The sequence below is a fragment of the Mytilus edulis genome, chromosome 6, assembly GCF_963676685.1.
Source record: "Mytilus edulis chromosome 6, xbMytEdul2.2, whole genome shotgun sequence".
NCBI lineage: Eukaryota > Metazoa > Mollusca > Bivalvia > Mytilida > Mytilidae > Mytilus > Mytilus edulis.
The window spans coordinates 50,781,887-50,853,975 of record NC_092349.1 but is presented as its reverse complement, the minus strand read 5'-3'; the positions used below and the strand labels follow the sequence as shown (position 1 = coordinate 50,853,975).

Genomic DNA, 72,089 nt, shown 5'->3' with positions numbered 1-72,089 from the left:
CTTCTGAGCAATCAACGTTATAATGGTCAATTTCACGTCTCTGTACCAGTTATGACGAGAAAAAGGTCAGTATGTTCAAGGAGCATTCTTCGTATAGGTAAAACCAAAAAAAACTATTTTAAGGTAGCACAATACAAAAAATGTATACCTCCAACTCCCAAGTTTTCAAATGCTGTAACTTTCTTTACAATACTTGAACATTTATAAAAGTGGTATTGACGGATAGCTTAACGATTACTCTTTCAAAATAATGCAATGAGAGTATTATACAACAATTATGTAATCAATTATAATGTTAACTGTGTCTAAAAACAATTATAAGAGATTTCCACTTTCAATTGAAATTAGCTTCTTCGTTGATAACCCGAGAGAGTTTATTTTATTATATGTTGTCCTAGAACCATTATCTACAAAAGGATGTCTCCGATTTCCGATAGAATATATAGATCAAATTTAATTCCTAATCAAACATTATCTTCTTAAATGTGGTAAAGATGTTTACATTAATTGTTGATTTATGAGAGAATAGATAACGATAGCATTAATTTGAGACACCCTTTTGTAGCTCCTGTTGTGTTGTTAACGATTTCGTTAAAATTATGTGTAATAGTTATACAGATGAATGTGCTTAATTAATTCAAGTGAACTGACCAAGATTTTTTCAATTGATTGCATAATAAATGATCGCATAATGATTGCATAACAAAAATATTGCATCATTTAAAAGATTAATCTCTTTTCTACCTATATATATCTTTTTTATTAACTTTTAGGTACATGTAGTCCTAAAAAAAATTAACAACATTTTAAAGGTTAGAGATTCGAAGAACACATTGTATTGTCACTGATGAGTCTTATGTAGACGAAACGCGTGTCTGGCGTACTAAATTATAATCCTGGTACCTTTGATAACTAGCTACCTTAAATAGGAACACACTATGATAAAGATAGCGACTCAATATAAATATGTTGTTAACAGAAGACCTATCGGTTGTGTTTTACTTAAATCATCTTAAATCAAGAAATGAAAAACCATCGAAATATAAAATATAATAATTTAATTTTGGATGTAACGCGTCTTTTGATTGGCTGACGTTATTTTGTTATGAGCCCATAGACATAATTTAGTCCTGTAACCGTGACGTCATCAACGTTTTTTCATGGTTTTCTACGGTTTAAATGGAATTTAGAATTGAATTATAAGAAATGACTGTAATATTTTTTTCTGTCCATTCGAAATAACATAAAACAATGTGGTGCACACTGTTATATGTGTTAAATAACCCGCTACGCGCGTTATTCAGTGTGCACCACATTTTTTATTTTATTTCTTCATAGACAGAAAAAATATTACAGTCATTCCTTAAATAAATTTGTGTGCAGCGTTTTCCATATATAATCTTGATTTTTCAGCCAATTTAACTTGTAAAATATATTAAATGACATACATTTAAGTCAAACACTCACCATGATAACATAAAAGCATGTTTGGGTATTGTACATGAGCACAAATGGTGGGAGTGACTAAAACCTCGAAGAATCGTATTAAATTATAAACTTACGAAAAAAGATAAATATATAACGATTGTCATATATTTTTTTAAAGAGAAACATATGATCGATAAATATGGAATTTACACATCCAAATTATAAGTATAACAGTGACGGCCTTATTGAGAAGGTGTTTTACTTCCGATCATACGAAGACCATACTGACCATATTTCTAATCTACCGTCGCCAATGGGGTGATTTTCGAAAGTGATATTCTTGACTATTACGTACTGTTATAAATAACCTTGTGCAAGAAATAATGATAATAAACACGTTTGTCCTTTAAAATACAGGAATTGGCCAGACATAGTTGATATAAATAATGAGAGGGAAAACATTTTCGCGCTAATAAAAAATTAGCTAATATGAATATACAATCTGACAGCAACAACAAAAAAATACGCTCTCATCAAAAAACCAAATCATCCACAAAAGCGTATTATATTTAATCAAGAGCATCTTTTTTTAGTTTTGTCATATGAACATGATGAATACATGTAGGTAGTTTTTATCTATTTAGATTACAAGCTTTGAACTATTGGACCGGTCAAAAATTTCCAACAATTGGACCTGGGTGAAACTATTTGACAGCAAACGTCGTTATGGTTCGCGGAATTTTAAATGCAGCTACGCGATTGGAGGATTTTGAAAATAACGCAGGTGTAACGATGTCGTCTTTTTCCAATTATTATTCCTTATATACTTTAAACAATTCTATCCGGGATTACGTTATCACGTGACATAAAATAATTAAGTTGTTTTTCATTCAATTGCAAGGAAGGACTAATAACCCTAAAAATTTCCACCAGCGGTGAATAACCTTTTGAGTTTGTTGATTTGTACTTGAGTTATCTTCCATGAAAATGACGTCACAGACGTAAATAAACAAATTGGCAGTGTTCAAGTTACTAATACACTGGAAGCCCACCAAGAAATGAGGAAATTAGGCATTGTACATGAATCTAGTACCAGCAGCTGATGATGTCTCTTATAAACGGTCCTTTTCAGGGACATTAATATTTTACAAAAATATTCTACCTTTGTGGTACATTCTAGAAATTTTAGATCACAAACGTATTTTCAAACGTCAGCTTGTGTTTGTTATAGTAACGTCTTAAGAATATAGTAAGTGATCGAAAGGCCTTTCCACTGGTAGTTCGGTATAATAAAACAATGTGGTTCATTAGAATCATGAATATCAAAAATTTTCATCCCTTAAAAGTTATTTCACTTCGGGTTGCGCCTTCACTGTAATAACCTGCTCGTGTTCACAGTTTTGAATATTCACCTTTTCAACTAACTATAATTGTATACTGTATCTAGTATAGGGTTGACGTCAGTGCAAGACGTAGCTTTGGCATTTGAACTATGAAGTAAACGTTATGATTTGGTTTCTTCTTTTAATATTACGATACTTGATTTATCACCGCCATTTATTGTCTGTTGTCCTTTTCGATATAATAAAACCTTTACTGACTGGATATGTACTTTTCATCCTCACAAAGCAAATCGACTGCATGCTGTAACAACTTGATTTAAAATACATGTAAAAGTGTATTAATATCGACCGGAATGTATTATAGTAAAGTGAAAATGTATAGTATACACTTACACCACACAAAGTACAGCTCAATGTGAACACGGCTTTACACCATATTGGTTAACTTATTTTAGTGTCAATTTGGGTATGCAAGGCAAATACACATGTAATGTGTTAATAATAATAAATAGAACGCAGTGTAAACGATTACCATTTTCATTTAAAAAAGGAGGATTGGTATAGTAAGTATTGATGTTTATATTTTGTAAACACATAAAATATTCATATCGCTTAATGCCGAAACTATTGGAAAGCTGGATGGCGATTGGTAATGATTGCTCTGGAAAAGTAATGAAAAATATATTGATGCCCTTTTTTAGGTAAATGTTCTAATTGAACTGATTTAAATATGAAGCAATTACCACAATGTTATCAGAAAAATAACTAGAGGCTGTAAAGAGCCTGTGTCGCTCACCTTGGTCTATGTGAATATTAAACAAAGGAAGCAGATGGATTCGTGACAAAATTGTGTTTTGGTGATGGTGATGTGTCTTTATATCTTACTTTACTAAACAGTCTTGCTGCTTACAATTATCTCTAATCTATAATAAACTTGGCTTAGTAGTTTCAGTGGAAAATGTTAATAAAAATTTACAATTTTATGAAAATTGTTAAAAATTGACTATAAAGGACAATAACTCCTTAGGGGGTCAACTGACCATTTCAGTCACGTTGACTCATTTGTATATCTTACTTTGCTGAACATTATTACTGTTTACAGTTTATATCTATCTATAATAATATTCAAGATAATAACCAAAAACAGCAAAATTCCCTTAAAATTACCGTTTCAGGGGCAGCAACCCAACAACGGGGTTTCCAATTCATCTGAAAATTTCAGGGCAGATAGATCTTGACCTGATAAACAATTTTACCCCCATGTCAGATTTGCTGTAAATGCTTTGGTTTTTGGGTTATAAGCCAAAAACTGCATTTTACCCCTATGTTCTTTTTTTAGCCATGGCGGCCATCTTGGTTAGTTGGGCGGGTCACCGGACACATGTTTTAAACTAGATACCCCAATGATGACTGTGGCCAAGTTTGGTTTAATTTGTCCCAGTAGTTTCAGAGAAGAAGATTTTTGTAAAAGTCAACGACGGATGACGACGGACGCAAAGTGATGGGGAAAGCTCACTTGACCCTTTGAAATTCATATGAGGTTATTTATTGGAAAAATTGTATTGTCAAACTTTCTAAAATTATACAGGCAATTCCTAAAGATTTCGATAAAGGAGTAGGTTCAGTAAGACCCCTTTTTGGCCCCAAAATATAGCAGTTTTACAAAATTGTTAAAATGTAAACCTTTAGTTATTTATTGGACAGTAGAATGCTTCTGCTACATAAATATGGGCTGTTTTTGACAATACAATGCACATATATCCGGTTCTAGCACCATTAAGTCATGCTAAATTACTGAAATCCTCATAATTCTAGCATTTTAGTTAAATTTTAGACGGTTTTCGTGTAAAACGAAAGTGACCGCATTCGTGTTCATCCTTTATATTGAAATGTTAGTGTATTTTATGATAATACATAACATATATAAAGGTTGAGGATGAACACGGATGCGGCCACTTTCATTTTTACCAAAAACCATCTGAAAAGTGACATTTTTCGGCATATTAGGTAGATTTTTCATATTTGAGCTTGAATCGGATCGTTTTTAATGACTAAATCTGTTAAAATCTTTCACATAAACTAATTAATTCAAATAAAATAGACACTTAAGTGTTTAAAAAGTGGTCAAAGTCTAACCTGAAATGTGAGGCCAAAATCGGTCTTTACCGGACCTACTCCTTTGGAAACCGGAATTAGCATAATGAAATGAAATTTAAAAAATCAAATAACCCTTAAATTATGAACTTTTTTTCAGTACGCTATTAGATAAAGATGTATCCTCAAAATGTCAAATTAAGTTGGAGGAAAAAACGTTGAAGACGTGCTCGATTAAACTATAAAACATATCCAGAATGAAACGCGCATATACACTTCTATTATTTCAAAGGTCATAAAAAATATAGGACTGTGTGGAATATTTTCAAAATTAGTATGCCTCGAACTTATTTGAATTTTAAATATATAGTTAAATTTTCTACTACTGATCTATTCTCTTTTGGTCTCCTTCATATTTCAATTTGGCCTATATTCATACTGGTAACATGGTACGAGATAAAACTTGGAGATCATAAGTAGGAACCAGCTGGTAAAAAACTTATTTTCTATGAATATTATATATCTCATAAAAAAGCTTGTTTTGTGACAGCTGTATTTACAAAGTGCAAATATAGCGTATCGACAATAAATATTGTAGACGGAAACAAATGTTTAAAAAATGACCTCGCAAAATACTTCCTTATAATGATAATAATTTCCGTATGAAGAATAAATGACGTAAAAATTCAAAATGAAATTTCTCCTACCAAATTTCTTATTTAGCAAACATTCAATAAATACATGTTCATATCACTTACCTTCTAGTAGGAGGTACACAACTGTGATCAATTTCATCTTAACATGCTTAAGGGTATGAACATCTTCCATATCTGGTACAATAAAAAAAAATCTTAAAGTTTTAGCTGTGAATAGTCGTTTCAATGTATTATTTAATTAACTGCAAGGAATGATTATGCAAAAATGTAACAGTAAAGATGAATACACAGTAACAATTTACTCTTGATTTGCATATGTTGCAAGTGATTTTTCTGAAAATTTTAAACAGACTTGACAGGCTTTATAAATATTTTGATTTGAGCGTCACTGGTGAGTCTTATGTAGACGAAACGCGCGTCTGGCGTACTAGATTATAATCCTGGTACCTTTGATAACTATTGACGTCAAATAATTTGATAGTTTGATTATATATTTTCCTTAAAATGCGCTGCACTAAGTCAAGCATATGGCAATTCTTATCAAATAGTTCATTTCTATGTATATTGGCTGTGGTTATTTTGTTGCGTTTCAGTGGACCTGTTGTTCATATATTTTCTTCTGATAGCTGATGTGTTTCCCTCGATTTACGAGTATTATCATGTCGAAGATAAATTATAACCAATTACTAATTGTATGGGTCTGAAGCGCTCAACTGGAAATAATATCTTCATAAATGACAAAGAAGCTAACCGTTCAAAAGCACAATAAGTAAGGCTTAAACATCTGAAGATCTATGTGATATGAAAAAACAAAAACAAAACAATAGAAGCATTCATCAACTTTCTCTAAGGGAGTGTAAAATATGCTTGTTGATAAATCAGGTCATTAACGATGCAATGAATATTAAGTTGCCGTTACTCTCTTGGTCAAACAATTAAAAAAAATCTGTTGTATTATAATCTGTTAATATAGTTTAAATATCACAAAAAAATAATGTACACGAACCGATTACCAAACATGCCAAAGGTCATTTTAATACTGCTGAATAGAACGGATATTTTGGAAGTGAAAAATTAACAAGATTTTGATATCAATCGACGCTTTCAAGATTAAGGGGAAGTACGTGAAACATAATAGCATTCAATTAAAGCTTACAGTTCTTCGACAGAGACGTATTTGCATCAACATGCATCAACATTTTTCGAGTATAAAATGGAAAAACAGTAATCCTAAAAAATCCAAACAGTACAGAAACCTCATTTACCACCAAACAAGACAATAAGAATAAAAATTTGATATATTTAGATAGCTAGCTTAAACTGTTATCTAGGGATCATGCAATTTTGTAAATGTCGTCGGCATTCTTAAAACAGTGACTTTTTAAACAACTTTAATCTTCTAGGAAAACATATCTATAAATGAAAATGAATTTAGGAAAACCTTACCTTAACTAAGCACATAAGCGACAAGTGTATGTTATTGTTTTAATTTCATTGATATTGCGGAAATCCTCATATCTATATCAAATGTATTTGTGTTCGTAAATTAATTTCCTGTGTATTCTAAAATTTTCAAATATGGAAAGACCACGTGAAAGCTTGACAACTCTTACGTAACCTTTACACCAACCCAAAGTGTAATCAAATACTAGTACAACAAAAAAGAACTCGGTAGCCCCTGAAAAGTTGAACTCAATTAATTGGAATTTTTTGCAGGCAAAGAAACAATTTCTTAATTTTATTCGCAGTACAGGTTTGTTAGAAAATTAAATTTGAAATAAAAATATTCAACATATATTTGTGTAACGCGTCACCAGTAAAACTGCATTTCTTATCATTAAACCGTCAATTGACGGCAGTTACCCTTCAAATAAAGTACTAGTATTCATAATAAATCCTCAAATCCGAAGCAGGACCCTCTTTACCTGATATTATCAAGATGCTAGATTTCTTGATTGACACAATATTTGTTCTGAATGGAGAACGTTTTTTTTTTCAATAAACAATAGGGATTTCAATAGGAACCAACTTTTCCCCTGTTTTAAATTTGTTAAAAGGAATCAAAAGAATATCATAAAGTTTATCGACAGGTTGTAGGTATTCCTGGTACTTGTCTATCCCAAATTCATGTATTTGGTTTTGATGTTAAATTTGTTATTCTTGTGGGATTTTGTCTGATGCTTGGTCCGTTTCTCTGTGTGTTAGTTACATTGTAGTGTTGTGTCGTTGTTCTCCTCTTATATTTATGCGTTTCCCTCAGTTTTAGTTTGTTACCCCGGTTTTGTTTTTTTGTCCATGGATTTATGAGTTTGAACAGCGGTATACTACTGTTGCCTTTATTTGGTGTTGTTCTTGTTGGACTATCTTACGGTGTTTATATTTCACAGCTCGTTTGCTATGCCCGTGTCTGTTGTGACGTTTTTTTTATTTTAACGAACGTAATCTATGTATTACTGGTAAATTATTAAACCAGGGATTTTGTTACCATGAATTACTTAAAGATCTTTACTAATTTTTTTCATAGATGAAAAACAAAGATTTTGAAGTTTGGTTGTACCTGTAGGAAACTAATTTCAAACGGGATAGCACATCTTTATTTTTATGGAAATGTTGTTAACCGTGCCCGGAAATATAGAAATGATCCTGGTAAACTTATCGCTCCTTTAAATAATCTGAATCTAAAAGGTTACCAATTCAACACCATAATAAGATCATTGAATAATGTCTTATTGGTATTAATATTGATTTTGTTTTTAGTAATTTAAAAGCAATTTAAATATTAGTTTTATGTTAGATACATATACACATTCGTATACAAGTATCTACAATCTGCAGATCTTGTCGAATCTGTATCTTTGCATTGCACAAGGTCATGTTTTTCTCTGACTGTTTTTGACGTCTTTTCACTAAAACCATTGGATGTTTGATGTGTACGGATTGATAATTTAGTCTTAAATGCATGATTTTTTATTAGTTGTTAATGGCTTTGAACTAGCTGTCAGTTAACTGCGAGTACTCTTAGATATGTACTATCTTTTTGTTGTTGGGATGTACAAGTACCCGATCACGTCCACTTGTATTTCTGTCCATCTGATGAGTTAAGCCTTTTTCAAATGATTTGTATAGTTCGTTCTTATGTTGTACTGGTATACCACTGTCCCAGGTTAGGGGAGGGTTGGGATCCAGCTAACATGTTTAACCCCGCAACATTATGTACAACATGTATGTATGTGCTTATCCCAAGTCAGGAGCCTGTAATTCAGTGGTTGTCGTTTGTTCATGTGTTGCATATTTGTTTTTCGTTATTTTTTTATTACATGAATTAGGCCGTTAGTTTTCTAGTTTTAATTGATTTACATTATCATTTCGGGGCCTTTTATAGCTGGCTATGCGGTATGGGCTTTGATCATTGTTGAAGGCCGAACAGCGACCTATAGTTGTTAACTTCTGTGTCATTTTGGTCTCCTGTGAAGAATTGTTTCAATGGCAATCATACCACAACTTTTTTTATATTAAATTAAGACAATAAGAGTTGGTTGAGAACACAACTTAACAAGCAAGCAATCTATTAAACAACAAAATAAAATTGAAATTACCGTTTCAAACATTTTTACGAGCGAAATCGCGATTTGATTGACCGTTATTGATTATTTGTTTCACAAATGACGTTTCAGTTTTAGTATCCACAATATCATCCTCTTTTTCTCAAATGTGACGTACCGAACTATGCGGATCATCGGGTTTGTACGTGAATGACTGGTGACATGTTTACCAGAATCTTCTTACCCTGTCGATGCGCCTAAAACATCCTGGTTTGTGATTTTTTTTTCATGTTTTTGCATATTTTTAACTGTCTAAATTTCAAAACTTAGTATCTCATATTATCAAAATGTTTGAACATCTACATTCAACAGTATATCTTCAGTTTTCAAATCTATTTAATTGCATTAGAATTCAAATATCTCAATAAATGATAACAATGAGACAATTATCCATTCATAACTAAAACAGTACAGATTACTTGTTGACGCTTATTAATTAATCACTTATTTAAAGTCCAGTTTCAAATATGACATGCATTTTCAGGACAAGAATAGTTCAATACAGATGTTTTGCAAAGTGCACACAAATCAAACTTATACACACCATTAAGCACAAAACGTAGAAGATGGAAATTGAAGGATTCATGACATGCCTAACAAGACTTAATTAGGTTATACGAAGACCTATATAGAACGATAAGCTATGTACAACAACACCCTCCCATGTTACGATCATGATCACTAAAGACGAATTCGTTGTACAAATACACAACACATACGCTTTAATTGAACTCGAGGTCAATAAGTTCGATAAATAAAAAATCAACAGATGAACATCTAATAAAATATGATCGTCCTCCGTGTGAAGGATTATATATGTTTTTCTTTCAAAAAGGCATGACAAGGTTTTCGAGTGTAATAGATATGCTAATGAAAGAAATACCCAATGTTCTATTTTTATATTCAACTAATTTTTCCGTCTAAGAATGTGCTCCTGCTTAAAGTAAAATCTTTATATTAAAAATGGACACAACACGTTTTAAATGCAATGCGTCAAATATTCACATACGGAAAATATGCTATGTAATGCATGGTATAATCCCTATAAAACTAGTTTGCGAGAATAAAGATATATCTATCTATTTAAGACGTGTCTTCTACTGACTAGTTCATAAACCGGGAAGCGTTTATCATAGATTACTGTGTTGTCCTTTTATGAATGCATCATGCTTTTGTATACTTCGCGAACAGTAATTCACTGTGCAAGTCCTGTCTACCAAAAATAGCATTTAAGACAAATCGTTGACTTAACAATTGGAACCATTGAAAATAGTTAACCCTTCGATCATACGAGGTGCTAATAGGAGTTGCGTGGTACTTTATGAAAATAAAGAATAATACCTATAGTTTCAACATATATTTAGATATGATAAAAATACCGAACCTCTGAGGACAAATAGCAATATCAAAAGCATCAAACATGTTGATATCAACTGTCCAATTCTTTACTTGGTATGCGCCATTTGGATTATTTTTTTAAAGTACAAGGGAAATATTCGCTCCTTAATATTGTTTTGGATATACTGCGCTATGGAAGGATCAGTTGAATAACTTATACAAAGAACTACTGAGGCATTTTTTTTAACGTTTTTCGGACTCATTATATCAGAATCTGCAGCTTTTATTGGATTTATTATGCAAAAGTATTTTAAATTTTTGTTTCATTTAGTTATATTTCCTTGTAGCATTAAATGGTAAACCGTGTAAGATCGAGCGGGACTCAGTAATGTTAGACATGGGTGCGAAACAAAATAATCTAATTTGCTACCTCTGTCGATACTATATGGTATGTTATTAAAAGAGGTAGTATCCTTGTCTATGGAACGCCACAGCTGTCTTATGTGGAACTCTGATATTACTTCATGTTGTTTTATCATTACTTAATAATAGTTTGTCTTTATTTGATATGGTTTTGACATAACGTAATGATGTTTTAATATAACTCAATATGAATAGTCATTACTTAATGATATTTCGATATTACACGATATGATTTCGTATTGACTTGATATAGTTTTGTCATTACTCAATATGGTTTTGTCATTACTCGATGTGGTTTCACCATTATTTAATATCGTTGTGTCATAAGTCAATGTGGTTTTACCATTACTTGATGTGTATGTGACTTAACGCAATGTAGTTGTTTCATTACATGATGTGGTTTTGTTATTTGGTAATGATGATTTGTCTATTCTTTATATGGTTTTAACATTACGTAATGATGTATCAAAATTTGACCATTTTACACTACTTGATGTGTTTCTTTAATAATTTGATGTGGTCTTGTCATTCTTTGATGTGGTCCTGTCATTCTTTGATGTGGTTATCCCATTACTTGATGAGGTAAAACCACGTGACCAATTCGGAAAAACCTGTTCTATTTTTAGATAGATTTCCATATTGTATGTGCCTTGAATGCGTTTGGCCATCCATCTAATTAGTGTTCAAATTAAACTTCGGGTTACTGTTTGAGTTAAACATTTAGTTAGTTTTCGAATTCAAGTCAAAACATACTTATAATTAAAGTTCTAGTTAGCATTGTGTTTCGAGTTGGACTTCGAGTTCGAGTCACATTTAAAGGCAGAGTTCTAGTTGCAACTTTGAATTTGAGTTACTTCTTTAGGTAGAGTTTGAGTAGGATTCGAATTTAAGTCTAATTTTTATTAATTAAGATTTCGAGCTGAAATTCGAGCTATTTTATATGTCTTTTTGAGTTCGCAATTTTTTTTTTATCGCCGGGAACAAGGGCTTTCATTCCGTATAGTCAACTACAAAAGGCCACCATGCACAATGTGAAATTTTTTTTTTTTAACAGGATTTCAAAATGTCGTTTGTTTAATGTGCTTTGGATGGGTATCGCCAAAGTTAAAAATCAAATTAAAGTTCGAGTGGTTGGTATGAATAAAAGGGAACGGCAGACAATAATAAAAAAAATAAAATCCTTAAAATTTTACAGTATTACTGACATAATTGGGATATCCCCAAACCACTTGGTCCTGTTATTTGATCTATAAGTTTTCATATAGAAGCAGTATCATAATAAATTTGTAAAAAAAGTCCACGAAACGCTGTGTCTCGCCTGATATTGCTGCTTTCAGTGTAAAAGCGTAATGTTGATGAGCTGTACATTCATCGGTCAAAAAATATAAAAAAAATGTTTTTCTGTAGATGCCTTTTCTAGATATTGAAGAAAATCTCCTATACAAGTTTTAAAATACTTCATGGAGGTAATAAATGTATCAGGTCAAAACAGTTTAATTCGGTTTTATTTTACTAAAACAAAACTGTATGGTTTTTAACAATGAGCAAAACCCATACCCCATAGTAAGCTATAAAAGGTCCCGAAATGACGCCACTTTCGATGACTTTGTTGTGTCTCACTGCCTTTACGTTTATGTCGCAGGCTCGACACAAATCAAAAGACTAATACGTTTTCGTTAAAAAAAAATCAACTCACACTTAAGTCACAGTAAAATCGGAAAAGGGGGCTCGGACTAAGCGACAAAGCATCAATACTATAAAATAAGAAGTCTCTAAAAAAAAATAATGACCATTTGAACATATATACAATTATCAATCTTTTTACTTTTAATCAATTGAATTCTCTGATCTACCTCGCAATAATTGAAAAATAAACTTTTTGGAATATCTGTTTCACATGTGACGGCGAACATGTTCCTTCATCTTTCACTCGAATGTGAACTTCCAAATAAGACCACATCACTCGGTTTGTAATTTCGCAAATAACACGACGGATGCCACACGTTGATCATAATCTCTTTACCTTTCTAGGGAACCCGAGATCACCCCGATGGATTTAAATTACCCAGTCATACCGATCGATTGAGCCAGCCAATTTAAATGTTTTTAAGCCACCGCAACTTTACAGCAACTGCAAGTTGGGGGCATAGTGTTTAACATTTGTCCGTCCGTCTTTCCGTCCCATTATGGGTATATACATGTAGTTATTCCGCATAACTCCTCCAACAGTTTGAATTCTAGGAAGTTTTCTCCTTACTGTCTGTTTGTACATATATGTTGAAGGTGTGCTGTATGTGGTCAGGGTTTAATTTTCATTAATATGTGCTCTTCGGGAGAAAGTTGAACTTTCTTATATTTGGGAAATTTTCTTGCATAAGTAGGGTGTTTCCAGATAACTCCTCCTACAAATTGAATGCTAGGAATTTATCACTCTGCTAGCTGTTTGTACATGTATTGATGGTGTGCATGTGGTCAGGGTTTTTTCTTTTCATTAGTTTTCCTCTTATGGGAGAAAATTAATGAACTTTGTCCTTTTTGGGGTACAAGCGGTTCAATGAGTGGAGTGCGGGGCATCGATTTGTCTAGTTTACATTTTTTTCTCGTGTTGTGCTGTTACACTACTGTTACAGTTCGATGTTCTCTCACATACATGTTAAATTCCGCCACGTGCACTTTCTTTATGTACCTGATCCAAGTCAGGAGCATGAAGTTCAATTTTTGTCGTTGTATACATATGTGTCATATTTGTTTTTTTGTAAAATAGACCGTTAGTTTTTTCGTTTGAATGTTTTTCACATAGTGCATGGTGGCCTTTTTGTAGCTGACTATACGGATTTTGGAAGGCTGTACGGTTGCCGATATATGATTTCTTACATCCACTGCATTTAAACTCTGGTGGATAGTTGTCTCATGGCAATCACACCACATCTAACTTTATTTCAACTCCTATGTTGCGTTTTGTATACTGCAACATTGTTTATGTAGTATGCATATCCTGGAGCCCTCTTTTCGGAAGCCCAAGCAAAAGCCCTTGTTCCGTGATAGAAAATTTAATTACGAACTCAAAAAGAAATATAAAATAGCTCGAATTTCAATTCGAAATCTTAATAATTTCTAAATGAGACTTCAATTGGAATCCAACTAAAACTCTACCTCAAGAAGTAACTCAAATTCAAAGTTGTAACTAGAACTCTGCCTTTAAATGTGACTCAAACTCGAAGTCCAATTCGAAAATCAATTCTAACTAGAACTTTAATTATAAGTATGACTTTCATTCGAAAACTCACTCAAAGTTTAACTTAAACAATAACCCTAACTTTAGTTTGAATACTAATTAGATGGATGGCCTAATGCATTAAAGGCACAGTCATGCAACATAGAAATCTATCTAAAAATAGAACAGGTTTTTTTCGAATTGGTCACGTGGTTTTACCTCATCAAGTAATGCGATAACCACATCAAAGAATGACAGGACCACATCGAAGAATGACAATACCACATTAAATAATGAAACAAGCACATCAAGTAGTGTAAAATGGTCAAATTTTGAAACATCATTACGTTATGTTAAACCCATATAAAGAATAGACAAATCATCATTACGAAATAACAAAATATCATCATGTAATGAAACAATTACATTACGTCAAGTCAAATACACATCAAGTAATGTTAAAACCACATTGACTAATGACACAACCATATTAAATAATGGTGAAACCACATCGAGTAATGACAAAACCATATTGAGTAATGACAAAATTATATCAAGTCAATACGAAATCATATCGTGTAATATCGAAATATCATTAAGTAATGACTATTCATATTGAGTTATATTAAAACATCATTACGTAATGTCAAAACCATATCAAATAAAGACAAAGTATTATTAAGTAATGATAAAACAACATTAAGTAATATCAGAGAACCACATAAGACAGCTGTGGCGTTCCATACTTGTCGCTTTCATACCTGTATTTGATTTTCGATGCACCAAATGTTAGTTGATGTTTTTTTTATCAAGGAATAATTTAAGTTTTTCTAAATTTGGTAACTTCGTTTCGTATTTTTTTTTAATTCTATTCCGGTCAGTGAATTAAGCTAACAAAATCTTTATATTGGAATAAAGGAATATTCATTTTTAAAGGAAAATTGTTTTGACGTTTATCAAACTATAATTAATAAATGTTTGCTAATCCCTCTCTGTGTTTAATGTTTGATATCTCTGGTTAATTTTCTCAGCAATCTTTCATTATGGGGAGACAATATATAATTCGGTTTTCATTTATAGTCTCTTTCAAAAACTTGTGTAGGTTCAAATTATACCTTTTCACCAAAGAATATGACATAACTTAATGTTTCTGAAATAAAGTGATTGCTATGGTATTCTTTTTGTTTTGTGTTTTTGCATATGTGTGTTTTTGTTAGTGTGTGTTACACTTCTCAGCTTCATTCGAGTGCTGACATAGTTTGAAACACCATTTGAAAGCAGCACAATTTTTTTCAAGTAGCAGGATCAATGCTGTTGAAGATTATAGGATGCATACATCAATTTAAAACATTGTATTCTTGACAGTAAAAGGAACATGTGTTATTCAACTGCACATCATAATAAAAGGAGACAACCAAACCAGAAAACGGCTGAAAAAGAATTTTTGATTAATAATTGGAAAAAGATTCTAGATCTGTAATTCTAGAGTATTTTTTTTCATCCCATTAATAAACCCAATGATGTTCCAAATGTCCTTGCACACGTATGACGGTCTTACAAAGTTAGTATATCTAGATGTAACAAAATAATATTTATAAGATAATAAAATAATTCTGTATGTTGGTATCTACTAGTTTTAAACATTACTAAAGAAATAGATTAAATTAAAGATATGCATATATGTCTTTAATGAATTAATAAAAAAAATACTACGATCTAGTACATTTATAAATTTTGTAATGATTTAAAAATCAATAACATAACAAGACGGAAAGAGAAATTATGACCCTGTTCAAGGCGGACAATCAACAAACTTGACTTTGGAATGGAACATAGTACAAAGAAATGTAACTCTAGCATACAAATGACACATCAAAAGAATTAATTAACACCAATTTGTGCTCCACTTTAAATGACGATTCTAAATTACCATTATAACCAACGGTTGTAAATCTATAATGTAGTGACAGCAAATGAATGCTAACCCACAGTGAAATATATTTGCTTGCTTTATTTTAGAAAAACTACTCGGGGGAGAATGCACGACTCATTTGATTTTCATAGCTCATTATTAATGTGTTTACACATTGATACAGTATAAGACACGATTTGACCTCGTATGCTTGCATCTACTTATCCAAATATACATTTATTAAAAGCTAAAACATTCCGAGTTTGTTGACATTAAATCCATTTTTGTAATTTTAAATGTATCACCAATTCGGGTTTAGATTTGGCTAAATACCAATATCCAGATATTGTCAGGTAAATATGCTAAATTATATATATGTCAACAATAAAGATACCTACATTATTTGGATTCCGAAATGATAAAGAGTTAACATTTCGACGCGTCATCTTAATTATCTTGTCAAACAACTCAGTCACATAATTATATTTTATTATTTAGATTGGACTTTAAATTGTCATGATTGAGGACAGCCTTTGTGAACAGAAGAATAAGCACGATATGTTAATTATTATTAAACTGAAAAGGATTTAAACAACAATTAACACCAGGAAACGTGTATGAATACATTGGTAACTTATATCCAGTACGGTAACCAACCCTCAACAGACAAGGAAAAGGTTAGTTTATTTTATTTGCTTTAAATTTTTATGATATAGAAGAATATGAATACACATATAAATATATATCTGATTATCAGATGTAATATTTTCTACAACCGTTTTATATCTTTAATCCTATATTGCTATACCTATAGCAGAAACTTGAATACATCCGGGAATACGCAGGCATTTAGATCGTATGTAAACTGTTGTCGGATAAAAAGAAATAGTCCTCCCCCTTTTTTCCAAAGACCGATATTTTTTGTTTTTTGTTTTTCTGTATACTATGAACATACATATACTATAATTACTATAAAAGGTCACTGCTTTATCACATAGAGACTCAGTGGAAGGAAGAGAAGCGACACACAAAATGAGGTCATCTCATTTCATAGTATAGATACTATTTGATAGAAAATATAGTTTCATCTTTTTAACAATTAACTTACAAGGGTTATAGGATTATAATAACTTATAGAAAATGTGATAACTTTTCTAGTCCTTTATCACTTGGCCTTACTGAATTATTACAGAATACAAAGCAAAAGGAGAAAACAAAATATCCTATACAATTGACAACCAATTAACTACAACCTATATATGCATACAATTAAAAAAAATGAAACGTGTTATGAAAAAATGGCATTTATTGCAATTAAACAATGATTTCAATTGTGTTCAAGTATTCGATGTGAATCAAATAGTTTTGTATAACAAAAATAAAAGTGCAGGAGACATATTCACTTTATCCAATTTAAAGACTTTAACATAAAATTAAGAGTTTGACCCATGCTAACTTCAATAATGGTATTTCGGTCATGTTATTACCAATGTCATTTCAACTGATCGGGCGGAGCTTACTTTTTAATTTGCAGAAGGACAGTCTATTTGTAGATGTGTGCAATAAGGATGATTGCCGTTATAATTATTATTGATTTTTTATCACCTATCAGTGTCACCAAACGGATATAGAAAAAAACTGAGTGTATGTTATGGGACAAATAATTTGACACTGAATTGATGAATTTATCCCAACTCATCTATTTATAGATGAACTATTCTATGATAAGCGAACCTGTTAAACCCCGCCCAGCCATTGAAATAAATCAAGTAATATCTAGTGATGAAATATTCAAATATAAATATATCAATATATGCATTATTGTTGATATTCATCCCATACGTATCTAGTGTTAAACTAGGTATTTATATGCCAGAACGTTCTTGGTATTCCTAATTATTGGGAAATTTTATATACACAGAAGTAGTATACCTAAAACGACATTTTTTTTTCATTTACCTGTATACATTATGAAAACAGTTTTTTTTTCAAAAGTGATTATTTTCTAAGGGTCTTTTAAAATATTTGGAGGTAGTGTCTTGCCATGGCTTTGTTTGGACTTGTTTGTTTGCTTTTTGGCCTTGAATGTTTGTCCCTAATATTTTACTAACTATGTATTTGCATTCAGGTACCGCAGATCAAATTTAATCGTTCATTGTGTGTTAATTTACGTTTTTCGATTGTGTGTAGCCTTCTAATTGATATTGTATCGTGTGTTTATTCTATGTTGTATGTTATACTATTGTTTCAGAAAAAGGGTGAAAGTTTGGTACCATTAAAACGTTTTATCCCGCTGCAAATGTTTTCAACTGTCATAAGTCGGGAATCTGTTGTCGTTTGTTTATGTAATTTATACGTGTTTCTCGTTTCTCGTTTTTTTATGTAGATTAGACTGTTGGTTTTCCCGTTTGAATGGTTTAACACTAGTAATTTAAGGGCCCTTTATAGCTTGTTGTTCGGTGTTGAAGGCCGTATATTGACCTCTAATGGTTTACTTTTATAAATTGTCATTTGGATGGAGAGTTGTCTCATTGGCATTCACACCACATCTTCCTATACACTACAAACCATTAAAAGTCTGAAATGGCCTATATCTGTACTCGACTGTACTGATTTTTACTCGACCAGTCTGAATTCGTCTGAGATCTACTTGATAATACTCGACTGTAGTCTGAACCATACTTAACAGTCTGAATGTGTACTTGACCAGTACTTAACCATTTTATACTAGTCTGAACCGTACTCGACCTAGTCTGAACCGTAATGGACCTAGTCTGAACCATACTCGACCTAGTCGGAACCATACTCGACCAAGTCTTAACCATACTCGACCTAGTCTGAACCATACTCGACCAAGTCTTAACCAACCTAGACATATTCTTTGTATCTATCAACTGAATTTAGTCAATTTAGGATTTTTTTTAAATAAAAATGAAATTTGAACAACAAATTGAAATTAAAAATGTATTCAATACAGTATTGAAATTAAAATTTCACAATAATCAATCATAATATAACCTCAACACAATATTAATCAACACTTACGTAAAAATATATATCAACTTTTAAAATATAAATAAAACAAGCTGATCATATAATCTAAAAAAATGAATTGTGACTAACAAATGACTAATATTGTCAATATTCATTCAAAATTTTATGAATACTTCGGAAGTATTTTATGGTAACTGAACTATTTTCACCATTAACTTAAACCTAGTAAAGATTTAGTTGAGTTGAATTAATAATGCAGTGAATGTTTTTTTTTTTTATTAATATATATATAAAATAGTATATAAAACAACTTAATAAATTTAAAAAAATAAAGCTTAATTGTTTTGTTTTATTAAACCAAGAATTTAATGTAATCATGATAATAGAATTTTCATAGCAATCCTTGATAACCTTTTTAAAAAAAGAAATGTATTCCAAAGTAACAGTAGAAATTTATTTCAATTAATTTAAGTATTTTTTTTTGTCAAATTAACATGGCATACAGAAAGCACTTGTTCTAATTACCTCACTACATGTGTGTTTTACAGGTAAAAAGAAAGCCCTATTTTCTTCAATTCGTGTATTACTTATTTAGTACATACATGTATATTTGAAAGGCCTTGTTATTTAACTTAAACAGGATTTTTAGAATTTAATACCTCTGACCAGGTGTAATCTTATTAATGAGTTTGCCACAAGCAGAGGTTATTCATTATATTTCACCACTAATCAGAAAAACAATTTTATTTATTTATTTAATATTATCCCTTTTTGATATAAGTTTTATATAATATATTTTTTTTCATCCTAAATATAATCATACATATATTTCTAATATAAGGTTAAATTTTTTTATAAATTTTGTTGGCTGTTGTTATATATGTCATTAAATAGAAATTTATTTTAACAGTTAAAAAAGTAGAGTTTTTTGGTCTTGTATGGTTCAGACTGGTCGAGTACTGTTCAGACCTTTGGTTAAGTATGGTTCAGACTGGAAAAATAGGTCGAGTACAAGTCGAGAATGGGTTAAGACTGTTTCAGACTGGTCGAGTAATAGTTCAGACTATTTTCAACTGCAAAGATAAGGGTCAAGTACGATCCAGTACAGTCAAGTATGGTTCAGACTGGGGTCGAGTAATGTCAAGGAAAAGTCAGACCAATTCAGACTGGTCGAGTAAAAATCAGTTCAGTCGAGTACAGATATAGGCCATTTCAGACTTGAATGGTTTGTAGTGATATCCATGAATAATTTATGTATTTTAAAACACTTAAGTAAAAAGTATATTTTTAAGTAAGTATTTAAAACATTGTGTACCTTGAATTGACAGTACATTTATTATGTGCAAATGACCTGTAGTTTTAGTATTGCAACTTCAACAAACTGCAACCCTGTTCTTTGATATACAGTACAGAAGAATGTTACAAGTCACATGTGTATACATCAAACAAACAAAAACATCTGCAATAATTAATCATCTAACAATGTAAATGTAACGGCCTAGCCAACTTTTTGAGAGGGTTCATTACCAAGAACTCGAAGAATAATTCGAAGAACACGGTGTTACTTCGAAATACATCTCTAGCGTGACATGTTGAACAATTGCCAAGTACATATACAATAATTTATCAGTCGTTATATAGTAAGTGTGATAAGTCTTACAATAAGTCTTATATAATATGTATAAAGACTACAAACAAAACCACATGTGTGACAATTGAATATATAATTTACTTTTGTTAGTCAATCTTTTCGTTTCAAATTCGTGTTGTAACGATTCATGTACATGTTCCACAGCATTACCTTGTTTTGGTTTAATTTTTTAACCAACAGTTGATTGCTGTATATGAAAAATACAAACGATACACCTATTTGAGTTATTGATTGATTGATTGTTTGTTGCTGTGATTCCAGTGGCAAATATTGCACGCATTTTAGAACGAAATCGTGATTATAACAATGAATCAAAACAGAGATTTACGATATGGGATCGGTAATCTCTTTTGTTGCAACTACATTACAAAAAATGATGATAAAATACTTTAAGGGTTTACAGTTATTATCTTATCTGCTGCGTTACCATCATTTACCATGTTTAAATAATAGAAAATCAGTATAATGAATTTACGCTGTATGCTCCGATACAAAAGTCAAACAAATGTATCGCATTCAGTCGCATACAACGGAAAGATAACAGCATCAAAAGGGGGGGGGGGGGGGGGGGGTACAAAACCTTACTTATTTTACTTTTGGCTAGCTAGAAAAATAGCATACAAAAATATATTCTTCCGAATTTCATCAATAGCTTAATGTCCATATAGCCTATTTACAAAAGTTCTGACCACAGATGATCCATAAAAAAACTATCTGTATATGGACTTTTTTCTTATTATATGTATTCCCTTAACCTAAACAACATCATCGGGAATCTCTTGCACACGTTTACAGTTTTTTAAAGACTTTTTTAGTCATGATTTCAAAACATTTGATATTTCATTTGCACTTGGTTCGTTTTTTCGTGTTTTAAAACCATTAAATAACAATCGTTTCTGTATTTCCGGAAAGACAAATGGACAAACTCCTTGTTTTGTAACGATGTACCCCTTGTACTATCTCGTTGGAACTCTTTGGTTTCCTCTGCTTTATATTTATATGTATACAACGAATTCGACGTAAGCGGTCAGCTCAGAACCAGAATCTATAACAAACGATTTTAATTTTAAAATTATCAAGTTTTCCCACCTAAGTTGCAATGTACATGTACCAACTTTACCTGCATATGGGATAGACATATCAACACTCTGTCGATATTCCAGATATTGCAGCTTCTACTCAGACTATGTAAAATGTCACCAGTGTCAGAGCATCATGTTGATGAAAAAGGGTAATGTCAAAGAACCCTCATCTTTTTTTCTAAAATAAAATTCACAAGAAGGTTCCAAGACCTTGTTGATAAATTTCCGATACAACTTTATAAAAGGCATATGATAGTCTTGAAGTATAGGTAATAGGTACTGACGTTGTTCATCATCTTAATAGCTTTTTGAATAAATCCACAGCATTTCCAGGTACACAAAATTCTGAAAAATATGAATAAAACTATAGAGAATAGAAATTTGTAGTACAAGCTATTATTTATTTTGAATAAAATGCAACCATAAAAGCATGTTTGGCCATTACAACTTTTCTTTCATAAAATAAAATAGTCGGCCATATTTGATGAGGAACTACTTTTTTGTTTAAAGTATGGAGGGCCATATTGTGAAAACTAGTATATATTAATATAAATGTTTTAGAAATAAAATTAACACACTATACAAACATTGATGTAAATAGAAATAGGAAGATGTTTATTCTAAATTACATGTTTTAAAGACTTCAGTGCTTTTCAAATTTTAAACCACCTTTTTAAAAAAAGAGGGGGAGTGATGTTACATATAAAAACCTCATCTATACAGAATAAAAAAAAATACTTTGTTACTATGGGCACATTAAATTAATTACAGCTTCATGAATTTAAGCTAGGAAAAATAGGTTTTTGCTATTTTCCTTATCAATACTGTCCACTCTTGGTCCCTTCGTGTATTCCAACATTTTAAGTCAGATTGAAGAAATAATTCAGTATATACTAGGGTATATAGTTTTGTATGGCCTTCTTTTATTTGATTCAAGGTTTTGTACCTGATATTTTAAGCTAAAATCATAAACAAAAGTTACAAATGGCTAAAGATATATATTTCCCACGTTTGTGTTCTTTTTTTATAGATTGTATATTTACATAGTTCTGGGCAGAGTATCTATAGGTGATGTATTGCCTCCAATAAGTGCTACAAAAAAAGATTTTTTTTTATCTAAGAATTCCAGCTTCCTGAAAGTTTCAAAGACTTTATTTGCACAAACTGATCCACAACTAAGTTGATTGAATGTTGATTGTTGCTTCTTTTTTTTTTTAGACATTATATATATAAAACAGATATGGGTCAATGAATCATTACCAACTCCAAAAATGAAATACAAAAAGGAAATTGAGAGCTAACAACAAGAACTTCAACATAAGATATATTTTTGATCTGTTTAAGTGAGCTACAAGATCACCTATTCAACATATGGTGCTTGCTTTGGATATCTTTATACACAATAACCAAGCATAATCAACAGTCTTTATGTCAACATCATAATGAAAAGAATGAAACATACGACTTTGTCAGCTAAATTTTGCCAATACCACAATTTATTATGTGCCCACACAAATTAAGGGTACCTTTTTTTTTTAGGTCATGTGTTTCTCTGACTGTGTGACTGTTTATGATGTGTATTCTCATTTTTTATTGATTGATAATTGCGTCTTAGATGCATGATTTTGTTCATTCGTTGTCAGTGGTTTCGAAATAGCTGTCAGTAACTTCTTGTACTTTAGGATCAGTATGTAGTGTCCTCCTAGTTGTTGGGATGTACAATTAAACTCCCACATCCTCTCTGTGTTTTTTGTTGGATTTATTTCTATTTGTATCCATCTGATGAGTTAAGCTTTTTTCTACTGATTTTTATAGTTCATTCTTATGTTGTACTGTTACACCACTATCTCAGGTTAGGGGGAGTGTTGGGATCCAGCTAACATGTTTAACCCTGCTACATTCAGTATATATGTGTCTCCCAAGTCAGAAGCCTGTAATTCCGTGGTTGTCTTTGGTTTATGTGTTACATATTTGTTTTTCCCTCAATTTTGTACATAACTAATGCCATTAGTCTTCTCATTTTATTTGTTTTTACATTTGTTGGTTCATGGCCTCTTATAGCTGACTATGTAGTATGGGCTTTATTATAGATATTTGTTACTTTTATTTAAGATATACAGTAACAAAGATACCATGATAAAAATTTACATGTTTATTATAGATGGTAAATTTTGTCTCATCAAATTGCAATTTGAATGTTTCAAAAATGAACTTCAACATGTATTTTTAATAATGCAATGCAATAGTTTCATATATTTCAATATTTTATTTGAAGGTTGTACTGACATGACTGATTATGATTTCCTGTGAGATGGATTTGGAATTACCTATCTGTTTTGAATCCGAAATAAGTGTATAAAGAAGGCTATTATTTTTGATGGACACTTAGATGTTATTATAGACATTGTGATAAATTTGCAATTATTGTATCACAATCAGTTTCACCTTATTGTTGACTTAGGAATTTCATTTACAGTTTAAGACCTATAATCTGCATTGTATTTAAAAAATCAATCACTATACATATTTGAGGTATGTGGATATTAACCTTATTTTATTGTATTAAATAAAAATGCAAGCTGCAAATTACACAAACGCCATTTCAAATGTTGACAAATACCTATAATAGTTTATTTATATAAATGACTGATAATTTAGAACTAGAAAATATATTATGTAAGAATCAAATCTGGCTCTCAGAATTTTTTTATGACTATTCGTACTACATGAAATGAAAAAAGAATGTGTCTGGATTCGGATTCCCCTGCTGTGTTACTTCAAAACTATTATCGGGATATTTCTAAAAGTCAAACATTGTAAGTGTTTTATGGTTATCATAAGTCACAAAATTGTACAGAACCAGAATGATAATCTGCAACTAAATGGTCAATTTCATAAACATCATCATCTCCATCAAACAACACTTCATAGACTGCATTCAATTTTCCCTCTGTCCCTTTAAGTAATGACTCAACTGTTCCTTTATACCATTCCTTATGGTTTGCATCCTCGTCAATTATCCACTGTTGTTTCCTGCTACGTCCAACAAATTTGGTCTGTTTCTGCCTTCCTCTCCTAAATAAAAACTCACTAACAAAAATTAAAACAACAAGTTACTTAGTTGTTTTTTTAATATATATCTATCTTTTAAAAAGGTATACATGTACATTGTATGTCTTGTATTAGATATTTAGATGCAATACATACAATGTATCTCATCTAGTAAGAAAGATGTTCTATATAGTGTAAGCGTACTCATAACTTACATAATACAAATGTGTTTTTCGTTTTGTACAAACATGTACATGTCGTGTACAAGATAATCACATGATCATTTCCCAACATGAATTTTGGTTTTAACTATATATATATATAACTATGTTTATATTGAAATGGCATAAATTCATTAATGTTCATATGAATATGGCTAAATGTACATCTTTAATGTAAATTGTACCACTTTTTGATAATGACTATATTGGAAAAAAATTAATAAAACAACAATTTTCATATATCTTATTCTTGTCAAAGAAATGCACCAATCTTCGGTGATGAGTTGTGTTTGTTTACTTGGGTTTAAGAACAACATGTGACCTCTAGATAGCTTGTTATGTTCTCCACTATTGGATGATGTACCTTTTTTAAGGAAAAATGTAACTATTGGATGATGTATTTTTCTCAGTAAAATGTAACCGCTATCTCAAAATTAATCGATATGTATTGTGAACACAACTACTGAAACAGCTTTGACATTTGGTAAGATGTATTGGTATGATACATTGTTTGTAGATGTGCATACTTCAATAACATTTCGAATTAAAAATCATGAAATTTTGTAGGATTTATGGGTAACTAGATATTATATAATATTACATACGTTAGCCTAATTTGTGCAGTTTCTTTAGCTTCAAGAGTGTTGGAATCTGATGCAGTTTCTGGTCTTGGATTCTGTATTTTGGTCTTTCTTCTATTCGTTGAAGCTGATATTATCTTCCTCTTTCTTTTTATACTGGTTTTGGAATCAACAAAATGAAATTATAAAAGTTATATCATAAGAATATTCCATTAATATACTCAGTGTTTCAGACCAACACCTCACACAATGATAATGTCAATATTGTGAATAATAAAAATAAAAGCTGTATGATTGTCAAATTTGGTTTGTTCCATAGTGAAAATCGTTATGATATAATAGACACCCCTTTTGATATAAAAAAAAAATGTTTCCCTTTCATCCTGAGATCTGGAAAATACTTTAAAAATGTGTGTTTATACCACTATTTTAATGAATAGACAAACAATGTGATTTTGGTGAAAAATGTTTTCTATTAGGTCTTTTTTGGCGTTAATATTTTTAGAGTTGTTTTCTATTAGGTCTTTTTTGGCGTTAATATTTTTAGAGTTGTGAGGTAGTTATATTTCTGGGCTCTTGGTCATCAATATTTATGTATATCTGTGGAAAATAATTAAGGAGTATAGAAAAATTATACGACCTATTTCACCTCCTCTCATAATATGTATTGTTTCTAAATAAAAATATAATTATATATATATATATGTTTTCAATTATAATCATTATAATTGAGACTGTATTGGATTACCTACATTTTGTACTATAATGAATATTGGAAGATTTTCCTTCTCAATACATGCAAATGACAGAGGCTGACAATTACAAAGTGAATCAAATACCTGTCATGCCTGTATAAATATAATTAGAAAATGTTTCTTCTCAATACATGCATGACAGAAAATGACATAGCCTGACAATTATATACAATACCTGTATACATGTAAGATAATTGGAAGATGTTTCTTCTCAATACACGAATGACAGAAAATGACCTAGGCTGGTAATTTTATACAATAACTGTATACATGTACATGTAAGAAAATTGGAAGGTGTTTCTTCTCAATACATGCATGACAGAAAATGACCTAGGCTGGTAATTTTATACAATTACTGTATACATGTAAGAAAATTGGAAGATGTTTCTTCTCAATACACACATGACAGAAAATGACATAAGCTGACAATTATATACAATACCTGTGTAGATGTAAGATAATTGGAAGATGTTTCTTTTCAATACATGCATGACAGAAAATGATATAGGCTGGTAATTTTATACAATACCTGTATACATGCAAGATAATTGGAAGATGTTTCTTATAAAAAAAAAAGTACCCTGATAAGTTCATTAAATCAAATGTTGTTCTGAAAACAACTGAATTTTAAACAAGGCTGTTTTTGGATTGATTTCAAACTTAATATTGAATTCACCCATATTCCAGGTTTACGAATGCCTTGGCTCTTTTCTTTTCGTGGTGAGGCAAGTTCAGGTAAAAGTGCCTTAGTGAAGAAAGCTTTGAGTTTTGGTAATAGAGTTTTGTTCCTCCCAGACAAACATCTCGACAAATTCTCTGTATGAACATCTGATATGGATTCAGTGTACGCACAACAAAGTCTATCCATGGTTTGTGACACACATTCAGAAGGCCATGGCATTGGAAAAAATAAGGGTGATTTTCCTTCAACTTCAAATTTCCATTGACAGTTATCAGGCAGAAATTGTTTGAATTACCAGCTTCAAAAAGGTTGATTGGTTTTGAATGCAAAAGGTTTTTTATTTCAATAAGTCCAGTGCCGTCAGTTGATGGTGTAACAATCCCGTCTGGACAAGCAGCTAAACATTTGTTGGTTGGGTGAATAACAAGACCGGTTTTATTCACACAGATATTCTCATTATCTTCTGCTTTCTTAAGCTTATATTCCTCTATGGTGGTATCTTCTTGTAGAATGCCATTTCTTGTATGCCTATTTCCTTTAAATTGGGAGTACAGCAAATTACGGACAAATTTATTTATTGGTAAAGATGGGTTTCGTCTAATGATAGAGCCAACGTTTAAAGCAGTTATTCTTTTATGACGTTCAGAATGCCAAAGACCAGATTGACACTGTTGAAATGTTGATAGTGTAATTTGTTTACATTGATCTGCCGAAAAGTTGATGTGTGTATCCAAAAAAACATTCTGAAGTTTTGCAAGCTCTGTGGTAGATAAATCAGTACTAACCTCAATAACATCTGTACCATACGATTGTCTAGCTTTCCTTGTAGTGCAGCCTTTCAGAGATGAGATTTTCTGTTTCCACCTTTTTTGTTTGACATCTGGCTTTGACTTTTTAGCATCTGTTCGTTACGTTTGTACCTAGCTGTAAAATGTTTTCCTGGTTCTGTCGCTGTACAAATTTCCCAAGCCTGACATGACCACTGTGGACCTAAATTCATACGAAGAGCTTCTCCATAGCATCTTGCATGCCATGACCCACGGTTACAAAGGTTAAAAACCTTTCCTCCATCAAATTTGGTTCGGATGTGCATCCAACTCTCTGCCAGGTTAGTTGTTATGTTGCTGATAAGGCGGTCAGATTTCTCAGCTATTCTGTTAAGCAAGACATCCTTAATTATATGTTGTTCTACATTACTGTACTGTATGGTTATACCAAGTCTGGACTTGGACGATCCTTCTGACCAGAAATCTATCTGACTATCTAAACGATCTGGATCATCAGAGTTTTCTATTATGGTGGGTGAAGATGTTGTTTAATGATCAGAATTTGACGAGGTACATGTATGAATATCAGGTGATGTATCTTTTTGTTGGGTTTTAGCGCGGCAGAAGTCAGAACAGTGATCATGTTGACAAAAATTATGATTGACCGAATTTATGATGTCATGGCGAAGTCGTTTAATTGCAATTGATACATCTACTGTTTGTTCTTTTAGTTCGTTTTACCTAAAGCGGATGGCACATCGTTATGCACTAACCAGACGCACTCGCATTGTTTTAGACAAATGGTGTCTCCCTTTGTACAGTGGGTTTTCAGTAACCATCTTTTCCAAGTTGGAACGATAACATTTACATAATATGGTTGGCGCATTCCTCCTTAGTTACCTGTCTTCCCCATCCTGGCACACCATCCCTGATAGTTGCAACAACTGAAGAGTCCACATCATCTACCACTCTTATGTACCGCAAACCATGTTTTTCTTCTGCCTGTTTAAACCCTTACTAAATAATGTCACTTTCCATGGACTGGCTATCTTTGTCCCAATTCTTAAAGCATGTGTTGGGTTTATTGTCATTCTGACAGCAAATATAGCAGTATTTATTCAGAACACCTATGTGTAGCAGTTTCTTAGTTTCTTTCCCAATTATAATAGCAACCCCACCTGCAGCATTATATGTATGCTTATGAGTCCTCTTTGACCAACCTCCATCTACTATTACTGTAATAGCAGGAACCTCATGATAGTAATCATTCATTTCAATTGCCAAACGTCTTTCTTCTTGACCTGCTAGCTTCATATCTCGTCCCAATATAGAGTGCTCAACATCAATGTCAGTTTCAATTGATGTAAAAGTTGGTTGAGACAAACCAGGTGAATTCATTGTGGCCATTAGTTCATTCAAATGTGATGGGCCATTGCCAGTGACCATACTACCCCATACGGCACGCACATTGATGTCGTAAAGTTTTGAACAAGGGACCTTGGGACTCGTATGAAATTTAAATTTCTTGAAATTCCCTTGGAACTCTGCCATCATCACACTTGCTAAACCTTAAGTTCTCACCTCTGTCTGTAGCTTGATAGTTTTTCTTTCAGACGAAATCTTCATTGCCTCTACACATAAACATACATGCATTGTTATTTCCGAAACATGTGATTGCAAACAGTCTTAGTTCATCATTCTGTATCCTTTTGGAATAAGGTCTTTAACTTTGCGTATACTCATTCTGAAGTTATCACCATAGGAAAATGCGGTATAAATAGAGATGACTGACATCTGGTTTTTTTTTCAAAGTAGTGCCATAGAAATTATGTATTTCCTTTATCTTTATCTTCAAAATGTCTTTTTTGATGTTTCTAGACTTTTTTTAATTCTAAATACCTCCCTCTCCTTACTCTGCTATGCCTACCCAAACTTCTACCAAACACTGTTCTTTTTACTTTTACTGCCCATAATAAATTCTTCTTTGATATTGTCAAAACATGTAATGGCTTCCTTTTGTCAACCTTGCTTTCCATACACGTTTTTTTAACATTTTTAAATATAATTTTATTTTCACTTACCTAGGTTGCAATGTGTTTCTTACCCATATTTTAACCATTCTAATTTCCATAATTTTAATAATATTTAATTTAAAAGTAATACAAACTCACCAAAATGAAACATGTGTAAACATGTCTGTTTGGTCTACATTGTATTTATTTTCCCGTTAAGGACTTAACTGTGACATCTGATGATTGCTTTTTAGCGATATATATTTACTAAACAAATATTTGAATATATAGGATCAATTCCTTACCAAATAAAGTGATATTTTCCCAATGTTTACTCACTTGATCAAAAGATCAACCGTACTTCTTCAAACCGGACGTGAGTTCTCTCATATAGTTATTTCTTTCGCATTAGAATTTAATGATTAAATCGATTGTTTAATGTCCAAAAACTTAATTGACCTGAAATATATAATGAAAATTATCAAAACAATCATTCAATTTAAAAAAAATGCTATTTTTGTTATATTCGAAAGTGCGGTGTGATATCAGATCATGAACTTCTACTTTCGTTTTCAGAAGGATCACAGAACATCCAATTCAACAGTTTATTTTACTGTGTAAATGGTAAAATATGTTTTTAAATTACAGCTAAATATTCTCATACACAAATGAATTTGCAAGTCATAAAGTGTCAAGGGAGATCAAGCAAATTAAACAACTGTAAATAGTAAAAATTCAATCATGCAACAACATTGTAATAATGGCGGCTATCCAACAGCGTGAGACACTCTTTTATTCTTAACTTAATAGAAAGACAGATGTCTTTTAGCAAGTTGAAGGTATAGCTCGACCTGCATTGAAATATAAAGAATACTCGGTGCCAATTTTGGGTGATATAACACTGATGTAAGAATGTTCTGTTTTTTGAAAAAATGTGTGTTGTGAAGATGCATTTTCAACTTTAAACATTGGAATAGTGTAGTGAATTTTAAGGTTTGATACAAGCCCTGTATGTTAACACAAATAATGGTAAAAATTCCAAAATTTGAAAACATTTCACCCCTCAGTAATTTGTTGAAGGTACAAAACATGTACATTTGATAATTGCACCACCAGATTGAAATTTTTACCTTAGCGGAACCTTAAGGATTATATACCCTTGTGTTGATTCAATGCTAAACATATGGAAATTTTAAAGAAAATCCACAGTCTTTATCCTTGTTTTCTCGTATTTGGCGATTTGACGACTGATAGATGTAGTATTGCTGCATGCAGTGCTAGCATTGATCTCATTAAAACAAGTTTATTTATGTAAGTATTGGTTAAAACTAATAAAAAATATAGCCAAATCAAGTACACCTTTAGGGTGCGTTCGACTTTAGTTACTCAGCACGAGGTATTTTGGAATCTAAAGGATGTTTAGAAATTGTTGTAAAAAATAAACACTAGCACATCATAGAAAAGCAAGTGAGTAATATATGTTTCAAATTTTAGAACAAAAATCTCTGTAATAAAGGCTGTGGATTTTCTATAAAAATCTTGGTTTATTTGCCACTAAGTACTCTTTTTCTATTGATTTCAATGAAACAGTCAATTATAATGCTTTGCATCAAGTTTCCCCTCGGTAAATGTACAAAATGACTTGTCTCTATTATTCATTATATCTGTAGTTTTGATACAATTGAAGTTTGAAAATTTCTTATAAAAATGGCTACAGAAGGGGTCATAAACCTTAATAGTTTAGCAGGAATACATAGATTATAATTGAAATCCATAACGTCAGTCTAGAAAGTTGCATTATCATTCGAACTATACATCCTATAGTTACAAATAATCAAAATGATTCATTTTGAGGATTTCTTCGTTTTAACTGCAACTAGTTGTTTTTATTTCCTAAATTTAGTAACACAGCTATATTTTGTGTAATGTCAATTTCATCATGGAACACTTTCGCCACAACTAGGGACTTATTAAGGGATTAATTTATGTTACGATTTAAAAAGTTATCAATAAATTATTTTAAGTTGCATTATAAAAACAGTATTAGTTTAATGTCATAAAAATATAAACCTTTTTTGTATTCGGCACAACTGTCACCGGGGAAACTGGGTGACTTGTCGGGTGTGCAACAAGAGCCTGACTGAATGGCCTCTTGTTACTGAAACTGTGTGATGCACCTGATCACACAACGAACGATTGCTGTGAATAGCAATGAGAACTCTGAGACTGAAACTCTGGTGAAAACTAACTTCTGAGACTCTGGAACTAGCGATGAATAAACAAATAATTCAGCATGGAATACGAATACTTTTATTACAGATGGACTGTGTTCAGTGTAAAGTCCTGAGTCCAAATCTTGCTTATAGAAATTATAAACAAGTATTTATACACAATTGAATTAACAAGTATGGACATAACAAATAACAATTAATTTGAGTGATATTGTTCACTGACAAAGATTAAACTATTTTTAGAACTTGAAGAATAGATATTAAATGATAATCTGATTATGACAATTAAGAACATACATTATGAATAAGATAAAATGTCACTAATTAGGTAACAGATTGAAACATGTCACTCAATGTCCAAACTAAGAATTAAAAAGCATGTTGATTTTAAGTCCTGGATACGAAATGTAAATAGAAACGAAATTATAAAATAAAATGAATTATAAAACACAGAGAATTAAAGTCTAAAATATAACAATTGAGAATTTTGTATTAAAGTCCAAAATAATAAACGAAGCTGCTTTTTCCACTGTCACATATGCCTCTCCTCCCAATTAAGTCCGTCCTCGGACTTAGCACTATCTAAATCGGCCGCCTCTGCGGTTGTTATAGTGTCTGTTGTTATAGTTGGGTCGCTGTTGATTTTGACTTGAAGACAACAAGTAGTTTTCATGCCGAAGGCTTTGCAGTTCTTCTGTCAGCTGTTTGACAGAATTTTCTTGAGATTGAAGTTTGGAATGAAGGTCTGATTTTTCATTTTTCAATGTTTGTATTTCGTCTGTAAATTCGGTTGAACGCATAAAGTAAAGATCTTGTACCATTTTAACAGTCCCGTCTTTTTCAATTAATTGCTCCTGTAATTCTTGAATTTGATTCACATATTCCTGTACGTTTATACGCGAAGCACTTTCTTCTTTCTGTTGACGAAGGTTTTCGAGTTCTTGCTTGAACTGGTCTCTCTCTGATTCGATGGTTTGCTGGTTCTTTAATTGAATTTTGAGTGCCTCGATGCACTTTTGCTGTTCTAGATTTGTATTCCTTTCCTTTGAAATTTTCTGCTTCACACTTTTTAGTTCTGTTTTGAGCACATTTGCAATGTCCAAATATTGCACGAACGCTGAATTTCTCATACCTGAGAACGGTAAAGCTCGGATGATGTTTTTGCGTTCAATATAGCTGTCTATCCTAGCTGAATCGCGCTGCTTTTGCTTTCTTGATTTCACATGAACTGTTGTACGTTTTATGTCCTTAGCTGCTTTTGAAAAACACTTAGTGGAATAATGTCCGAATTTTCCACACGAATAACATCTTTGATTGATCGAGTTACAATATAATGTTTATGAAATTTACCGCATCTCCCACATGCTGGACTGTCACCTGACTGGATGTTCCATGGTCTCCATTGTGGTCGAAAGCTGTACTCCATCGCTGAATATTGCCTACGCTACTTGTCTGGGAACTCGCTTGGCTGCTTGAGGTCTCTGGATCGTGTGCTGAGCATAGAAGTCAGCACGCCGTCGTCGTCCACCAAAATGTCACCGGGGAAACTGGGTGACTTGTCGGGTGTGCAACAAGAGCCTGACTGAATGGCCTCTTGTTACTGAAACTGTGTGATGCACCTGATCACACAACGAACGATTGCTGTGAATAGCAATGAGAACTCTGAGACTGAAACTCTGGTGAAAACTAACTTCTGAGACTCTGGAACTAGCGATGAATAAACAAATAATTCAGCATGGAATACGAATACTTTTATTACAGATGGACTGTGTTCAGTGTAAAGTCCTGAGTCCAAATCTTGCTTATAGAAATTATAAACAAGTATTTATACACAATTGAATTAACAAGTATGGACATAACAAATAACAATTAATTTGAGTGATATTGTTCACTGACAAAGATTAAACTATTTTTAGAACTTGAAGAATAGATATTAAATGATAATCTGATTATGACAATTAAGAACATACATTATGAATAAGATAAAATGTCACTAATTAGGTAACAGATTGAAACATGTCACTCAATGTCCAAACTAAGAATTAAAAAGCATGTTGATTTTAAGTCCTGGATACGAAATGTAAATAGAAACGAAATTATAAAATAAAATGAATTATAAAACACAGAGAATTAAAGTCTAAAATATAACAATTGAGAATTTTGTATTAAAGTCCAAAATAATAAACGAAGCTGCTTTTTCCACTGTCACACAACACTGGGGAATGGCTCGGTACAACCTCGCCCTTCCCCAGTTTCTCAGGTGCATACAAAAAAGTTTATAATTTCTAACATTTACCTAATATTGTATATATATAAGTCGAAAATAAACTAACAACAATATTACAAAAAAAAACTAAAAGACGAAAAGACAAAGAACAGTAAATACAACATAGAAATCTAAAGACTTAGAAAACAAGAACCGCAAACTCAAAGGTGATATCAAGTGCTCCAGTAGTGCAGGCAGTTCTTGTTCTACATCATGCAGCTTTCTCCAACAATAAAAACTGGCCGCCACAAAATAGCCTCAATGCGGTACTTAAAAGTGTCGTTAAAACAAAACAAAATCTACATCATGCACCTGGTGTGTGAAATGAGCAACACGAAATGTGCAAGTAGTACCCTCCAACAATACATAGATATAAAGTCGGGTTTTTTGTTGGGTTCATATTGATTTTGTATAAAGTGATTAAGATTGTGTATTGTCTTTTCGTTGTTTTTCGTCACTACTTGGTGAGGTTCTTATTGAATAAAATATATTTTAAAACCTCACATTATATTTTACATACGTGCTTGGCTAATACGGAATCACGTGCCATAGTTTCGTTTCGATGTTTCTTCCAAAAATTGGCAGCAGCGATAAATAACACTGACAAAATGAACAACCCTATTGTTCCCGGGTAAATAACAAAGACAAATTGAGGCCTCTATCAAACAATTCTATTATTCACTGGGAAATAATCCTTGTCGTACTTAATGATCAAGAGTTGACTCCCTTTAAAGTATAATGTAACTAAACGACAGAAAAAATAATTATGGCAACGGTCATGTTAGAAGTCCATCAAGTGACGACAGAACAAGACCATACAAGACTTCACAATTCATCGACGAAACCTCTTGTAGACGGCCTTTTCAGGGCCAACTATATTTTTGAAAAAAAGGTCTACCTTTGTTATACATACGTAAAATGTTAACAAACACAAAATAGTTGTCTTATGTAAGTGTTTTGACAATCAGTAACAATATTTACTTTTAATAGTAATAATTTGTATGTTCGTTCGGTAAAATAAAACAACTATGGCTTATTGAGTCTGTGCATATCCAAAACCCTAAAGCCCTCGTGAAATAACTCTTACTCGGGTCGACCATTCGGATGTTTACCTACTCAGCAGGTCATAATTGTATATTAACTATCGTTTTGGTATATTAGTCTTTATAATCCTTTCAGCGGAGTCGCATCAATAACTCAAAAATATATATATCCGAAACTTGCAAATTACGTAAAGAACAAATTGGTAACCAAAAAAGATAAATAATGACTTCATTCAGCAATGCACGAACTTAAATCAGAGAATTTATCCTTAGAAGCCGAAGTATATTGTTTTTCTTCTGTTACTTTTTTAGCAAAAGTTATCCTGCTTTTGAGGAAAACAACGCTTTTTTTTTTAAATAAGTAGTGTACGTTGTCAACGGTTTACCGGACCGAATACCAAAACAGCTAACCGGTTAACCGGACTTTTTTTCAATTTTGATAGATTTAATATAAATTTGTATTGAAATCATTAAAAAGTTATGTTTTCTTTTAAATTGTCATCGTGTAAATTAATTTGGCAGATCAATTGTTCAGTATATTGATTGCTATTGTTAATCCAAAAATATAAAATTAAATTTTACTATTTACTTTATTGTTTCATTTTTGTTCTAATATTGTGTAAATCTAGATAGGAATTTGCAATCTCCGTCGTGTAAGGCTTTGTCATACTTTAAACGAAATGCTTACTAAAACATTGTGCAATGCAAACCAATGTGAATGTAATCAATGTATACTTGATAGTACGAGTAACAGGCTTAATCATTTCAAATTGAAACACTCCACGTTATTTTTGGAGACAACAAGAGAAAATGAAAGAAGCATTGTTTTCAGACATATTAAATTCTCCAAGATCAAGAAGTTAATACAAACGCCGTAATTGATATGGACGTGTATTTGATTATTTAAAGCCAAACTTCGTCAGGAATCTTCAGACAAGCCGTATTACACCAAATGACAAACTTCAATTCATCGTATTACAAAAACGTAAATGTATGACTTAGATGGAAGGTTTTCACACTCATACCACATCTTCTTATATCTATGTGTAGGGTACTTATATAAGGCATTCAAAGATCAACTAAAACTATCGGCTAACCGGTTAATCGGTCGATCGATTATCCGAGTAACTGGTAAGGCAAAATTAAACGATTTGACAACACTAAAATAGCACAAATTACTTGATAGGTATCTTTTATCAAAATAAAAAACACATTTTTTTAAACAATATGTTGTAGTTTCAATAGTCCATTTGTCAATTACCGATTTGATTCAGTTATTACATATTTTGTAAACAAATTACTTCCCTTTGTCAATCGTAGGCTGGTTCTATACTTGACACAATTGGCTTTTGTCAATGCAAATCATGAGGAATTGAAAGTGACTTGTTGCATGGCGATTTAGCTAATTTTAATGAATAATGATTTCTGATGTCAAAAGTATTTACCTCAACAACAAATTAATATACATTTGTAATTAAAAGATTTGAAAAACTTGAGATTACTCAAATGCTGCAAATGTTTTTTTTACTTCCTACTAGCTATTCATTTTAAATGAAAATTAATGTCCCTCACAAAGGACACAACTAAAAATGGATCTCTAAATACAGTGTCGTGATCCTTTACCATAATTACGGGAATTGGCAAATATATTACTGGTATTATTTGTCCGTGTTATATTATATTTCATATATTGTAGGATGATAAGAATATATATGTTTATATATACGACGATATATCTTTGCTCGTTCACAGTTTCAGAAGGTAAGTATTGTATTATGGTTCTCAGCAAGGGAATTTTGTTTAATTCTTGTTTAAATCAGATTGATCATTCTTGACCTTAGCCTTCATTTAACAAAAGTTGCAATGTACGAATTATCTATGAACGGGCGAAACAGAAAGTACAGATGATAAGCTTTTGGATGATTATATTATATAGTGATATGTTAAATTAGTGTCATGTAGGTGCATTACAGTCTGTCAGTAAGCGTCTTTTTTTATCACTCTCCTTACCGAAAGAAGCTGCGTTATGTAAAACCCGAAACGTTGTGGTCCTACTAAGAGTACGGGAAGGTCGATTGATGGCCATATTGTGATATGCTCAAATCAACCACGGGAGCTGCAGAAAATTGTTTTTACAACACGCATGCACATAATAAACAATGTTTATGAAATGTATCTCTCTTTGAAATAATCAAGAAATATGCTTTTTGTTGATTTTTTTTTACATATAAAAGATATATATGTACCATTTCAATACATGAGAAATGCAAAGAAAACAAAAGGGCACTTTACAGAGATTACTTAACTGAGATCCCCCCCCCCCCCAGTTTTTGGTGGGGCTCGACTTGCTTAGTCTTTAGATTTCAACGTTGTTGTCTAGTGTACTATTATGTGTCTGTTTGTCTTTTTCTTTTGTAGCCATGGCGTTGTCAGTTTATTTTCGATCTATGAGATTGACTGTTAATCATGTATCTTTCGTCCCTCCTTTATATGCACGCTATGGATTTTCATTGGCAAACAAATGAAGTGATATTACAGAGTAAAGGTACTGAATGGTATATAGTATATGTCTTAATTTTTATCTATCTTTGCATTTTTATACATCGTTGCATTTTCATTTTATAGTAGAATGGTATATAGAATCGAAATATATAATCAATGGCAAAGATGCATTATTGAAATGTAATGGAACTTCCTGTCTATCTAGAGGTGGTAAAAAGTGGATTGGAGGACGGGACTACAAAGTGTTATCTTTCAATAATGTCTCTACAAATCCGACAAAGTATGAAATAACCGGTGATACTATTCTGAATTATGGTCTGAAGATAACAAATCTATCATTTGATGACTTCAACTCTACATATACCTGTGTCTGCGGATTACAACAGTATTCACGTATGCTAAATAGATATGATGTAGTTTATATCTGTAAGTTTTCAACTTGAATGTTAAGCTTAATTAAATCAGTAACCATTAACGCTTTTCTTATATTTATTTTTTGTCGCTTCAAACAATGATGTTACTTTTGCCTTTAACTACTAGCATTACATTGTTTTTAAATCCAATGAACGTCAGTTATTTAATATCCTTTTCGAATTAACAATAGTGATATAAGATGTATCTATAAATATACTTTAGTAAATTAGAAAAATAGTAGCCAAATAGGTGTTCTCCTTTTATTTATAACATTAAACCGGATTATGTCAATTATTCCGGATTTCTTTGTAAAAGTGATTTAAGGGTTCTTTGATTAATCGACAGTATTTTAAGTGATAGTATTATATATAGAGAATAATACATGGCAAAATCCGTATCATATGTCGTATCATCCCGAGACATCAATATCAGCCCAAGGGCCTTTAGGCCCGAGGGATGATATTGGTCGAGGGTGATACGGCATGTGATACGGATTTTGCCATGTATTATACGCTTTATCATATATTTCAACAGAAGAGTATTATATTATATGAACTGTTTTCTGATCCCGATAGATTAGCACTGGGTTACCTTCAGTTCTGCTTTTGTCTTGGTTCAAAGCCTTAAAATAACTGCTTATACAAAGCACCTGGGTTACCTTACCATTTGCCTGCTGCTGTTTTAAAAATATTTTGTTTATTATTGTATTTATTTGAGTGTTTTGTATTTTTTATAGTTGCATTTAGTGTGCCAAAAAATATGCAAACTTGATGTTCGTGACGTCACATACAATATGAAAACTTGACGTTCGTGACGTCACATACAATATGAAAACTTGACGTTCGTGACGTTACATACCAAACAATGACGTCATTAAAAAATGACCTATTTTGAGGACATTTTTTCTTAAGCAAAAAAAAAAAAAAAAAACTTTATGTAAAAAAAAAAAAAAAAAAAAAAAGGTATGCGATACGGGTTTTACCATGCAATACGGGGTATGCGATACGGGTTTAGCTATGCGATACGGGGTATGCGATACAGGGTAGGTGATACAGACTGGAAAAACAACCTTTATTAGATATACAAAATAGCTGTATTTTGTACTAAATATATGATAAATAGAGAATAATACATGGCAAAATCCGTATCATATGTCGTATCATCCCGAGACATCAATATCAGCCCAAGGGCCTTTAGGCCCGAGGGATGATATTGGTCGAGGGTGATACGGCATGTGATACGGATTTTGCCATGTATTATACACTTTATCATATATTTCAACAGAAGAGTATTATATTATATGAACTGTTTTCTGATCCATAGCACTGGGTTACCTTCAGTTCTACTTTTGTCTTGTTTCAAAGGCCTTAAAAGAACTGCTCAATTACTTATCCGAAGCACCTGGGTTACCTTACAATTTGCGTGCTGTTGTTTTAAAAATATTTTGTTTATTATTAAATTTGTGTGTTTTGTATTTTTCATAGTTGCATTTAGTGTGCCAAAAAATATGAAAACTTGACGTTTGTGACGTTACATGTATACAATATGAAAACTCGACGTTCGTGACGTCACATACCAAACAATGACGTCATTCAAAAAAATTACCTAGTTTGAGGAAAAATTTTCTTAAGCAAAAAAAAAAACCAAAACTGACTTTATGTAAAAAAAAAAAAAAAAAAAAAAAAGTAGGGGTGTGATAAAGGGTATGCGATAAAGGGTGCGCATCAAAGTTGCGCGATATGGATTAAACAGCAGGCTATTTATCACATATGCAAAACTACTGTATTTACTACTAAACATATGATAAAACAGCGTATTGCACTTACTACCGATTAGCACATGTCTATATTATACAAAACTTTCTACAAAATTGATAAAATACTAACAACTTATTATTTAAATTAAATGTATTTAATCCGATGACTTTATCAACATTCCGTAACAGATAGATTACATCTTACAATAAAATGATGATTGAAGCTATTAGTTTTCTCCTTGATAATATTTATGTACGTTTCGGCAACAAAGTTTATCAAGTTGTAAGTATTCCTATAGACACTAACTGCGTCCCTTGTATAGAAGTCTTTTTTTTTTTCTGTTATAAATCACAGTTTATGACAAAACTCAGAAACGATCGGTCTAAATTGCATTTAATTGATAGAGTCAACTACACTTACCGTTATCATGATGATATTTTTTCATTTTCGTTAAATAATTAAGAATTTTTTCAATATGCTGCCGAACTTTTACCCAAAGGAACTTACTTTAAATAAATTAAACTTAAGCGATAATAACTGTCTTTACCTAGATTTAGATATATCGGTTTTAAACGAAAAACTCCACATTAAGATTTACGACAAAAGGGACGATTTTTCTTTCTTTTTTGTTAATTTTTCAATTTTGGATGGTAATGTTCCTTATGAACCATCTTACGGTGTTTATATTTCACATCTCATTCGCTATTACCGTGTTTTTGTGACGTATTTTGGTTTTAACGAACGTAATCTATGTATTCCTGGTAAAATTTAAGCCATGGCTTTCGTTACCACAAACTACTTAAAACCTTTACTAAATGCTTCCATAGATATTAAGATGTGGTTGTACCTGTAGAAAACTTATTACAAGCAGGATACGTTTAGAAACGATTCTGGTAAATTAATCGATCCTTTAAATACACTTGTTCTAAAAGGTTACCAATTCAACACTGTAATTAGATCATTAAATATTGTTTTTATTTGTATACACATTGATTTTGTTATCAGTAAATTAAAAGCAAACTTACTATTATTGTTCGCCACATACACATTCATAGTTTTACAATCTGTCGATACCTGTATCTTGGCATTGCACAAGGTCATGTTTTTATCTGACTGTTTATGACTTCTTTACACTAAATCCATTGGATGTATGATGTGTACTGATTGATCATTTAGTCTAAAATGCATGAGTATTATTTTGGTTGATAGTGGCTTTGAACTAGTTGTCAGATCTGTTTTTAGTGTATTAATGTTGTTGGGATATACAAGTACCTGACCACGTCCACTTATATACGTAGTATTTGAAGTTTTGTACATCTAATGGGTTAAGCCTTCTTCAACAGATTTGTATAGTTCGTTCTTTTATGTAATGCTACACCAGTGTCCCAGGTTAAGAGTCGGGTTGGGATCCCGATTACATATGTAACCCCGCATGTTACATTCTGCATGTAAATGTATGTGCCTCTCCCAAATCGGAAGTCTGTCATTCAGTGGTTGTCGTTTGTTTATAAGGTACATATTTGTTTTTCGAACAATTTTTGTAAATAAATTAGGCCGTTAGTTTTCTCGTTTGAATGGTTTTACGTTGTCATTTCGGTGCCGTTTATAGCTGACTATGCGATATGCTCATTGTTGAAGGCCGTACGGTGACCTATAAATGTTGTCTACTGTGTCATTTGGTCTCTTGTGGAGAGTTGTCTATTTTGCAATCATACCACATCTTCTTTTTAATATTTGTAGCAATAATAATTTAGTAATGTTTAGTAATGCTGTAAACAAACAAAGTTGGCCGAGATATCAAAGACACGTAATAACGCTACCAGGCGACAAGAAAGTGTCAAACCATTTCTATCGAATGTTAGAAAAAATTACCAACAAGTCGACAAAGTTATACAAAATATTGAGTAACACGAAACCAATCACATCAAACGAGAATAAATTGGGCAATCAAGATAAGCAGATTGTTCTACTTGACTGGAATCCCTGATATTGATTTTATCTAGGAAAATCTTCTGTAATATGTCGTTGTAGGTAATGTCAGAATTTTACAAAAAAGAAAGGGTTGTGATGACAACAAAGGGGAAATATTCATGGTTATCCGTTATAAGCGAATTCCATAACTTTCAATCACAGTAAGAAATTTTCTTTAAAGTTTTGAGTGGCCTTTAAGCTTACCCTTTGAAATTGCCTGACCTGTGAGTATAAAAATAATTGGGTTCAGGCAAAAAAGACTATCAGGTGCTGATACATAAACCTTGAACCAATTAAACAAATAGTAAAAAGTTGAAAATATAATTTAACAATGGGTTCAGTTCACTTGAATGCGAAAAGATGATGTACTTCTAAGGACTGTTTAATTTCCAGAAGGTCACGGTTATCGATAAAGCGTTCAAATACAAGACATTACAGTTCTTAGGTAAAGGGTACAATAGATTAGAGAAGGAACCGGTAAAGGTAATTAAACACAAGTTTACAATGCCTAATCCTGCTAGGTTCGTGACACATTAATTTATTGTGAATGCCTTTAAACAAACTATAATTTTAAATAAGTATTAATAATGTGTTTTCAATTGATCGGGCGGAGCTTACGTTTCAATTTGCATAAAGACAGTATATTTGAAGATATGTGTGATAAGGCTGATTCATGAAATGAAAAATAAATAAGCCAATCAAAGCGTTCTCAAGATCATGGTGTTGGGATCGCTAGAACCACAACTATTATACCTGATTATTTTTCGCGTTTATCTACATGTAAACTACGATTACACTACTTTGATATATAGAGACTCTCTGTATTATGTTTACAGTTTTCTTTAAAATGTTTACTATTTAAGAGGTCATACCAGTTGCATGTATATTAAAAGTAAGGACACGGATGCCACAACGGCACTTTATTTACTAAGTTTCGAGTTGATTGGACTTCGACTTCATCAAAAACTACCTCGACCAAAAACTTAAACCTGAAGCAGGACAGACGGACGGACGAACGAACGAACGAACGAACCAACGAACGAACAAACCTACGGATGCACAGACTAGATAACATAATGCCCATAAATGGGGCATAAACCTTTTCTTGTCTTCCTCCACATACGATCTAAGATTAAAGTATTTAAGATTTTATTGCCATGTATCGCATTGTACATGTTATATGGTTTTAGCAATTTGGTTTTTATTGAACAATCTTCAATCACCTCTTAATATACTGTAACATTCTTTCGTAGGGAATGATTGCACTCCCTTTTTCCTATGCTATCGATGTATACGGCTCTGATACTACGTTTTCAGCCGCCAGAATATTCTTCATGGGATTTAACTGTTTTTTATTCTGTGCTTATGAAAAGTTTCCGACACATCAAGGAAATGTAGCTTGGACGGTTCAAACGTTTCTTTTCAACCATTCATAATCCTAAAGATGACATTGCTCAATCAGTATAACTAAATTATGTGCATTTTGGGCATGCATTTTTAATATCGTAGCGATTAGGTCGAAAGAATATTCATTAAAAAAAATATATATATTATATATAGAAGAGCACAAACAGCGAGCTGATATTTGAACAAATACTTAGAACTATATGCTCGTGAAGCATGTTATCTTCCCCGTTTGATATCGAAAGGTTGATCATGTACATTGAACAGCTTATCGTGAACCATTTAAGCATAATTTCGAAAACAAAGAACTAAACTATATATACATATATGCTGTATTAATTGATAAAACATATTGTTTTTTATTAACCCAGAGTCTTGAAAGTGGCTTTCAGAAATATTATGATAATCTTTTGTGCCTTGATATATCATGTAATTATCATATATGTGAAGTATAGTACAGATGACTGAAATTTGCAACTTAAAATTTTCAATATAAATTTCTTAAAAGAGTCACCAGATGCCCAAAATTTTGGGATTGTGGGTAGTTTAAAGTTCTCAGGTTATCACTATTGAACTTAGCAATTTTGCTCTATTCAGTGTGACTATTGTGGACGCAATTCCAACATGCTTATCTGGTGATAATCTCTCACTTTCCTACATTGCAAGGAAAATTATTATTTAATGAGAGATTCCAGTATGTTGATATACCTTGCTTCAATCTGTTCTTTTCTATTGTGAAATGAGTTAATGCAATTCTTGGAAGCAGTTCTATCTACTTACGTTAGTGAATGTTCTTTAAATAAATTACATTTATAATAAGTAGATCCTAATTTTAGATTGTCAGTTTTTTTTATTCTTTGTGTATTTTAACAAACATTTAAGTACGTATTTTTGTCCCATTTTTTGAACTTCTCATACCAAACACGATGTTTTACATATCTCAGTTGATACGTTATTCTCGGGCTTGTTCACACTATACGGACTTCATATACATGAGTGTGTTCAGTACGCAGAAACTGCTCCAAAAAGGTTATGTGGAGGACATATTAAAAATGACACTCCGTACATTTTATGGACACCATCACAAATTGGTTGATCTATACGATGTTTCTTTGTCCAAAATAATTAAGGCCATTTTAACCACGTGTTTCTATTTGCTGATGAATCTTATGAATATGAATTGTAATCATTGTTGTCAGACGTATTGTGACCTACAGTTTTTAATTCCTATATCAGTTAGTCTCTTGTAGAGAGTTGTGTAATTGGCAATCAATTTTACTTTATAGTCATCAATTTTAACCTTTCAAAAATGAAAGTATATCGATCATGCTGCCGTATTGTTAAGATTTATAAAGTCTTTGGTATTTGTACATCTTTATTTCGGAAAGGATATTCAAAAATGCACGCATGCTATAACCTATCGTATAGCAAGCATGAACATGTAAAAACCCTTCCAAAGTCTTTAAAAGTTAAATGCATCATTGACCAATGTTATGTCGTTTGAAAATGTTATTGAAGATATATGTTTCCTTTTGTGCAGTTACAAAAAAGATTAGTTGATTTTTTCATTGATGGAGCAAATTTGTCGTGCACATAAGAAAATAAAACAGAAAGACTGGCACCAGGGGGGAATACCTTATGAACTACACAGCTACTTGCATAGGTACTATTTCTGTACTAAAAATGTATAGTACTGGAAATCTACTTTTAATATTCAGTATTATTTTGTTACTCTAAAATTATTGTCATATTTAGGTACCTGTATTTTACAGTACTTGAAATTTAGGTACTACAGATTTTTGGTTACTACCGTTACATTTTCAGCATTTTGAAAGTTTTTATATTTTAAATCTCTTAAAGTTATGATTTTCAAACATGGAATATTGTATTATTTCTGTACCAAAATATTAATTACAAATCAAGTACTGTAAAATACAAGTACCTAAATATTACAATAGTTTTAAAGTAAAGAAATAGTACTAAATAATAAAAGAAAATGTCCAGTACTGCATTTTTTTAGTACAGAAATAGAACCTATGCAAAAGTAGCTGTGTATAGGCATGATAAATGTTTTTCAATGCAAGCAAGGAAGCATCTTAGGTAACTTGAATGCAGTTAATACCGGGGGACGATGCCTCAAAGATATAAGAGAACATTTGAATAAAAAAATATATCTGAACAATTATTTCTTTATTTAAAGCGGCTAGTATGTTTGTGATATTCAGATGAATATATGTGTCTATATGTCCAATCAGATGTATACTGGAAATGAGGATACCTGAATGGTTCGAATTCTAATTTTATTTGTCATTTTTTTGTCCATAAAAAGTCTTTTTGTGTTTTTATAATGTTTTTGTATCAAAGCTCAGTCTTAGACTGTATTGTGTTGTTGTGGAAATATGACAAAGGACAGTGTGCTTGCATCTTTTGTGTTAATAAAATAGGTTCATAAAATACTGATAACTTATACAAAACATCTGTACAAATTATATTGTGTACAACATTACAATTTGTACACAACATATACATACATAGATTCCCGTTATCTAATCTTCACTAAGGAAGATGTTTGTATATAAAATTACATATCATTTTAAGTAAATCATCAATTTCTACACTGAATAACTATAGGATTTTGTTTTGACGGCTCATATGGTTAAAATAAGAATTACATTATACATTACTTGCTAACATACATATCCAATAAATAGCTAACATCTTGTAAAACTGTTATATTTTGGAACAAAAAAGGTGTCTTACAGGACCTTCTCCTTTCACATCCCTTTGACTGGTATGCAAATACCGCTTCATAACATGATATATATGTTCAAAAGAATGAACAAATTATAATTCCGTATGTTAACAAAGTTTGTCAAAGGAGTAGGTCCGGTAAGGGCCGATTTCGGCCTCAATTTTCAAGTTTATCTAACGAAAGATTTTAGACACTTTCTAAACACTTAAGTGTCTATTTCAATTGATTCAATTCCTTAATGTGGAAGATTTTAACTTAATAAGTGATTTAAATCGCCCCGATTCAAGCTTAAATATGAAAAATCTATCAAATATGCCAAAAATCGTCACTTTTCAGATGGTTTTTGTCAAAAATGAAAGTGGCCGCATCCGTTTTCATCCTCAACCTTTATATATATTATGTATTATCATCAAATACAACTTACATTTCAATATTATGAATGAACACGAATGCGGCCACTTTCATTTCAGACGGAAACCGTCTAAAATTTAACTAAAATGCTACAATAGTGAAGATTTCAGTAATTTAGCATGACTTTATGATGCTAGTACCCAATATATGTGCATTGTGTTGTCAAAAACAGCCCATATTTATGTAGCAGAGGCATTCTACTTTGCAATAAATATCTAAACGATTACATTTTCACAATTTTCTAAAACTGCTATATTTTGAGGCCAAAAAGGGGTCTTACTGAACCTACTCCTTTGAGATCACAATTTGGTTAGTTTAAAGGAACTTTACAACCTTCAGTTTATTTTAAATCAATCCCGACTGACTGTGTACTGAATATTAAACTCGAATTCCTAGAAATGTATAGTAGGTAAGACAATTGACTTTTAAATGAACACAGTATCTGCACCTCCCAGATTGGAACTTATTTTACCTACATTCGGATTTGTTTCTGATTTTTTGTATGTGAACACCAAATGGATTTGTACGGCATGGCCAGCAATTCTGCAATCGTAAAAAATACCACAGGACAACTAAATATTTGCAATTGCATACATGTTTACTTTCATACGCTTGGAATACGTAATTTTATAGTTCACTCTTTATTTCTTAAATTTAATTGTTATTTAAGCAATATTTATTTACAGAGAACATTGTTCACTAGCAATGACATCTGTGCCCGTCTTTAACTTTAATCTTAAGTCTTTTTTTAGATCCACCACATATAGCTACAAAGGCTATCAGCAAAGAGTTTTTAAAAGTAGAGATGAATGTTTATCCGCTACAAAAATGCTACCTTCTATTTACGGTATGTATCCAAAAATAACATCTTTCATAAATGTACGGTATACATGATATTTTCTTCTATTTATAAAGTTTAATCAAGATATGTGTATTACTATATATTAAAATTACATATAATTTGAAAAACGAGAGAAAAGTATATTTCATTTGCATACATGAAGAATGCATAATATCATAACCTAAACCTCACTTAAGAGACATGTATTGTCGAAATGCGCATCTGGTGCAGGAAAATTGGTACCGTTAATGTTATTATTAAACACAAATCTGAAAACATTTATATGTGATAAAGCAATCCGTTGATCAATAGATATTTTGAATTAGAATAAAATGGTATTGCTCATATAGTACCAATGTGTTTCTTACATCTATTGCATATCTTCGGTGAAATAAAATTCACACAATTAATAAGTCTGAACAACTTTTTATTTGTCTGAATAAATTTTTAACGTGTAAATCATTCTTCTTGAGATTCTCTCTTTTAAAAAAACTATCTTAGCATAAAATTTATATGTACGAGTCCGCACATTTAGGATTGCTTACCGATGATTGCATAATCTCAATTCCACGTGTTTTAAAAGAAGAAAATGGTTAAATAAACAATAAATGAATATGAAAATGCTGTAAGATTAACTTTCAAGATAATATTATGTAATAGTAGTTATGTTTTAACATATTTAACATGATTAATGATGGAAAATATGTTTTTATTTTATTCTATGCATTGATTATACATCCAAATTTTATCAATATATGTATGCTCTATAAGAAATGAACAGATGAGCATGTAATGAAAAATTATAAATGTTTTTGGATTGAGCTGAATTTGGAAAAAAATTTTACATTACAAAGTTGAAAGCCAAATATCTTATGCATGCATCAATCATTGATCAATTAGTGACGTTATGTAGATACTTAAGTGATTATACTGTTAACGAACGCTAATGAGAGAAAAAAAAATTGTATTTATACATAACCTGAACAACAGACTGTCTCGGAAAATTGCAAAAGACATAAATCTTTACTGTTCAGGGCTGGAGGTACAAATTAATTTTTAATGGAATTTGTTCTTACAGAAAAACCATTGAACAACCATCCTAATAAGACACCTAAATGTGTTTTGCAAACTTAGGAACTTTTCGATGACATGTCATAATGTTGAAATATTTTAACAACCTTGTTCACTTGCCCAATATGGTTTTATGGATACCTGATATAACTTACAATGGATAATACTAAAAAAAATCACCCAATTGAAAAACAAAATAATAGAAACTTAAAAAAACAAAACAGGTGAAATGTACTGTTTTCCCCGTTTGACCATGATAGATAAATGTAAACCCGAAAAGTGCTTAAAGTTTTCCCGTATTGCAAATCTGGACATATTCTAAATTGGTTTTACTCATTTCGTACGGTTGTAGGTTGAACTATAGTAATATTATCGTATTGTTGGTCTTTAACGTCGTCTTTTTAATTTTTTTTTCCTGTATCATTTAGTCTCTTGTAGAGAGTTGCTTAATTGGCAATCAATTTTACTTTATTGACATCAATTTTTTAACCTTTCAAAAATAAAAGTATATCGATCATCCGCCTTATTGTTAAGATTTTTAAAGTATTTGTACATCTTTATTTCGGGAAGGATATTCAAAAATGCACGCTTGCCATAATCTACCGTCGTATAGCAAGCATAAAAATGTATAAACCCTTTCAAAGTGTTTTCAAAATGATATGCATCATTGATCAATGTTGGCACATAAATCGAAAATAAACTGACAACGCCATGGTTATGAATGAAAAAGACAAACAGACAAACAATAGTACACATGACACAACATAGAAAACTAAAGAATAAACAACACGAATCCCACCAAAAACTAGGGGTGATCTCATGTGCTCCGTACGGGTAAGCAGATCCTGCTCCACATGTGGCACCCGTCGCGTTGCTTATGTGATTAACAAATCCGGTAAATAGTCTATTTCGGTAGGTCACATTCATGAAAGGGAAGGGTGTTGTAGTCACGACGTAAGGAACATATCCGATATCATTTGTGAAACGGTTATTCCATAGCGGTCAACCAGTTCGTGATGGCGTCCGTAAAAATTACGAAAAGATGATTTCAACTTCACCATTTGGAACTCTTGGTTTAATAGCTTCCTTGTGAGCAGCAATCCTCTATCAAGGAAATCATGATAGGAAATGCAAGCACGGGAATGTCGTATCAATTCGGAGATATATACCCCGTATGCAGGTGCTGCTGGAAAGTTGCTACTTAGAAATTGAAAGTTCACAATTAGAAAGCTGAGATCATTTCTTGTGTCGTAAAGTTTTGTTTTCGACCGACCCTCATTGTCAATTTCGAGATGTAAGATGAAGATATATGTTTTCTTTCGTGCAGTTACAAACAGATTAGTTGATTTGTTTATATATGGAGCAAATATGTCATGCACATGCAAAAATAAAACAGAAAGACTGGCACCAAAAACCAAATACTAGTAGACTAAGTGATATATTCTTTAATGTGATATTTTTTTTTTATTTTTCAAAATCGATAATGACAAATAACTTTAGTGACAAGTTTATGTGCATTTACGGAAATGTTCGGAATTATTGAATATGAAATGAAATAAAAGCATATTTGAAGATAGGGCTTAAAAGATTGAGTAATATGTACAAACATGTTTTAACATCTGGTCATACTCCTATGTTTCAATAATTTTCAAGTATATTTGAGTTAAGGATGTTCGCTGCTCTGTTTTAAAATAACAAGCTTTTTAAAGGGCTGTTATTAATTGATAGTATATAAATAAAGACACTAAAAAAGCAAAAATAAATGTGGATCCGTATGCTTATTTTTAAGATATATGCAAATGAAAATTTGGCAGGAAATAATTCTCTCTAGATTTTTCATATATTTAACATTGGCACTTTTTTTGTTTCAAAAACAATGTAAAAATAACAAGGATTTGATAAAATTTTGAAATTTGTTTTACGCAATATGTAATAAAATTATGAAAAGAAAAATAGGGGTTAGTGGGCAAAATTTGTTAATGGCAATACATGGATAAAATCAGAGGATTCCGAAAATCTGGCAAAAATTAGAAAAATAGAGAAGCAAACATCCTTAAACTAGGCTGTCAGTGTCTTTAATGAAATCTTAAAACGACGTGCATAATTTTGTCAAATTTATATTAAACAAATGATTCACTGAAATATAACAATGAATTTTTATTAAAAGCACAGCAGAGAAATAGATTATTTAACTCTGTTTTATTTATACAATTTTAGACACCATCAAGGAGTAATACCATTGTTTTAAATACGGTTAGAATCAATGAAATCAAACAAAGTAGACCAGAATTTTATAAGGTGAACATATCACATTCACTCCTGCAAGAACAGATCATTGACTGTAATGGCTTTGTTGATGTATTTTGTGAGGTTGGGCCTCTTAATTACACGATTATAAGTCGTCATCATTTACGTGGTTTAGACAATTGCAAAGGTAAGTTTTTGATAAAATGCGACTAGAAGGATACACTGATTAATTACTTTATGTAAGGGTGTAATTATTCAATACATGTTCATGACGAGATAAGATTAGTTAATCAGTTATGGACTTTTGCATTATTGATCAATCGGGATGATTGGCGCGAAATAAATATGAACTTATGAATGATATATGTTGAATAGGTATACAAAAGTTATCAAAGGTCACCTACACCTTCCTATATCAGTTGTTCGAAATTTTCATTATTGTGCAGATAACATGACACTTTCATCAGACATTGGATTAAACGTCAAATCGTTGCGTCAGTGGTTTTCTATGTATCATGTGCATTACTTCAGTCTGTACGTGTTAAAGATCGATTTAATCATTACGTTATTTTTCTGATGTGACTGGTTCCTAAGTCTGGTTATGCAGGATGTAATCGTATTTGAATGGTCTCTTTTTTGTGTGATGCATGTAAGAATAGTGCGTTTTCTTTTGGACAGACCTGATTTAACTGGTACTATGTTTGGTTTTATTCTATGTATAACCACTGTTTGTGTTTAGTTTAATACTATAGCCTGAATCCATTTTAGAGTGTTGTCTTGATTGCCATAATATAAAAGTTTGCAGTGGAAACTAGACCTTCAATTGTTTCTCTAAAAAAAGGGATTTAAAACCATTTGTTCAGAGAACAATTGGTTTTTAAATATGTTTTCTTCTCTTCCGCAACATACAGTGTTTTGTAATTTCACAAAATGTCGTACTAATGCAAGTTTGAAACTGATCCTGTTTAATCGAAAAAAAAATATTGTAAGAGTTATCTCCCCAAACACTATGTTTCTTGTATGCGCATCTCCTTCGCAACCGTAAAAGATTATGCAAAATTTATTTCACCAATTTGCTTATTAAATTTTCAAGATAACAAATAATTTGACCGCAGTGGTCCGGAAACTCCATAAGAGTTATTTTCCCTTCTAAATTTAAAATAAGTGAAATATAATTGTAATGGGTAAACCATGCGTGATAGAGACGTAGGGTCTCTTGATTTGAGGTCCTTGGTCCAAAAAACGGGAAAAAGGATAAAGAACAAAGGTAAAGATCATTTTTAAAATGGATGTTCATCTCTTTTTAAACATCATGTTAGATATTGACAACACAGTTTTACTTAATTGTTGGTTGCGACATGTCGTAACTCATACATATTGGTTTTAAGGGTACGCTTACTATAAATTAAAGTTTCTGCACTCGTGTAGTTGAAAATACGCGAATGATGCCATAGCTCATTAACCAAATATAATTAAGATTTAGGGTCTTTTGATTTGAGATCCTTGTTTAATGACTTATACTTTTTTCAAACCGGAAGTAACGTATTATCTCATTTATTTAAAACAAATTGAATAGAAACCAAATATTTTTGGAATCAGCGTTCAATAAGCTATCTTTTGACGCTGGAAATGACATTTTAAACTGAATTTTACTAGTTTTATATCAAAAACATCTACGGGTTGAACGACCTTTTATTGTTCTCTAAACAGTAGGCTTTTAACATTGTTCTATTTCTCTTACTCTTAGTTTCAAGCATGTGTCCATTTATACATAAATATATTGTGATCTGCTTAGCCGATATGTGAAAGTGTATTAAGATTACTGCTACAATTTGGATTATTAACTAAATTAAGATCGTATATTCTATCTGTTCGTTAAAGCTTGTCAATGGTTTTGTGTTAGTTGTGATTTGATGTCCAAAAGATATTGATGTTTTCTAGCATCTGATTTGCCAACAATGAATGCTGGTGTTGACCATTATATGTATCAATGAATTCAGTCCCCTCCTAGCCATGTATAAATGTGTGGTTGATGTATTATCTATTCTATTTAGGAAGATGTTAAATTGTTCTAGTGATGGGTGTCTATAAAAGCTACTAACACAGATCTGTTGTGCCAGAGATGTTTATGTCTCCCTTTACTACCTCGCAGAATGATTTTAGTTCGATAATTTCAGAGCTAAATAAACTCTGTTGCGAAAGCTCTCTAAAAATTTATTTTATGAGAGACTGTATAGACTATAAAAGAATTTCGACAGTGTAAAAGTAGATCGTCGAGTTTGCTTTTTGTACAAACGTCTGAACAAGAATAACAAACTTACCATAGCAGTCTGATTATATGCCTCCAAACGCAAGTAGATAGTGGACTGGTTTTTATCCGACTGTTACAATAGAACAATAACATAATGACGGGATGTATAAGTACATAGCCACGACAAATTGATATCACCAAAAAACACACTAAACAGTAAAATTAATGTCCGTAAAGATAAATAAAAGATACTATAACAAGTATAAACGATAGTTAACAACGTTTGTACACATAATCTATACTACAAGACCATATGCATTGTGTAGCATTTGTGAAATGAACACGGAACATTATCAAAGAGGTTATGGTACTTTTCAATGATTTTTTGGAATAAAGGAAGAGACTTTCGTTGACAAACACCTGATTCATCAACTTTCTACTCACGACACTGGGTACGTCGTACAAAGTCAGAGTATCAGCTTCAAGCTCTTGAATATCGAATAAGTTGGGAAATACGTATTCCATATGCAGGTGAAGTTGGTTTATTGCTACTTAGTTGAGGATAATTGATAGTAGCAAAATTAAAATCGTTTCATTTGTCAGAGATTCAGGTACTGAGATAATCAGTCAGTTAAATTCGTAGTATAAGTATAAAATAAGGCGAAAGAAACGGTGTCTATTGTTTTTTTTATTTTCTAGTTTGGGGGAAAAGGGAGTATTAATGGAATCCAAAAAAGGCTGGATTGTTAATGGAACGAACATCGATCATCAATATATCTGAATATGTTTATTGAAAAAAATATTCAAAAATCCGTTTGTTTATACTATTAAAAAAAGTAAATTGTACACAACATATCCGGTAACAACATTGGACAATTCGTTCATATACTTTCATTCATTGAACATCGATATGTTTTATATCAACACTTTCTAAAATAATACATTTCATTACATACATAAGTAGCTACAAGTATATCAGAAGATGTGGTATGAGTGTCTATGAAACAATTCGCAATCCTAGTCACAATTTGTAAAATAAAACTATTATAGGCCCACCTACGTATTTCAACACTGAACCTTGGCTCACACCGAACAGCAAGCTTTAGAGGGCCCCAAAATGACTTATGTAAGACCAATCAAAAAGAAAAACCAACTTTCTTATCTGTATCAAAACAAGAAACAATAATGAACTACATTAACAAACAACAATCCCCGGACATCAGGTTCCTTACTTATGACTGTGCAAAGTAGGTTTGTCCTCAATATTATGAAAATTATTATCTTATTACTGATTGTGTAATTATACATAGAGTGACATCAGTGTGTGCAATTTTTTGCAATATGAAAAAAATATATATATATTAATGATGTCCACTTTCTTTCAGACGATACGCATCACCTGGTACCAGCCATTGCTGCTGCAATTGGGATTATCTTCACCATAGTCTTTGTAACATGCATTGGGTTATGTGCATACGTCAAACGCTATAATGATGAATGAATGTGTTTGTAGATAGATGTTTTTGTGTTCTGTTAAATTGTTCCTTTAAAAATTGTTACACGATGATGACTGCTGTACCCATATTTTGACTATTTTATTTAATATGTCTGTTTAGTTCACGCATCATTGTAAATATAACGGAATTTGATGAGACTGTCATCAAAGGGAGAGATTTATCGCTATAAAACCAGGTTTAATCCACCATTTTCTGTCAATTCGTTTTTTATGTGTTTTGTCATTTGATTTTGCCATGTGATTATGAACTATCTGATTAGATTTTCCTCTGAGTTCAGTATTTTTGTGATTTTACTCTTTTGACTAAAGGTCGAACAACTGATGTTCTAAAATTCTCATGACTGCCATTAACGATTGCCAAATAAATTGATCACAAAGATTTAACAATATTGATCTCTATATAATTTTTAAACCAAACAGAAAACAATAAACCTGTGGCACAGATGGTAAACCACAAAGATGAGTAGCTTAATTTTTATTTTTTTTTACACCATATCCGCATTACGACAATTAATGTCTCTTCAGTGATGTTAGGGATAAAAATGTATCTGGAAGGTCATATAATTTACCTCAATTTAGGATAGACTGTTGAATTTTAAAAGTCAATATAGGATGAACCGATTATATAAACAAGAGGAAAAATATAATACTACCCCAAGCGAAATAAATATGAACAAGTCTTAATTGAAAACAACGTTCAAACCTATGATTGCGTTGGATAAAAACCTCATTTTTTATACTTATGCATGTAAAACAAATTTCGTTGTAGAGGGGTCGAAATAAATTACAAACAACATCTTCCAAAATAGTGGAAAAGTATCGTTTAACAAAACGCATTTGACTAACAGGTCGAAAAACTGATGTTCTTGACCCCAGCTGACTGCCATTAACGATTGCCAAAAAATATAGATAGATACTTGACCTATCCATGGATACAAACAAGAGTCTGTGGATTATAGACAGGACCATTAGCTATTATCTTCTTTACCCGTCATAAGATATTAATGTCATTTCCAGTAGCAATCATAATGGAGTCGATGGTGTTCACAGATTAAGGGGCAAGCCGCAAATAAAATAAAGATTTGAACAAATGGTAATATATATACCACCAAAGCCTTGAACTATCCGATGGCACAAATGCGAATACAGATACAAGAGGATTATTTCCGAGGGTGCAATAAAAAAATAGTAGTTCAAATGAACTATAGATCACACTATGGCCAAAAGGGAAGCAATCGTTGTTTTCCTTTGTTTAAATAAAAAAAATCCAATTGAAAGGTACCAATGAAAAGGGTAAACTGAAGGAATAGTAGGATTTTCATACGGATCGAAACCGGACACATGCCAGTTTAGGCGTCCCGCCATCTGGGACTAAAAGGGCTAAACAAAAACACTCAAAAATTAGTGTTTACTTTACTACTGAAAACTGTCTTTAACATAAACAAACATTCCCAGAGTCACAATAAAAGTTCAGGTTAACTATGAACAGCATTTTATATTTGCTGTCAACTGCTTTTGGGACAAAATCGAGATGTTGTTCACATGTTAATGAACCCTCTATTACCCCCCTTTTTTTTTCTCATAAAGGTCTATTAACAATTAAAAGATGTAAACAGGTGTCTATAGAAATGTTAAGCCCATAAATCCCTCAGAGTCTTAGAAAGCTTTGAGAGAGTATGCTTTAAGTATTTAACCAACTAAATTAAATCATGTGGTCCTACATGTACTTTGATATTAGTGGCTGTACTGCATATTAATTTCTAGTCCAGAATCGTTAGTTTTCATTTCAATACTTTATTCCCTAAATTCAAAACGATACATATATGTAACATTATGCTTAGACAATACTTTGATTTACGTTCTTTGTATTACTTCTCTTTAATATCAGTCTGATATGATTTTTGTAAACCCCATATATTATTTTTTATCATTATTCATATGGGATACAAATGAACAACCTGCTTCTTAATTTTTTATTCAAATTATCGTCATACGGCCCCAGGGAATATTACACGGTGACAGATAAATACGGGAAACGGATCTCAACGGAATACCACAGCCTCATGTGAACTGCATTCAACAAATCTAGAAAAGACGATGCTAAAAAACCTTTCTGTCCATTTTGACAAATGTCTTGCCTAATATGTCCAACCAAAGCAGAACTCTTTACTTGCAAGGTGTAAATTCAGACATGACACACAAAGTAGTGACACTCTTAAGCAGTTTATTACTCGACTGACGCTCATGGCTAAAGACTGTAATTTTAAGGACATGAACGAGATGATCTTTTTGTCGGGACAAGTTCGCCTAAAGTGAAAGAGAAACTCTTAAATGAAGGTGACGCAATGGTATTTGAAAAAAGCTTTTCAGATCGCGCAGGCGTTTGAGTATAGTCAAGGACAACCGAAGAAGATATAAAACATTTAATTGTCTAGCGTCGTACACGAAGTGACACCCACAGTATAACAGTGCCTAATCTAGGAAGAACCGCCAGCCGTCCGACCAAACTAGGTCGGGTCCAGTCAAAAGAGATCGAGTTAAAGTCGAACCCATCGTTAATCTTCCCATCAAGGATATGGAAAGTTGAAATTGTGGGAGAAGACACTGCAAACGAGAAGAATGTCTGGCGAAAGGAAAAAAGTACAACAGTTGCCAAAAATGGAATCATTTTTCGCAAGTATGCAGATCCAAACCAAGGGTCGATGAATTAGTGACAGACACAGATGGTAATAGTGACCGATATTTTTGTCTTTATTGTATAAATGAGCATACTACTTTCATTATTGAATGCTTATAATGGCATGCCCTGCCCTCATTCGGCGTCTGTTGTGTCCCTTGTGAACATGGTTCTGTTAAAAGTAAATTAGATTTTTACTGCCTAGAAACTTAGTAAAAAATTAATATTTTACTGCCTAGATACTAATTCCACATCAATATTAGGCATGCAGTCTTGCTTGGATTATGAGTTGATAAAATTGGTTTACAGTACCGAAACTACATGTTCTTCTGACTAAGTCGTCAGTGGTAAAAGATCATTCAGATATTGTCAAAGGTGTCGGTCTTTTTTCAGGCGAAGCTACAATACACAATGATCCGAATGTACCTCCCAGACGTACTACCCCTGCGACGCGTTCCTGTAGCGCTATGTGGTCGCTAAAAGTCTGAATTAGATCACAGGGTGAACGCAGACACAATTTGTAAAGTTGACATCCCCACACCTTAGGTTAATTTACTCGTCGTTGTCGAAAAACCGGATGTTTATGCATAGACCCGAAATATTTGATCTCTGCGACTCAGCGTCCGCACTATCCGATCCGAACAGTAGAGGATATTCTGACTCAATTGTCGAAGGCGCATTATTTTACTAAAACTGATGTCCGATCAGGTTACTGGACCATTAGTCTTGACGATCCGTCTTAATATGTTATTACTTTTATTACACCCTACGATCGTTATCGTTTTAAAAAGTAAAACTACAAAAATACTGAACTCCGAGGAAAATCCAAAACGGAAAGTCCTTTATCAACTGGCAAAATCAAAAGATAAAACACTTCAAACGAATGGACAACAACTATCTTATTCCTGACTTGGTACAGGCATTGTCTTATGTAGAAAATTGTAAATTGAACCTGTTTTTTTAGTGCTATACTTCTCACTTGTATGACAGTCGCATCAAATTCAATATTTTGAAAAATGATGTCATTGTTTAAAACATTTAAATGTGTCTTACTATTCTATAGTATGGTAGCAACGATATTCAGAAATATGCAATGGGAAAAATGAAGAGTTTCTTCAATTTTAACAATTTTAGGTCATTCTTTGATAGAATCGTGTCAATGGTGTTACCAATTTAAAGCATACATTTAGGTAATAAATATTATTGTTTAACATCAAATAACTGTTCCAATTTGTTGTTTAGGTTTAAATTACGACTTATTATTCATATAGCTGTGCATTCTATTTAAACATAAATTTCAGAATACATTGTCCTAAAAAAAAATGGCTGTCCTAATTATGGTCGTTACAAATACTAAAAAATACACTCAAACTGAATATATGTGAATTGTATAAGATTAAATGATAATAATATACCTAATCCTTTGTACACGACATAAAACACTTTCATTAATGAATAAAGATAAACAAAAAATGTCGCATTTTAATATAGTAACACCACTGACCCTTCAGTAACTCCAATGACACAAACATATCACCATTGACATCACATTTCAAAGCCAAGATCACCGGGCGAAAGAAAAAAGATGAAAAAATAATTCTTAGGCTAAAACATCTCAAATTATATAACATAACATCCATTACTAAAAATGTCAATAGTGTTACTAAATAGTGTCATTGGTGTTACCAGCATACATCATATTGTTAAAACTTTGTTAAATAAGTATTGTTTTCATAAATAATGTGATGTTTCGCTTGTTAAACATGAAAGAAACACAAAACAATGCTGATTGTCATGATATATTCAGTGGTGTTACTAAACTGGTCACTGGTGTTATTTTATCAAAATGGTCTCACCATTGACAGTAACACCAATGATTTAAGATGTATTTTAAAATTCAGTTTAATACAAAATAAGTGTTCCATTCCCCTATTCTATATGTTGTTACAGGTGCATGTTTCTATAATCAATATATTTCATTATTCAAAGATAAGGAACTGCTTTAAAAAAATGATTTTTATAAAGGGTACACCATGGACACTATTTCCAATTACGATATAAGCTTTACTTACTTTAACGATTTTTTCCTTAAATCTTCAACAAAATTGTTTGTTTTCTTTTGCATAACATGCTTACATTGCTAAGGGAGAAACTGTTGTAAATGCACAAATTTTGCGAAAAATAACTCTTATCCTACTAATTTGTCCTTTGGTTACACCATTGACTTAAATAATGTTACATTTCTTTTTGGTGAAAATTTTTATTATAAAACCAACATACACCTCCTAAATCATTAAAAAAAAATGTATGTATCAAAATGCAATAAAAAGTGATAAATCATAATAACAAATGATATGAATAATATTCCTATTTTAAGTCTGAAAGGATTTATAGTAAAAAATAACAGTTAATTCTGGCTATCTTCAAGGTTTTAAGAAAACATTAAGGATGTTTTTATAACATTTCATACTGTACACTGTATATTGTGTATCACAAAACATTCATATATAACATATGCAAGTGTTATTTTGATATATTTTCATGTCTGTGACTTAAAAAGACCCAATAACATAGTTTTGCATGTTTTTTTTGATAATTACCCTAATATTGACAACGATGCGTGAACTAAACAGACATTTATTCTAAAACCAGTTGAAGGCATAATACGGGTTATGTTCTTCTCATATTATATTAGCTTAAACAATATTTATTCAGATAAATCAACATTAAACAATATTTTACAAATGAAATAATATTAAGGATTCAGAAACAAGCAATTTACTTTTACAAATCTGTCTCCTTTTACAAAAATAATACACTTATTGAACAATACATAAATATAAATACTGGCATGCTCTGTAATAAATATATGAATATGAAAAAGATGGAAGAAAAAGAATAAAAAAATATGAGAAAAAAATAAAACAAAATAAATAAATAAACATGACTTATTGTTGTGTGAAATGCGTGGGTTCCTATTGAATGGTGAAGCATTAACATCAATGGTTAAAACGTTTACTTTTATTTTTGCACCAAACTATATAAAAGACTATTTTGCTCATCTGAGAGTTCCGTTGATCCAAAAAGCAAAGTTTTTGTGTTAACTTGGACAGGAAGAACTGCAACAGAATCTAATAGTTCATGTCGTTAATAAGTGTATATGGGACAAGATAAGTGGAAGTGAAAATTTGTTTCTACATCACCACGACGACAATTTGGAGAGTCTACTAAATTACAAACGAATAGGTGAGAATTCAATGAACTTAAACCCATTCTTAACAAACATGAAGAATTTGACCAAAACGATGTCCTACATAATAATACGCTGAGGCCTTACTATTTTGGGTAATTATTTGTTTTTTGAGTAATGATAGAGATTCACGTTTTCTTATGTTTGTGTTAAGAGTTGGGTCCGTGTGTTGACTTGAGTAATATAAGTTCTTTGTCTTGTATTATGAACATGCCTACTTCCTACTGAATCGAGCGATAAGTCTCTTAAATACTCTGGAGTTTTATTATTCATTTTTTTTATAATGAAGTATATCGACATCGGCTTATTCAAGAATTGGGCGAACAAATGATATGTAAAAGTTTTTCAAGAGTAAACCTTTCAAGAACATTTTTATTTTTCTCATTATATTTATTCTTTTGTAAGATTTAGAAACTATGTATTCAATATAGTCGTTCCAGGATCCGTTGTTAGAAAAAAAAGACATATAGATGTTTGTGTATACATACATTATGTCTGTAGCTCTTGTGTATTCATATTTAATGGAGAATGAAAGGGTCTATTTTTATTTTTTTTTAAATTATCATACTTTCAGTTTTTTTGGGCATTAAAATTCACATGACATTTTTATTATAAACAATACCGTTTATAAATATCAAAAAAGGAGAGGGCCCATAATGGATCCTTGTAGAACGCCTGCATTTACAGGTAACCATTCGTAACTTGAACCGTTAATAACCACCCGCTGGACTCTATTTGTAAGATAATTTTCAAACCACCTTAATAAAGAACTCGACATGCCCGCTTGTTGAAGCTCAACTAGCAGTCCCTTATGCCACCTCGATCAGACGCTTTGCTTATATAACAGAATACTACCCTTATGACTAAGGAAGCCAATAGGGGACCTACAAAAAATAATATTGTATCGTTATTGCAATATAATATATATCGTTATTTCGATGTAATTTTATCGTTATATCAATATATTTATATCGTTATATCGAAATTTTTACATCGTTATCTCGATATTATTATATCGTTACCTCGATATATTATATTGTTATTTCGATATATTATATCGTTATTTCGATATTTATATAGTTGAGGTTGGGTGGAGTTATTGCATCTTATGCAAATGACTAAAACTGATACATATATTAAAATTCTAGCAGAGGATAAAATTTATCAATGCATAGGGGATTAATAGAACATCTTCATTTCGCACGACTCAGATAGACACCAAACCTTGAAAGACATTGAATATGCTGATTTTTGTTTTTGCGCGGGCAGTTTGATCCGCTTGATTTATGTGTCATTTTCTGTATATATTGACTGTTATTGCTTAACGTCCAGTCGCAAATATTTCATGTTTAATCATGACGAACAGAAGAGAGTGACAGACCAGGAAAGCCGATCGAACCGCCAGTGCAAAAAAGTTTTGTATCAATCTGTACCTAATGCGAAAATACGAAGAACTGTCGATTTTCAACATATGTCCCAGACACGCTTGAAAAAGTATATATATCTTTAATAGACACGAGTGTACATTTTGTTTATTTTTAAAAACGCCAATTTGTCCCAAGTAAGAGTTGTCTTATTAATTTTCTTACTACCTCTCATTCTTACGACTTCGTGTAAATTAAAGATAGGCATACTAGTTCAAGCGGGACATTTAAAAACCTTAACGTTAAATAAAGGTTACAATTAATTAATCTGTTACCTTGACAACTAAGATAATGAAAAACATGAAATATTTTGAAATAATAAAAATAAAAAAAGGCTCTTACTTTTACGATTTAAAAAATATTGTCAAAATGATAAAAAAAAATTGAGAAAATTTGCAAATAGCTCTCAAACGAATCTTTAGATCAACCTGAACTCTAATTTCGGCAGAGGCAGATCATAACATACTGATCAATTTTACTCCGCTAGATTTTGATATCTGTAAATATTTTTGAGTGCCATAACCCAACTTTAACTCATATATTCATATCGATATTACGGAATAAAATCGAGATTACGATTTGATTATATCAAAATAACGATATGATGTTATTTTTGTAGGTCCCCTATGGGCTTCCGTATATTTCTTTACCGCTATCTAAAGCCTTTTCAAAATCATTTGAAATGTTAATTAATTGATTAATAAAGGCAACAGTAGTATACCGCTGTTCAAAACTCATAAATCCATGGACAAAAAACAAAATCGGGGTAACAAACTAAAACCGAGGGAAACGCATTAAATATAAGAGGAGAACAACGACATAACACTAAAATATAACACACATAGACAAAATCCCACGAGAATAAAAAATATAACATATATATATAACATCAAAACCAAATACATGAATTTGGGATAGACAAGTACCGTGACACGTCTTATCGCAATGTGAATTTACACTCAAAAATAAGAGAAAACAAACGACACAACTTTATAATGTTATACACACAGAAACGAACTATAATATAACAATGGCCATATTCTTGACTTGGTGCAGGGCATTTTTAAAGGGGAAAATGGTGGGTTGAACCTGGTTTTGTGGCATGCAAAACCTCGAACTTTTATGGCCATGTGAAATATAACATCAAAATGACAACACAGGACTACAATATAAATAAATTGGAGAACACAATTGACAAAGAATCACACGAACAACAGCCAACAAAAGGCAACAAGTTCAAAATTTTAATTCGCCAGAAGTGTATTATGTCCACACAAGACCTACGTGTGACGCCCAGATACAAAAGTTTGAAAGCCGAAACGAGTACAAAGTTGAACAGCATCGAGGACCAAAAGATCAAAAAGGTTGTGCCAAAAACGGCAAGGGTTTTCTGTTAGTTACTACCGCTGAATACCCCCGTGTAAAGCCTGACTGATTTTTCGATAATATATTTATTACGCTAAAGTGATTGTAAACATGTTTATATACACAACGTTCCATACACTTTGAAATTACAGTCAACAAGAAAATAGGTGTATAAATTTTCACGTCATTTGGTTTACTAATTTTATAAACTGGGTTAACATTTGCTTTGGAAAAGTAGACGTACTTAGCGATAAATAACAGTAGATTGCTTCTTTTAACAATTTGGGTATTATGAGGTCTTGGTCAGATGGTTTAATACTGAACTTCTAACGGGAATAACTTTACTTTATATTCATATGAAGAAGACATAATATTTCAATCAGTTTAAGTGATGTCTGCAGCTGGGAAGATATGACATATCAGTATAACTGCTAGTCTTCCTTTGTTAATTAATGTTTCATTGTCATTTTCTTTAGTTTATTATGTTACCTATTCTTACATCGGACTCGGACTTTTTTTTAACTGTATTTTACTGTGCGTGATGTTGTGTGGGTTTTTTTTACAACATTGGCTAGTCAGGAGCCTCTGGATTTTGTTAGTCTTGTATAATTATTAATTTTAGTTTCGTGTATATTTCTTAGTTTAGTATGACACCCATTATCACTGAACTAGTATATATTTTAGTTTAACGTCCAGCTGAAGCACGCCTCCGGTTGTGGGAGTTTCTCGTTGCATTGAATACCCTTCGGTGGCCTACGGCTGCATGTTGTCTTCTCTTTGGCAGAGTTGTTGTCTCTTCGATACATTCCCCATTTCCATTCCAAATTTTATTTCATGATAGGCAACATTATCAAAATAGCAAGCAGTTATCACCGTGTCAACCTCTCAATCAGAACAATGACAAACAAATAGTTAACAAAGCACAAAAAACATATATCAAATTAAACAACCATGTTCAAGCGTTTGTTATTTATCTCAATTGCTCACAAGACCTTTTTTAAGCGTAGATTGACGAGTGATACGCAGAAAAGTGATACACAGAACTTGACAGTGTTGTCGCAATTGTTGACGACATACTGATTTACGGTTTAACAAGGGAAGAACATGATTCAAACCTGTGGTGAGTATTACATATCTCTCGCGAATAAGACATGTTTAGGGGCCAGCTGAAGGACGACTCCGGGTGCGGGAGTTTCTCGTTGCATTGAAGACCTGTTGGTGACCTTCTGCTGCTGTCTGTCCTATGGTCGGGTTGTTTTCTCTTTGGTACATTCCACATTTCTATTCTCAATTTTTTTTATAAAACTTAACGATGATAAATTATAGGTTTGGGTCACCGAGTTTACTCATTTTTAGTCATGGTATAACCTCAACTGGTCTAAGGGTAGATCCTCACAAGGTCTTTGCTATCTCAGATATGCTAACCCCTTCTAACAAAACTAAGTGCAGACTATATTGGTTATGGTCAATTATCTTTCAAAATTTGCGTCCAACTTAGCGGAAATTAATAGCCCGATGCGAGCAATATTAAACAAAGACGGTAGATTTGCATGGGACAATCAAAGCATTTAAAAAGGTCAATTAGGTTTTGACGAGGTAACCCGGTCCAATCCTTTCTTAAAATGACCAACCCAAAGACTTAACTTCACAAGTTGATGCATCCAAATACGGTCTAGGCTCAGTTTTACTGCAAGACGTCAAACTGGTAGCTTACACTTCGAAATCCATGACTACATCAGAATTGAAATTACGCATGGATAGACAAAGAAATGTATGCAATTATTTTTGGATTTTGAAATCATTGTTAGATGCCCCTGCAAGACGGCAACTTGTGATTTTACGGTTACAGCGTTATGAACTCGATGTTGGGTCATTATAAAAAAAACATGCAAATATGTTATTTTGGTATTTTTAAGTCACAGACACGAAAATATATATAAAAAAAAATTGTATATGTTAGGTATGAATGTTTCGTGATTCACAATATGCAGTTTATAGTATGAAATGTTATAAAAAAAAAATCCAGTTAATGTTTTATATGAAACCCTGGGATATAGCAAGAATTAATGTATTTTTTTTTCTATAGTACCTTGGCTTTCAGACCTAAAATATGATTTGGAAGGTGTATGTTGGTTTTGATAATAAAAGTGATAATAAAAAAAATCTACAAAAAAGAAGTCTCATTTTTTAAGTCACTTGTGTAACCAATTCGTTGTGCAAGAATTATCGTTCTCAAGATTTCAACATTTACTATAGTTTCTACCTAGCAATGTTACCTGTAAGCGTGATAAGCAAACTAAAACAACAATCTGTGTTGAAAATTAGTTAAAAAATCTTAAAAGTAAGTCAAAGCTATATCATAAATGACAATAGTGTCAATGGTGTACCCTTATAAAAATCATTTTCCGAAAGCTTCCTAAACTTTGATTGAAAAAAAGGTATTGATTAAAATAGGGGAATAGAACACTTATTTCGCACCTACATAAAAAATATACCTGTAAATCATTGGTGTAACTGTCAATGGTGCGACCACTTTAATAAACTTTTAAGTAACATCATTGACCAGTTTAGACTGAATGTATAACGACATTCAGCATTTGTTGTGTTTCTTTCGTGTTTAACAAGCGACACATCACATTAGTTATGAAACATAATTCTTAAATAACAATGTTTAAACAATATAATGACTAAACTACACAACGTTTTACAAACTGGTGTATGCTGTTAACACCATGACACTTTTCAGTAACATTATTGACATTTTCCGTTATTGATGTTTATATGTAATATATTTTTGGATTTCTTATAGTGGGAGATATTATGGAAATAATTGTTCAAATCGTGATACAAGCATGAAATTTGGTATACTTAGGAATGACTAAATGATAATAAAAAAAAATCAGCTGCTGGCCATTAAAAATTTCTATTTTTTCAAGATGACCACCGCTCATTTTGAAAATGGCGTCATATCCAATTGTCTACATTTCGCAAGTCCAATGTAAGTTTTGATAAAACGTAAATAACAGTTCTTAAAGTACCACAACACAACACATAAATGAGGAAAACAAGTGACTTTCGGTTCCAAAACGGCTGCAAAAACGTTGAAAAAGTTTTTTTTTATAATTTCCATCAACTACACAAGAGATATCACTTTCTATGTTTTATGCCAAGCTTGGTTAGAAAGACAGGTTGCTTATCCTATAATCACCTGACAGTTACCATTACAAAAACCCGTACAAGGAAGGCCAGAACGGATCATTTACAAGTTCCTGACACGGCAATTAAAGAAGCCTATTTCGGTTTCCAACTGCCATTGATTTTTTCTTTCATCCAACCCCAGTGTTCATGACTTGGTACAATGTACATGATCCAGTCGAATACATGAATCAGGCTCATCCCAAACATGTCCTTCTTGATATACTTCTCTTTTGATGTGCTCCGAAAAAGAACCTCTTTTAGGCGGAATTGCATCACAATGCCGCTGCTTTCTGGCAATAATTCACATCTTTAACAGCCTCGTTAACAGCAACTGTTGATGTTGTTTTGTCAAACATGATGAAAACAAATGCTTCTATGATGTCTATGCATGTGTCTTCATACTTTAGCGGGAAAAAAACGTCCGTTACATCTGGTAATACTTCCTATGTCAGTCAAGTTGACCACTTCATTTTACCACGAAATACGACAAAGTGTCACATACACTGAATGCATGGAAGAAAGAAAGAGCAGCTATTCGAGGACCAAATATATTTGATATATCACGTACAGGAAGCCATCAACAGTTTTTATTCCTTCCAAAACCGATCTACAATTTGTTCCACCTTATTTTGCAAATGCTGCAAATCTCAATACTAATACATCTGTTTCAGAATTACCTAACATTACTTTTACAACAATTTTCAGAATCATGCCGAACATTGACAAACATTGGTATATTTGCTTCCTCGTGATTACAAGGACATAGCTGGGAAGTATCCTCATTGACAATACAAAGAATAATTTCACTTGAGAAACATACAGATTTTTATTAGTCTCTAAAGAAGCAATTCTGTCGTCAAAAAACTTGAAAATTTTCGTTTCGTTGTCATCTTCGCGGAGAAAACTACACAAAACCATCGGTGTTCTACCAGAATTAACACCTTTCCATCTAGCACAAGAACATTACATTTTTCTTGTCAGTCTTTAACTTATTGATTTAGCAAACATCAAATACAATGTATACTCTTGAATACTTATAGATTTTATGTAGGACAGTATGACATCATTTACATAATTATCAATTATTTTTGCCCAACTTGATGACCTGGAATAAACAGTTGCTACCCCACCAACGATAAATGCGTCCGAAGTCAGATCAGCAAGTCGCAGAATGATTCAAGTCTACCTATTTGCATCGATTTAAAACATTGTTTAAAGTGACATCCTGTGACAAAGACAGAGGGGCAGATTAGTTTTTATGGATCAAGAAATATTCCCCAAGTCAAACTTTCTACTGTGACAAGAAATGAAGTCTAGAAAAGATATCGTAATTACTTTTAAGGTTCTCTAACTTTGTTTTTGACAAAGACGTTTCCAGTTTCATTTTACGGCCATAATAGGAAGTTGTTATTTTTTATATTGTTATAAAAAGCAGATTCTCTTCGTTTTGCATTTGCTTGAAAAGATCTTCGTATTGTTTGGACATATATCTTGAAGTTTATATACATATCTAACCTGCTTCCGAATCAACAATTTCCAAAGTAGACGACTCTTCTAGAAATGGATTTTTAAACTCGTTCATCACTTTACAAAGCCTTTGAAGCTTTTTAAACCACCTTTCGTATTCATCTTCTAGTCTACTGACTTCTGGTCCAGCTACCATCCATTTGTCTAAAAGGGATCTTCGGTTAAAAATATGGCACCAACATCACCCTTCACAATTGCATTATTCTGTTTTTGTGTCTGATAAATTGTGCTATAAGAAAAACATTTGCTGGTCTTACGTACAGTGATATTATCATTTTCAAATTCCATTGCCACCTGTGGGTGATGTTTCGGGAAGGGAAGCCATATCTCGAAGATGGATTGGTAATAATTGAGCATAATTTACACGACCAAGACCATATATAATACGGTATCATGCTTTATATGGACTGTTTGTAAAGTAAAATCTGATTCATGAAATGAGCATACTACCAAAAGCACAAGCAGTTCTTAATTTATAAGTGAACTCCAGGAATTAAGTAATTAAACTGTAAACGAGATGACTTTATTTCCTCACACCAGTCTATCAAATCATTGCACGTCACAGAGTCATGACATACTTATGTTTTTTGCGTTTAGCTTTCATAAGTCGACATTAACAATCCAAGCATAACACATGCAGTTTTCTTATGCATCTGTCTAGTTGCACATTTGAACATACATAAAAAGAATCTGCCGTTCTAGGTGTTGCATTATCGGCTTCAGTGAGGGCACATGTGCATCCACTATTACGAAATATATCACCCAGAATTTTATAACAAGTCATTTCAATGTGCAATCCACCAAACATGACGATAAACTTATCTTCTCAAATTAGGTTTGCTAAGCCATTACAAAAAAGTGACTGATCTGCAGTTTCAATTGATATCTTCGGTATTCACCACATTTTTCGCCTTATCCATCGAATACCTGAACATTGCAACTGAATTTGCGTGTTTTCAAACAGCGGCATCATAGAAGTTACATTTACTTGAACAGCTTCAGAAGAACCTCGATTTTTAGAGTAATGAAATGAACTACGATATATAACATTGTGCCCTGGTAGTGCATGCAAATCGCTCATTATGTCTATAAATAGTTTGCGCGTGTGCAAATTTGTTAAACGCATGTATAGCATAACCTTGAAAATGTTATCATACTAATTCATATCATTATAAATCCAAAACTACTATAAACATATAGTAATAGTTCAAATGTTATTGAATGAATTGTGTTACATTTTCGAGCATGCGCAAACCCTGGATACGTCAAATATTCATTTCTATTAAATACGTCACGTGCCAGGAAGGTAGCCACCAAACCTGATAATTATTTGTTCACTAAAAGAAGGTCAAAGAAAAGTTTTCCAGAAAAATCAGTATTTTCAAACTGAAAAAACTGCCACCACTTTAGAAAAAGGCCGTGGCCATCTTGAACAAAAAATATTTGTTTTAATGGCCAGCAGTTGTTTCTTAAAAAGTATATAATAATGATGCTTTGTGCTAATCTTCATGTTTGTATCATCATTTGCACAATTCCCTCGATTTTGCTTTCTTATATTTTCCACTATTAGCCTAACAATGTTATCCTATAGTTCAGTCTTACACATTTTACATATATTCAGTTTAAATGTATTTTCTAAAATTAACAACGACCATAATTAGGACAGCCAAGTTTTTTACAACAATTTATTCTGAAATTTATGTTTTATTTAAATACAATAAAATTGAGAAAGGAAATGGGGAATGTGTCAACCCGACCATAGAGCAGACAACAGCCGAAGGCCACCGATGGGTCTTCAATGTAGCAAGAATTCCCGCACCAGTAGGTGTCCTTCAACTGGCCCCTGAAAATATGTATACTAGTACAGTGATAATGGGCGTCATACTAAACTCCGAATTATACACAAGAAACTTAAATTAAAAATCATACAAGACTAACAAAGGCCAAAGGCTCCTGACTTGGGACAGGCGCAAAATTGCGACAGGGTTAAACATGTTTATGAGATCTCAACCCTCCCCCTATACCTCCTAGCCAATATAGAAAAGTAAACGCATACTTATTAAAAATAATGTCAATAAGTAGTAATTTTAACCTACACAACAAATTAGATTATTCGTTTGGTTATTAATAACTAGATGCATGTTTTTAATATTGCTAACACCATTGATATGAATCTATCAAAGGATGACTTTAAATTGATGACATAAAGGAACTCTTCATTTTTCCAATTGCATATGTTTGTATAAAGTTGTTACCATATTATGGAATAGGAGGATATATTTAAAATTCAAAAAATGACATCGTTTTCCTGAATTTCTCCTTATCGAATATTGCAAAAATGAATAAGGTTTAATTTTCCCTTATCGAAATATGCAAAATATGAAAAAGGTTAGCAAACGTCAATTTCTTAACATTAAAAAGTTACAAAGAGAAATTAGTTCACACATCATTGTAAATATAACGAAGTTTGATGAGACTGTCATCAAAGTGAGAGCTTTAGCGCTTTAAAACCAGATTTAATCCACAATTTTCTACATTTGAAAATGCTTGTACCAAGTCAGGAATATGACAGTTCTTGTCCATTCGCTTTTGATGTGTTTTGTCATTTGATTTTGCCATGTGATTATGCACGGCTGGTAATCTACACACGCAGAACATTTTGTTCTGCAATGAAAACCGTGAGAGGATTTTCCGGTTGTGCTTGATAGGAGTAATTGTCACCGCTTCAAAAGGTATGTACATTTCTAAATCTCAATTTTCTTATTCAACTGATCAAAATATTGAAAATCAGAGAATGCTATGCTGTGGTGAATACTTTTACGAAGAGATACATGTATCATTTACTGTTGTACGTAGAGTTGAACTCCTAAAATTCAGTTGTCCCACGAGAAATTGGCTAAAAAAGTGACATTTCAATTTTGAAATGGTTTTATTTACAGACCTACAAGTTCAAATTTAGTTTTTTTCGGGCAATGAGTATGAATGTTGTTTTGGCGGCGTATACGCGGTCCGGTGTTGATAAACGTTTTAAAAATTCCAAAAACTACATTTTTTCATTAAGTTATGCGTGAGAGGATCGGTTCTGATTGAGGACATCGTGAATACGTGAGGGGAAGTACAAACATTTTTTTAATCCTTGACTTTGTGACTTTTGTTGACTCAATAAATGTGATCAATGATGATTAAAAGCACAGGTTTATCCTAATACTTTAATAGATGTAAACTGATCAATGATTCAATGAAATCAAACTATTAATTGTTTGTTTAATTTCAGAAAATGCCATTGTTTAAAGGAAAATGGAAAAGAGGACTGACATTGACTCTCTACAATAAGCCATGAAGATACAAGTTATCCCCGCCCTCGAAACGAACTAAACCATCTGGGAGTAGTCCTGTCGTCAATTATACGTCATAGAGATTACCACATATATTTAAGAAAAGTATATCGCCGATCAAAACTTCAACACCTATATATACACAAGGAAAAAAGTATTGCAACACCAAATTGAAATTCAAATTGAAATCTTTTGTTTTAATTTTTTGTGATATAATTTGTTGAAATAGAACTAGTTAAACCTTATTTAAATATCACCTGAGTTTAATCAATAAATATCGACTCGATAAGTTCTTATCTGCACATGCAGCTACTGTACTTGTAAACAATAAAAAAGATGTTGTTTATCCTCATTGTTTTCAACACTAAAGAACCAAGTTTATAAAGTTATGTTATTGACACTTTGTAATTGGTCATCCACAACTCATAACTGCAGCAAGATGGCAGATAATCGGCATGAGAGAAGCAGGTATATCGCTGTGATAATTGTTCGTATTGTTGTTCTTCACCATTCCACTATAAGTCATTTTGAGAATACAAATCAGGCAAAAAACGATGTTAAAGACCTTTCGAGATCAAGAAGACCCCCTATAACATTTTCTTGGGGAAATCAAGCATAATGAAGGTTGGTCAGAAGGAAAACCTTTGCAAACAATACAATCCTAAAAAGAGAGTGATGACCATACAGGAGCCTTTAAACAAGAACTGTTCGAGATCGGCTCACCGCTACTGGTTATCGTGCGATAAGACCATTTCGGGAACCTTTGCCTACAAACAGACACACAGTTGCCCGTATCCGATATAGTGCAGAGCTCGCCAAAGTTGGAAATT

At 32.0% G+C, this 72,089-nt stretch overlaps 1 protein-coding gene and 1 pseudogene across 1 annotated transcript; one reads left to right on the top strand and one right to left on the bottom strand.

Annotated features, from left to right (window-relative positions):
• Nucleotides 1-24,571: 24,571 nt before the first annotated feature.
• LOC139526464 (uncharacterized) lies at nucleotides 24,572-29,240 on the bottom strand (annotated as a pseudogene).
• A 1,326-nt stretch (nucleotides 29,241-30,566) lies between these two features.
• LOC139526462 (uncharacterized) lies at nucleotides 30,567-54,744 on the top strand. The gene is made up of 5 exons (XM_071321612.1): nucleotides 30,567-30,585; nucleotides 37,972-38,274; nucleotides 47,310-47,404; nucleotides 50,687-50,903; nucleotides 54,353-54,744. The coding sequence occupies exons 1-5, from the start codon at nucleotides 30,567-30,569 to the stop codon at nucleotides 54,466-54,468; spliced, it is 750 nt and encodes a 249-aa protein (XP_071177713.1). The 3' UTR covers nucleotides 54,469-54,744.
• The last annotated feature ends 17,345 nt before the right edge of the window (nucleotides 54,745-72,089 follow it).

What these genes read in the sequence shown, in the direction of transcription:
- LOC139526462 (XM_071321612.1), top strand. An exon ending in ATATGATGTAGTTTATATCT is followed by an intron (nt 38,275 to 47,309) that starts GTAAGTTTTCAA and finishes GTCTTTTTTTAG; the next exon opens with ATCCACCACATATAGCTACA. An exon ending in TGGTTTAGACAATTGCAAAG is followed by an intron (nt 50,904 to 54,352) that starts GTAAGTTTTTGA and finishes ACTTTCTTTCAG; the next exon opens with ACGATACGCATCACCTGGTA.